General features: G+C 42.2%; 2 protein-coding genes across 4 annotated transcripts; one reads left to right on the forward strand and one right to left on the reverse strand.

Annotated features, from left to right (window-relative positions):
• The first annotated feature begins 13542 nt into the window (after positions 1-13542).
• LOC110495849 (beta-galactoside alpha-2,6-sialyltransferase 2) lies at positions 13543-37341 on the forward strand. Of its 3 annotated transcripts, none has more exons than XM_036952288.1 (7): positions 13543-13819; positions 14776-14838; positions 21946-22804; positions 25124-25221; positions 25605-25706; positions 29481-29655; positions 35297-37341. In XM_036952288.1, the coding sequence occupies exons 3-7, from the start codon at positions 22039-22041 to the stop codon at positions 35542-35544; spliced, it is 1389 nt and encodes a 462-aa protein (XP_036808183.1). In that variant the 5' UTR covers positions 13543-13819; positions 14776-14838; positions 21946-22038; the 3' UTR covers positions 35545-37341. The 3 variants fall into 3 exon arrangements, 2 of the variants coding, with proteins under 2 accessions (XP_036808183.1, XP_021426995.2); XR_002469480.2 differs by lacking the exon at positions 14776-14838 and having other exon boundaries at positions 13545-13819; positions 35297-36140; positions 36201-37341; XM_021571320.2 differs by lacking the exon at positions 14776-14838 and having other exon boundaries at positions 13545-13819.
• LOC110495850 (pinopsin) lies at positions 33557-57593 on the reverse strand. The gene is made up of 4 exons (XM_021571321.2): positions 56548-57593; positions 39601-39926; positions 37596-37829; positions 33557-35134 (listed from the first exon to the last, which is right to left on the reverse strand). The coding sequence occupies exons 1-4, from the start codon at positions 56915-56917 to the stop codon at positions 34790-34792; spliced, it is 1275 nt and encodes a 424-aa protein (XP_021426996.2). The 5' UTR covers positions 56918-57593; the 3' UTR covers positions 33557-34789.
• Between the last annotated feature and the right edge of the window lie 14496 nt (positions 57594-72089).

A 72089-nucleotide genomic window follows, 5' to 3' on the forward strand; every position in this document is an offset into this window, starting at 1 on the left:
TTTCTTTCTGTGGTTCCTGTTTTCCCGGTTTTGACCATCCTGCCTGCCATTCTGTACCTTTCGGACTCTGCTCTGGATTACTGACCTCTGTCTGCCCTTGACCTGTCATTTGCCTGGCCCCCTGTCTTTGTAATAAACTTTTGTTACTTCGAAACTTCGAAGCTGGGTCTTCACCTGAGTCTTGACAGTGGGAACTCCTTCAAGACTGTTGGAAAAGCATTCCAGGTGAAGCTGGTTAAGAGAATGCCAAGACTGTGCAAAGCTTTCATCAAGGCAAAGGGTAGCTAAAATCAAAAATATATTTTGATTTGTTTAACACTTTTTTGGTTACTACATGATTCCATATGTGTTACTTCATAGTGTTGATGTCTTCACTATTATTCTACAAAGTAGAAAATGGTACAAATCAAGAAACCCTTGCATGAGTAGGTGTGTTCAAACTTTTGACTGGTACAGTACATGTAAACAGGGCTGAAAAGTGGCTGGTAGCAGGAATATACACTTATATCAAACATTAGGAACACACACGCAATCCATGTCTCAATTGTCTCAAGGCTTAAAAATCGCTCTTCAACCTGTCTCTTTCCCTTCATCTACAGTGATTTGAAGTGGGATTTAACAAATCAAATTGTATGCACCGAATAAACAAAAGGTGTAGACCTTATCGCGAAATGCTTACATACAAGCCCTTAACCAACAATGCAGTTAAGAAAAATAATAATTTTTAAAAAGTATTTACTAAAAATATAAAATAAACAATAAAAAAGTTAAACAATAACGAGGCTATAAGGAGGGGGTACCAACTCAATGTGCAGGTTAGTCAAAATAATTGAGGTAATATGTACATGTACTGTATACCCAGATCCTCTCCACATAAAAACAATCCATCTAGATCCTGACGGTAATGTCAAGGTGTAGGCGAAAACAGAAACAGCATGGCTGAGATAGACATGGGAAGCCAAACAACAGCTGTGGATGTTTCCTCTGTGCCTCTGAGATGACTGAGATGATTCATAAAACCACATCTGAGAGAGGGGGAGATAGAAAGATGAAAAATACAGAGATAGGGCCTGGTTCCTGCCTTATATCCAATCCTTCTCTCTACTATTATTCTGACATTTCACATTCTTAAAATAAAGTGGTGATCCTAACTGACCCTAAAACAGGGAATTTCTACTGGGATTAAATGTCAGGAATTGTGAAAAACTGAGTTTAAATGTATTTGGCTAAGGTGTATGTAAACTTCCGACTTCAACTGTACTGTATGTAGGGGTAAAGTGACTATACATAGATAAACAGCAAGTAGCAACAGCATACAAATAAATAAAAGTGACATCAATAAGGGATCATAGCTTTCACCTGGTCAGTCTATGTCAGGGAAAGAGCAGGGGTTCTTAATGTTTTGTACACTCGGTATACAATGCTAATTTATTTAACTAGGCAAGTCAGTTAAGAACAAATTCTTATTTTCAATGACGGCCTAGGAACAGTGGGTTATCTGCCTTGTTCAGGGGCAAAACAACAGATTTTTATCTTGTCAGCTTGGGGATTCGATCTTGCGCTCTAACCCCTAGGCTACCAGTCCAATGCTCTAACCACTAGGTAGCCTAGTGAATAGAATAGAGTAAAGAGAAATAATAGTGACCAATAGCAGGATCAATAGATAAATACTAATGGTAAATGCAATCAATAATCAATTGACAGCAGTGCAATGGAGTAATAAATAGAATAAATTGGAGCAATGATTTTAGCAGCAGCGTAGGTTGTGTCTGACTGAGTAGAGACCTGTGGATAGGCATAGAGTCAGTGTGGATAGTCCGTGGGAGAGAGAGCAGTAGTTGTTTGCCATTTAACAGTCTTGTGACCAGAGGATAGAAGCGGTTTAGTTTGTCTGAGCCTTGACGCATGGCAATAATAAAGTAGCTAAGTTGGGTCGGAGCTCTCAAGACGGCAGCCATACAGTACAGCGCCATCTTGTATCTTGAACGCAGCGTGTCAAAGTGATCCTGACATGAACTGTCTGACTCTGAGCCAGTCATCTCATCTCATTTCCAAGTTCTATATTTTGTGAACTGGGCGGCTGCTCTCTCCTCGCCTGCAAGCTGCTTGGCAAACACAAGTGTGCAGACTGCTTAGTTCCAAAGTGAATAGCATCGTTTTCCTCTCTTACCTCAACAAAGCTCCCTCATCCTTTCAAATCGCACATTGAAATGCCGTGCTCTGAAATTTGGATAAGACATATTCTAATGAGGCATTTCTCATTCAACTGATCCACATGAGGAATTATATCACCCCATAGTGTCTTTCTCCTTGCATCTGTATTTCCTAGGTAACGCAATCTCCATACCTGGCCTAGAGTGTGTTCTTGCCTGGAGCTGTGAAACTGGTCATGTGACCAGCAACCTCCATACCTGATCTAGATGGTGTTCTTGCCTGGACCTGTACAACTGGTCATGTGACCACTAAACTAAACCATTTTGAGAGTTTAAAAACACATCCTAACGCTTATAATCCTATAATACTAGCCTACTATACTAGCCCACTATATCCTACTATAAAACTCTAGTCTACTTTACTAGCCCACTATATCCTACTATAATACTCTAGCCTACTATACTAGCACAATATATCCTACTGTAATACTCTAGTCTACTACACTAGCGCACTATATTGTACTATTGTCACGCCCTGACCTTAGCGAGCCGTTTTATTTCTCTATTTGGTTAGGTCAGGGTGTGATTAGGGTGGGCATTCTATGTTTTCTATTTCTTTGTTTTTGGTCGAGTGTGGTTCCCAATCTGAGGCAGCTGTCTATCGTTGTCTCTGATTGGGAATCATACTTAGGTAGCCTTTTTTCCACCTGTGTTTTGTGGGTAGTTATTTTTCTGTTTAGTCTCTGTTACCTGACAGAACTGGTCGCTTTCGTTTTGTTACTTTGTTCGAGTGTTCTTTGATCAATGAAATCATGAACACTTTTCACGCTGTGCTTTGGTCCACTCCTTCCGACCACAGGCGTTACAACTATAATAATCTAGCCTACTATACTAGCCCACTATATCCTACTATAATAATCTAGTCTACTATACTAGCCCACTATATCCTACTATAATAATCTAGTCTACTATACTAGCCCACAATATCCTACTATAATATATATCCTACTATAATACTCTAGCCTACTATACTAGCCCACTATATCCTACTATAATATATATCCTACTATAATACTCTAGTCTACTATACTAGCGCACTATATCCTACTATAATACTCTAGCCTACTATACTAGCCCACTATATCATACTATAATAATCTAGCCTACTATACTAGCGCACTATATCCTATTATAACACTCTAGCCTACTATACTAGCGCACTATATCCTACTATAATACTCTAGCCTACTATACTAGCGCACTATTTCCTACTATAATAACCTTGTCTAATATACTAGCCCACTATATCCTACTATAATATATATCCTACTATAATACTCTAGCCTACTATACTAGCCCACTATATCCTACTATAATACTCTAGCCTACTATACTAGCCCACTATATCCTATTATAATATATATATCATACTATACTAGCCGACTATATCCTACCATAATACTCTAGCCTACTATACTAGGACACTATATCCTACTATAATAATCTAGCCTACTATACTAGACCACTATATCCTACCATAATACTCTAGCCTACTATATTAGCCCACTATATCCTACCATAATACTCTAGCCTACTATACTAGCCCACTATATCCTACCATAATAATATAGCCTACTATACTAGGACACTATATCCTACTATAATAATCTAGCCTACTATACTAGCCCACTATATCCTACCATAATACTCTAGCCTACTATACTAGCACACTATATCCTACTATTATAATATCTTACTACATTAGCCCATTATGTCCTACTACAATAATCTAGCCTACTACACTAGCCCACTATATCCTACCATAATACTCTAGCCTACAATACTAGCACATTATATCCTACTATAATAACTCCACACTTACAAACCCCCAAATAACTAACTTTAACTAACCCATTGCCTTTGACAACCCTATTACTACCATTACTACTACTACAGTTTAGTAACTGTCACTACCACTACTATTTAACAACCATACAGTGGTGGAAAAAGTACCCGATTTTCATACTTGAGTAAAAGTAAAGATTCCTTAAAAGAAAATGACTCAAGTAAAGCTGAAAGTCACCCAGTAAAATAATACTTGAGTAAAAGTCTAAAAGTATTTGGTTTTAAATGTACTTAAGTATCAAAAGTAAAAGTATAAATAATTTAAAATGTCTTATTTTAAGCGAACCAGACAAAACTATTTTCTTGTTTTTTAAATTTACGGATAGCCAGGGGCACAGTTCAACACTCAGACAAAATTCACAACCTAAAGGTTTGTGTTTAGTGAGTCTGCCAGATCAGATGCAGTAGGGACGACTAGGGATTTTCTCTTGATAAGTGTGTGAATTCGACAATTTTCCTGTCCTGCTAAACATTCAAAATCTAACTAATACTTTGGGTGTCAGGGAAAATGCATTCATTAAAATGTACATTATTTTCTTTAGAAATGTAGTTAAGTAAAAGTTGTCAAGAATATAAAAATTCAAGTATAAATACCCCCAAAAACTACTTAAGTAGTACTTTAAAGTATTTTTTACTTACAGTTGAAGTCGGAGGTTTACATACACCTTAGCCAAATACATTTAAAAATACATCATTATCCATTTGGAAGACCCATTTGCGACCAAGCTTCAACTTCCTGACTGATGTCTCTGAGATGTTGCTTCAATATATCCACATAACTTTCCTTCCCTCATGATGCCATATATTTTGTTAAGTGCACCAGTCCCTCCTGCAGCAAACACCCCCCACAACATGATGCTGCCACCCCTGTGCTTCACGGTTGGGATGGTCTTCTTCGGCTTGCAAGCCTTCCTGTTTTTCCTCCAAACATAACGATGGTCATTATGGCCAAACAGTTCTATTTTTGTTTCATCAGACCAGAGGACATTTCTCCAAAAAGTACAATCTTTGTCCCCGTGTGCAGTTGCAAACCATAGTCTTGCTTTTTTTAATGGCAGTTTTGGAGCAGTGGCTTCTTCCTTGCTACGTGGCCTTTCAGGTTATGTCAATATAGGACTCGTTTTACTGTGGATTTAGATACTTTTGTACCTGTTTCCTCTAGCATCTTCACAAAGGCCTTTGTTGTTGTTCTGGAACTGATTTGCACTTTTCGCACCAAAGTACGTTCATCTCTAGGAGACAGAACGCGTCTCCTTCCTGAGTGGTATGACGGCTGCGTGGACCCATGGTGTTTATACTTGCGTACTATTGTTTGTACAGATAAACGTGGTACCTTCAGGCCTTTGGAAATTGCTCCCAAGGATGAACCAAACTTGTGCAGGTCTACAATTTTTTTCTTTGCTGATTTCTTTTGATTTCTCCATAGTTTGAAGGTAGGCCTTGAGTTTGAAGGTAGGCCTTGAGTTTGAAGGTAGGCCTTGAGATACATCCACAGGTACACCTCCAATTGACTCAAATTATGTCAATTAGCCCATCAGAAGCTTCGGAAGCCATGACATAATTTTCTGGAATTTTCCAAGCTGTTTAAAGGCACAGTCAACTTAGGGTATGTAAACTTCTAACCCATTGGAATTGTGATACAGTGAATTATAGGTGAAATAATCTGTCTGTAAACAATTGTGGGAAAAATTACTTGTGTCATGCACAAAGTAGATGTCCTAACCGACTTGCCAAAACTATAGTTTGTTAACAAGAAATTTGTGGAGTGGTTGAAAAACGAGTTTTAATGACTCCAACCTAGGTGTATGTAAAATTCCGACTTCAACTGTAAGTACTTTACACCACTTTACAAGACTTGCAAGCACACATATTTTATTTCGGAAATGTTTTAGTTTTGTAAATGTTATTCTAAGAACGTCAGTGTGTATTTATTCCCCACTTTACAAAAAAAAGGAAATCACCTTGGCAGAAAACGCAATATCCTTGTCTGCCTGTTGCAACGCCCACCATAATGGCCTACCTCACGGAGATGCTGTGGCCAATCTGTTGATTTGAGCCTACGGATGCATTAGATGGCTGCTAGGTGATGCCTAGGCTAGAAAATTGTAATTCAACCAAGACACATTCATATCACCATGATACCAATATCTGAAGGCTTTCATTTATATCATTGTTGCACAACAGAATGCCACCTCCATACCTATGTAATAATCACCGTGGAAGTGGGAGTCCATATCAGGCCGTATCATCTGGAACTGTAGGCCTACATGTTATTCTCCTCAAGCTTCATTCAATATAAATGCATCCTTCTCCAACTCCTCTCATATTTATGAGACACTTTCTAAGTCTGCCAAAAACAATCCCGCTATTACCGCTTTCATGAGGCTTGTTCGGAAAGGGGAAGGAGGATATACTGTAGCAGGCATCCTATATGGTCATTCCAAACAATGATGGGCTTCATGAACACACATCTCTAAAACAGAATGCATGTTGATGTTCCCGCTGGAGCTAAACAGGTAGACTCAATGTTGTTTTGACGTTATTTCTTTCATGCACAGAAACTTTGAAAAAAACACGATGCCATTTATCTAATATAGGATATGTAATGGCACATCATGCACACACGCACTCAGAAATACAATCATGTGCCACCAACGAATGTTGTATCACTGTTTAACATTAAAAACATGATATCTAATTAAGATTCCATTCATATATACAGTATGACGTCTCTGAAAAGGACACTTTCCTTACAGAAAAACCACAGGATTTCACATTAAACTTAATTTGGTCCTGTGTGGCTCAGTTGGTAGAGCATGGTGCTTGCACTGCCAGTGTTGTGGGTTTGATTCCTGGGGCCGCCCATATGTAAAATGGCATATATTATATTATTAGAAAACTTGTTTTTGGAACACTATCCAATCGATCATGTTTACACATGTAGTGTCGTGTTATCACGTTGCTTTAGACGTCACATGTTAGTTATCACATTCACTTTACATAAGATCACATGGAAAAGTGTGAACTTCATGTGGTTTTTCCATAAGGGTTAGTATCGGCTTCTTAGAGGACGAAACCAAATGTGATATTTCAGAGGAGAGGAGCAGTAGAGCGCCTAGCACCCAGCCTTGAGGGTAAGAGTATTGCTGGTTACTGTACAGCAATCTCATTCAAATTCCAGGCAAGGAAATCAGCACATTGGGCCAGTGGACGCACACACCCACTCATTACCAAAGTTGTCGTGGAAACAACCTAGTTCTGGCTGGCACTGGGCCTGTGTGGAAGGCCCCCAAAAATTGTGAAAGACTCCAGTCACCCAAGTCATAGACTGTTCTCTCTGCTACCGCACAGCAAGCGGTACCAGAGCGCCAAGTCTAGGACCAAAAGAATCCTTAACAGCTTCTACCCCCAGGCCATAAGACTGCTGAACAATTAATCAAATGGCCACCAGGACTATTTACAGTTCGGGTGAAGTCCCTTTGTTTTTACAATGCTGCTACTCACTATTTATTATCTGTGCATAGTCACTTTACCCCTACCTACATGTACAAATTACCTCGACTAACCTGTGCCCCCGCACATTGACTCGGTACCGGTTATTTTATTGTTGCTTTTTATTCTTTTTTATTTTATTTTTTACTTTCGTTTATTTTGTAAATATTTTCTTAACTCTATTTATTGAACTGCATTGTTGGTTAAGGGCTTGTAAGTAAGCATTTCACGGTATCTGTTGTATTCGGCGCAAGTGACAAATACATTTTGATTTGATTTGGCACATAGGGGTTTGAACTAAAGAAAGCATTGGGGTTCTGTCTGGGGACTGTACTAGCACATGAAATGTTCCCTAGCTCCCCCGAGACAGCAACAGCTAGTTATGTCAACCCAAAACATTGTTAGGAAGTCTGGCATGTACAGATATTAGATCATATTCTTCTGAATCCAACCATACAGCATGCAGTGGAAAAAAATAGTACATAACACCTGTTCACATGCTGATCCAGAACCATCAACCAAGGGAAATAGCAGGTTGTCAGTGCTGTTATTTTGACTGATGGGGAAGAAAGCATATTACACCATCCCTATCCCACAGGGTCTTCCCCTCGTCTCATTTTCATACAGGGCTCAGCAGCTTCTTATGAACCCATGACCCACAGGCCTGGGGAGAGAGGAATGGATTTGAGTTAGAGACTGACTGACAGTCTACCGGTTAAAACTGGTTTTCATCTGCCTGCCCCACTGCTAAGCCCCACAGCCTTTGAATTCAGCTGCAGATTACCGGCAGCAGGTAAAGTGTTGGTTGCATGTTTCATGAGCTGAAATAAAAGATCCCAGAAATGTTCCATATGCACAAAAAGCTATTTTCGATGTTGTTTACATCCCTGTTAGTGAGCAATTATTCTTTGCCAATATATTCCATCCACCTGACAGGTGTGGCATATCAAGAAGCTGATTAAAAAGCATGATCATTACACAGGTGCACACAAATGGCGCCGGAGAAGAAGGCAGACGTTTTACGTGCCCCCAACCGATCGTGTTTTTGTTTGTTTATTTGCTTTGTTTGTAACTTATATTTTGTATATAATGTTGCCGCTACCGTCTCTTATGACCGAAAATAACTTCTGGACATCAGGACTGCGATTACTCATCACGGACTGGCAGAATCCTTTTTTTCCTATAGTCTGACGAGCCCGACGTGAACGATATACAGGTTTCTTGGGAACAGGCCCAGATCCCCATGATTTGCGTGAAGAGGAGGCAGAGAAAAAGGGTCCGGAGGGGGGGCTGCCTTCTGAGAATTCGAAGCCGATCGAATAAACCCCCAATTCCTTCTATTCTGCTAGCAAACGTGCAATCTTTGGACAATAAAATCGATGACCTACGCGGAAGATTAAACTACCAACGGGACATTCAAAACTGTAATATCTTATGCTTCACGGAGTCATGGCTGAACGACGACACTATCAACATACTGGTTATACGCTGCACCGGCAGGATAGAATAGCGGTGTCTGGTAAGACAAGGGGCGGCGGACTATGTATTTTTGTAAATAACAGCTGATGCACGATATCTAAGGAAGTCTCGAGCTATTGCTCGCCTGAGGTAGAGTATCTCATGATAAGCTGTAGACCACACTATATACCTAGAGAGTTTTCATCTGTATTTTTCGCAGCTGTTTACATACCACCACAGTCAGAAGCTGGCACTAAGACAGCATTGAATGAGCTGTACTCCGCCATAAGCAAACAAGAAAACGCTCACCCAGAGGCGGTGCTCCTAGTAGCCGGGGACTTTAATGCAGGGAAACTTAAATCTGTTTTACCAAATTTCTATCAGCATGTTAAATGTGCAACCAGAGGACAAAAAACTCTTGACCACCTTTACTCCACACACAGAGATGCATACAAAGCGCTCCCTCGCCCTCCATTTGGCAAATCTGACAATAATTCTATCCTCCTGATTTCTGCTTACAAGCAAAAATTAAAGCAGGAAGCACCAGTGACTAGATCAATAAAAAAGTGGTCAGATGAAGCATATGCTAAGCTACAGGACAGTTTTGCTAGCACAGACCTCCGATGGCATTGAGGAGTACACCACATCAGTCATTGGCTTCATCAATAAGTGCATCGATGACATCGTCCCCACAGTGACCATACGTGCATACCCCAACCAGAAGCCATGGATTACAGGCAACATCCACACTGAGCTAAAGCAAGAGCTACAGCTTTCAAGGAGCGGGACTCTAACCCGGAAGCTTCTAAGAAATCACGCTATGCCCTCCGATGAACCATCAAACGGGCAATACAGGACTAAGATCGAATCGTACTACACCGGCTCTGACGCTCATCGGGTGTAGCAGGGCTTGCAAACCGTTACAGACTACAAAGGGAAGCACAGCTGAGAGCTGCCCAGTGACATGAGCCTACCAGATGAGCTACTTCTATGCTCACTTTGAGGCAAATAACACTGAAACATGCATGAGAGCACCAGCTGTTCAGGAAGACTGTGTGATCACTCTCTCCACACCCGATGTGAGTAAGACCTTTAAACAGGTTAACATTCACAAGGCTGCAGGGATGGATGGATTACCAGGACGTGTACTGTGAGCATGCGCTGACCATCTGGCAAGTGCCTTCACTGACATTTTCAACCTCTCCCTGTTTGAGTCTGTAATACCAACATGTTTTAAGCAAAACCCATGTGCCCAAGAACACTAAGGTAACCTGACAAAATGACTACCAACCTGTAGCACTCACGTCTGTAGCCATGAAGTGCTTTGAATGGCTGGTCATGGCTCACATCAACACCATTATCCCAGAAACCCTAGACCCACTCCAATTTGCATACCGCCCCAACAGATCCTGGACTTCCTGACATCTGCAACTGGATCCTGGACTTCCTGACAGACCGCCGCCAGGTGGTAAGGGTAGGATAACAACACTCCGCCACACTGATCCTCAACACAGGGGCCCCTCAGGGGTACGTGCTCAGTCCCCTCCTGTACTCCCTGTTCACTCATGACTGGACAGCCAGGCACGACTCCAACACCATCATTAAGTTTGCCAATGACTCAACAGTGGGCCTGATCACCGACAACGATGAGACATCTTACAGGGAGGAGGTCAGAGTCCTGGCCATGTGGTGACAGGACAACAACCTCTCCCTCAACAGGATCAAGACAAAGGAGATGATTGTGGACTACAGGAAAAATAGGACCGAGCACACCCCCATTCTCATCGACGGGGCTGCAGTGGAGCAGGTTGAGAGCGTCACGTTCCTTGGTGTCCACATCACCAACAAACTATCATGGTCCAAACACACCAAGACAGTCGTGAAGAGGGCATGACCAAACCTATTCCCCCTCAGGAGACTGAAAAGATTTGGCATAGGTCCTCAGATCATCAAAAGGGTCTACAGCTGCACCATCGAGAGCATCCTGACTGGTTGTATCACTGCCTGGTATGGCAACTGCTCGGCCTCCGACCACAAGGCACTACAGAGGGTAGTGCGAACGGCCCAGTACATCACTGCGGTCAAGCTTCCTGCCATCTAGGACCTCTATACCAGGTGGTGTCGGAGGAAGGCCCTAAAAATTGTCAAAGACTCCAACCACCCTAGTCATAGACTATTCTCTCTGCTACCGCACTGCAAGCGGTACCGGAGCGCCAAGTCTAGGTCCAAGAGGCTACTAAACATCTTCTACCCACAAACCATATGACTCCTGAACATCTAATCAAATGGCTACTCAGACTATTTGCATTGCCCCCCCCCCCCCCCCCCCCCCTTACACCGCTGTTTCTCTCTGTTGTTATCATCTATGCATAGTCACTTGAATAGTCACTACCTACATGTACATATTACCTCAACCAACCAGTGCCCCCGCACATTGACTCTGTACCGGTACCCCACATGTATATAGTCTCACTATTGTTATCTTACTGCTGCTCTTTAATTACTTGATACTTTTTTTCTTATTCTTCGCTGTATTTTTTTAAACTGCATTGTTGGTTAGGGGCTCGTAAGTAAGCATTTCACTGTAAGGTCGTACACCTGTTGTATTTGGCGCATGTGACTAATAACGTTTGATTTGATTTGTGCTGGGGACAATAAAAGGCCACTCTAAAATGAGCAGTTTTGTCACACAACACAATGCCACAGATGTCTCAAGTTTTGAGGGAGTGTGCAATTGGCTTGCTGACTGCAGGAATGTCCATCAGAGCTGTTGCCAGAGAATTTAATATTAATTTCTCTACCATAAGCCACCTCCCACATCGTTTTAGAAACTTGGCAGTCTGTCCAACCTGCGTCACAACCGTAGACCACGTGTAACCCTGCCAGCCTAGGACCTCCACATACGGCTTCTTTGCCTGTGGAATCGTCTGAGACAAGCCACCAGGACAGCTGATGAAATTTAGGTTTATTTATGTCTGTAATAAAGCCCCTCCCAGTCATGTGAAATCCATAGATTGGGGCTAAATTTATGCATTTCAATTGACTCATTTCCTTATATGAACTTTAATTCAGTGAAATCATTGAAATTGTTGCATGTTGCGCTTATATTTTTGAACGTTCTGTACCAGTGATTTCAATTTAGAATGTTTGAGTCTGCATTACACCATTTAAATAAATGGGGATACAGAAAGATGTATGGTTTTAAAAGTAAAAATAGGAGCAAACTACAGTTTTGAAGCAATCTAAGATGAGAAAGTCTGCACATTTCAAATTTGATTTGGTGTTTGTAGCTAAAATGGTTAAGTACAGTGGGAATTGCTAAAATCGACTATTATAGCCCATGGATCTTGTATGCAAATGTGCTTTTAGTTCAAAAGTATAAATATGTTCAGCAATCTTTTGACAAGCAAAAGTCAGTCTGCACATTTTAACATTGGTTCCGTATTTGTAGTTTAAACAATTCAAGAGCAGTGGTGAATCCAGGAATGACCCATTGTAGTTTATGGAGCCTTGATGCACATTTTAAATGGCTACAGTTGAAAAATAATAAACCTTATCAAATCTCTATTGACAAGCAATCTACGCTGAGTCAGTCTGTAAGTTTTAAAGTTGGTTTGGTGTTTATCTTAACAGTTGAATACCTGATTTAAAAAAAAATAATCATTCAAGTCTACGGTCCTTGAAATGCACTGAGATTAATGCCTATATGGTTGTAGTATGAAAGTATAACAGTATCAACATATTTTTTCAAGCAACCTGAAGACAGTCGGCGTGCACGTTTTAAACTCGGTAGCTTTTACGGGTTTGGCACAACAAATTCCAGCATAAGGCAATTAATAAGAAGACATTTTGTTTTAATTTTAGTAGGCTAGTTGTTCTTGATTTCAGCAAGCACCGCTAATAAGAGGCAGTATAAACCCAGGGCGATTAGGAATTTTTTTGTAGGCTACACTTTTGCACTGCAGTATTGTAGAAATCCTGGGGTGTTTCTTTTTAGTATCTCATGTCGTAACATCTGCGCTACTCTGGGTTGCTTTTCCATGGAGAGCTGAGGCTGTGCAAGGCAATTGAACATGATTAGATTAGCTGACAGTTCAAGCAACAGACTCGGTATGTATGCTTTAAATGACTAGTGTCAAAGTAGAGATTTTGCCTGCCACGGGCATGGTCTCGCGACAATTATGGTGTGCAATGCATCAAGAATCGCCCCTATCCCTATACAAATCTCTATACAAATGACATTATGTTATCTGACTCAGATAGCAAATAATAGCAAATATGTTCTACTCTTCTGTGGTGGCAGGCTGTAATTGGGTAGGGCTATATTTGATGTGGAAGCTTTAGACTGTGATTCTGATCTGTCTGCAAGATTAGATAAACTAGGCATGGTGTAAATATAGTCAACACAGAAGTAAAATAGCAACTTTGTTTCAATATTTTGTCTCCTTAATTAGCAGTTCAATTCCACATCATGCCTTAACTAGCAGTTCTATTCCACATCATGACAAGTAAACTGCTCGGCCTGGCACACAGTACATTCACTTATGCCCCGCCCACCCTACTCTCTCTCTCACCCCAAAACAATTATCGAGGAAGGACGGCTCTTTTATACCTCAATTGAAAGAACCACAACGCCACATTACACATCTTATAGTGTGTTGTCGAGCAGCACTGAATATCGTTCGATTGCAACTTGCCTCTTTCTTTGAAGATGGCGCGAAAGCATGCATTCCGTTTAGTCTTTGCATTTCGGATCTAAACCTGAAGAAATGTCGATGTTCGCCGGAAGTAAGAGCGTTTGACTAGCTCAGGTAAGGCATTTTTAACATCTTTGTACCAGACAGAGCAATCAACGATGCCATGGGTATTTCAAACAGAGGGTTGTGATGAGAGGGACGCTTATATAGAGATCACAATGGGTTTCAAACTGTGCCACGGAAAAGGGGGCATGCAGAATGAACGGTTAAAACATTGTCATTGGCTTCTATCCGAAATATAGCGTGAATTACAAAGTTGCCTACATCCTAATAACATGTTCAAAACAACGTGTGCCTATTTCACCTACAACAAAAATATGGGTTCCCATCGAGCTGAAAACGCCAGTGATATTATATTCTTAATGTCTAATTTGAATATTTCTCAATATTTTGTAACAGTCCTCATTCCTGCAGTGAACTTATCCCACAGCACACCTATTGAGTGTTGAGAGGATCAACACAAGCTGCCATGTGAAGGCTTTTATTTGAGTCAATATTGGTTCTCAAAAGTCAACTTGGCTACAACGAATCATACACACATTGGACTATATTGACTCATCTTTTCATAACTTTACTATGTTATTTTACGTTTTGGACATGATAAACTACACTATGCAGATGGACTTGCACATGTTAAATAGAGAGACAGACAGGTGAGAGGCAGGGTGACCGAGTCTTGCAGCCCTGTCTGATAGCCCTTCCCAGGCCCAGTCTGTTCAGCCACCTTTCACAGTCCTGACATCTTAATTACTGGACACCTGTGAACACCTGGTGTTGGGAATGGGGTATCCCTCCCTTTGTGTGTGGTTGTGTGTGTATATGTATGTGTGTGTGTGTGTGTGTGTGTCAATTGCAGCCCTTTGTTAAAACACCCAATCCTAAATCAACCCATAGCCCCTACCGCCTAACCCTGGATCGGTACAGCTGTCAGTAAGGTAATAGCTCCTCTTTGCTCTCTAATAATGGGTGAAGTTGTCACCAAATTGCTTTTTATTTTCCTATTCTCTCAGATCTACACAAGTGCGTATCGCTGTAGCTGCAATTTGGGGATTTGGTGAGAAAATGACATGCAGGTAAAGAACACCTTGTCTCGCCATGTGGTGTGTTACCTAATAAGGCCAGAGGAGGTGTCGTGTGTATATAGCCAATGAATGCCAATATACCACGGCTAAGGGCTGTTCTTATGCAGGATTCAGCCAATCAGCATTCGGGGCTCGAACCATTCAGTTTAGAATGTTAAGTAAACACCTTCACAGAAATGTGTTGGAAGACGAGCTTCCTGCGTTATGCTGCAAGATACAGCATGAATTCATTTCTGGGTGCTTTTTGAAAGCTCCATGGTTTGTTCCAGACAGTATAGGGCATTTCCATGTAAAATGCCCCATGAGCACATCAAATTTGGTGTCACATGAAACTCATAATCTATATTTTTAGAAATGAAGGCGTATCTACTTTTTTAAACCAAAGGCTTTGATTTCTAGCCTAATGGATGGACAAAGGGTTTTCGATAACATCTAGCAGACAGTCTTTTATAAGCAATTAGAAATGCATCAAAACACAATAACGTTGAAGTAAAGGCCCCTGCCAACTAATATCTACATTCATAACGTAGTTTTGCAAAAATTATTAGTCTTCTGTAAGTTTAAGTAATATTGCCTAGTGTCTTGTCATTCTGTTACCAAAAAACCCACAAATCTTTAAGATATTTTATAATTTCTCTCCCTGATGAGGACGGAGGAGAATGGAAGATCACAGAATTAACAAGTAAAGGTAGACCTATCAATTAGCTGTAGGTTTTTACTGATATCAATTTGGTTTATGATTTATTAAGTGATTCAAACACATAATTCTGTTAATAAATCAGTAAAAGACAATTACAAAACAACTCAGAATGACTGAAACTGAATTGGCTGCAATGGGAATTCATAGTAGTCACAAACCACTGTTGGGTCACCTGCTACTGTCTTCTCTTCCACTGGCATACTGTTAAGTTCAGCTCATAACTGTTTTCTTTCTCTTTCTGTCACGTGGTGGTCAGACCAAGAGTGTGAAAACAGTCTGGACAACCCCTCCCTCTTTGTCTCCCTGTCTCTCCAGTTAATGTCACCTCTCCCAGCTCTTACTGACACCTACCCATGAGCCCCCTCTCTTTCCATTTACTGTATCCAGCCCCTTCACCCACTGAACTCTGACCCACACCGGACTTCCATGGACGTTGAAGTTTGGTCAGTCCAAATCTAAACCAATCATGGACAGTAAATAAAAGTAGTGTAGGACAGTATGGTAGCCCGGGTTGGGAAGTAACTGATCACACATCACACTCCAGACTGACAATTTCCCCTGGTGGAACTGGAGCCACTAGGATTTTCTGTTGGTTGCACCAGTCCATGATTTGGACTCACCCCCAAAACAAATTCTGCGTCATACAAAATACATGTATATATTTTTTTTCTTTTTTCTTTTCATCATCTAATGTAATTCGGTGCTTTATTAAAAAGTGTAAAAGAATACTGAGATGGTGTTTCATATTTTAATGTTGGGATTTGAATGTGCAGCCTAATCCAATGATTGTCGTGCATTTTGGGTTAACAATTAGGCTATTGTTATTTTTAAAATAGTGCCCCAGAAATGTCTTATTTCTTTCTTTTTTTGTTCAATACAGATGAATTTTCCGGTATCTTTATGTGCACTAATATCATAGGCACATTTTATGTGGGGCTAATTTACCACCTGAGTAAGTGCAAATTCCAAAAACTTCAGAACGCAATAAATATAATACTCACTGCAAGTAGCCATGTATCAATTATAACAGTTGAGTCAGGTGACCATGTAGAAGGTGCGGCTCTCATCAATGCGACCAATTGAAGGTAGTGCATTGAGTTGTATGGGTTGTTTAACTTGGCAATCAATGGTTCAGCATCATTCTGTTACTGTGGAATAGCCCCTATTTGATTTTGTTGTTGTTGTTTTGAACCCCCTGGCCCATGCTGTGTGAGTCACGTCTGGTGCCAGCCTGCGTAAGATAGGCCAGTAGTTGTTATGAGATTTCATTCAGTCACAGACTCGGTCACGAGGCTTAGGCTACACAAAACAGGGGTTCTCTCCCTAAAGCCATTCGAGTAGAGAGTTCTGATGTCTTGCTCCTCTCTTTTAATGCAAAACTGGAAACAACTGCTTGGTGAGTTTGAAGGCTAGATAAAACTGGTCCACACAAGAAGAGACATTGTGCCTTTATCACACTTACTCTTTTGTGATAGGCTAACCAACTTGCCCCCAAAAAGGTAAGAAGAAAGACCTCTTCGTTCCGTCCTGTATCATTTATGTTACCACAGTGGATCCCAGACTTTTCATTTGAATCCGCAGGGAGACTTACGAGGTCCTCAGGATGTTTGGGAATGTTAATAAGTTGCCATTACCACCGAACACTGGAGCTGAGTCAGTCAGCCTCTCTGTCTCAGGATGAGGTGGTTTTTGCTCTGGAGGCACTGAGAGTCCTGAGACTGACATCCATTTTGGGGAAAAAGATCGCATGAAAACCGGGTCACAGGAGGTAGGACCTGATCACCACACCTCCCCTGGGAACCCATATGTGTGACTCATTTTTCTTTAATCTAGAGCTCCCATCAAACAAACACGGAACTTTGCTCTCCTTCCTGACCACAGATGTTATCGTGTACTTTTTATATCCATGCATTGTGTGATATCTGCACAAATCAGGAAGTGGAGAGGATTTCTGTCAAATGAAAACTGCAATGTAATATTTCTGGGTAGCATACAGTACTGTTACAGTAGTTCCCCCCCATAGTCACATGAAAGTTTCTGGGTACTTTGTAACTAAGTACAATTTATTATCATGATACAGTGAAGAGCATGTGTTTGCTGTCTCGTCAGTTGTAATATTATCGAGGGAGAAACACTGACAGATAAGGGAATCGCAAGCCAACACAAAACACCACTCCATTTGCTTGAAAATAACCTCTTGAAGTTTTTCTCCTGCAGCCATGTGGGCGTTGAGTCTCTGTCTTCTACATGTGACTTGAGCTGAGAGGTAGCAGGGTAGATAAGCCTGGTGGTATAACGTGTACTGTAAATTCCCCTCCTGCCATGGTTATTAGAGAGCCTCCCTCAATGGTGCTTTAGCCAGGAGCCAAAGCTACATTTACCTTCCTCCCACATCAAGAGCATTTGTCATGCACCACATCAAGAGGTAAAGGGCTGTTCTTAGGCACGACGCAACACAGAGTGCTTTGATACAGCCCTTAGCCGTGGTATACTGGCCATATATCACAAACCCCCAAGGTGCCTTAATGCTATTATAAAATGGTTACCAATGAAATTAGAGCAGTAAAAATAAATGTTTTGTCATACCTATGGTATACGGTTTGATATACCACGGCTGTCAGCCAATCACCATTCAGGGCTCGAACCAACCAGTTTATAATTATGCATATACAGTATGCATTATGTGCCATGACAATGGCAATGTAGGAGCGTTTTCTAAACAGGCCAGCAGCACATGAGAGAAGAGGATAACAGAAAAGATGGAGCTTAGCGAGGCGTGTCATTGAAGATGGAGGAAGGCATTTTGTCAGCAGAAACAGGACAGGCGGGATATCATCTCTCCACGGAGAGACCTCCTGCTGCTGGCTCTCTGGAATGACTTCTACAGGCTGTGTATGTGTGTGTTTGAGAGAGAGAGTGTGTGTCACACTGTGTGCCAGTGTGAGTTTGCGTGTGTGTGTGTGGGGGGGGGGGGGGGGGGGGGGTTTGCGTGTGTGTGTGCGCGCTTGCCTGTGTGTTTGCATGACTGTGTGTGCGTGGGCACTGCTGGAGAGACCAGGAGCCATGTGCCAAACCCCGTGGCCCATTGTGAGACCAGCTGGTGTGTGAAGAGGGCCAGCGGTCAGTTGCGTTCCCAACCAGGCTGGAGCTGAAGATGTCTCTTTTCCACTTTAGAACATAATACCTGCTATGTCTATGATTGGCTATAAGGCAGAACCAGACCCTATCTCTGTTTTTCATCTTTCTATCTCCCCCTCTCTCAGATGTGGTTTTATGAATCATCTCAGTCATCTCAGAGGCACAGAGGAAACATCCACAGCTGTTGTTTGGCTTCCCTTGTCTATCTCAGCCATGCTGTTTCTGTTTTCGCCTACACCTTGACATTACCGTCAGGGTCTAGATGGATTGTTTTTATGTGGAGAGGATCTGGGTGTATCTGTGGGGAGAGGATTTTGGTGTGTTCTTATGTGTTGACTTAGCTAATGTGTGTTTGATGGATCGTTGTGTTATTGCTGTTACAGCACTGTGTTCAGGTTGTTGCTACAGCACTGCGTTCAGGCAGGAAAATGACGCTCGTGCTCGCCCAGTTCAATTTGTGAGTGTCTGGTTGGAGAGAAAGCAGAGGGCCAATTGTGTTCCTCCTGGGGCAAGATTGTCTCTATCTGATTGGAGACAGACGTGTGACCTCTGACCCCTGTGTCCTGATTAGGAAGGGTGGGGGGGGGGGGGGGGCAGCCAGCTTTCCAGGCTTTGTAGTGAGGAATATATAGTCAGTGCCTGTGGAGATGTCAGTGCAGAGTTCATTCATGGTGTCTTTTGCTAAAAACAAGGTTTGGGAAGCCCTATTTTTTTTTTCTCCTTTCTTTTCTCCCATGCCATACTAATGCCACTCAAATCCTGCTTTTGAAATGGAGGGCCTGCTTTAGTAGCCTAGTTTAAACACAATTGAATGGAACAAAGAAGAGACTTCTCTCTTCAGAATACTGCCAGTGGGTTACCCAATGGAATTTAAATTCATCACCTTAATTTCCCACCATTCAGTAGCGTTTCCCGATGCAGATAGAGGTTATTATTTCAGTTTAACCTTCCGTGTCATTCACGCTAGCCTTCACTGCACTGGCTCACTGGAGGAGATGGAAAGACCTTTGAAGGAAATGACACTCTAATCGTTTTATATTTTTGACATTTCGTCAGGAAATGCATCTCTGTCTCAGATTGTGCAATGGTTGCACAGCCTTTCCTCTACAGGGAGCCAGGTTTTCCTGTGTCTACCCTTGTCAATGGCAAGGCTGTGCTCACTGAGTCTGTACTTTGTCAAGGTTTTGATCAGTAACCATGGTCAAATAGTTAGCCACGGTGTACTGTCGATTTAGGGCCAGATAGCACTGCATTTAGCTTTGTGTTTCCTAATAAGAAATGTAGTTTTGTTTTGACTGTGTTGTAATTTGGTTTATTCTGATTGATTGGATGTTCTGGTCTTGAGGCTTCAGTGTGTTAGTAGAACAGGTTTGTCAACCCAGGACCAGCTGGATGAGGGGACTCTTTTCTTTGCTCAGCTCTTGGCATTGCAGGGCTTGGTATTGATATGAGAGGGAGTCACTGTCTTTCAGATGTTTCTAAAAGTTAATTGCTCTTTTTTGAGTTTTTATAATTAGTGGATATTGGCCTAATTCTGCCCTGCATGCATTGTTTGTTTGTAGTTTTCCTCTGGACATGTAGGAGAATCTTACAGAATTCTGCATGCAGGGTTTCAATGGGGTGTTTGTCCCATTTGATGAAATCTCGTTTTGCAAGTTGACCCCACACCTCGCTGCCATAAAGTGCAATTGGTTCAATGACACATTCAATTAGTTTTAGCCAAATTTTAATTGGTATTTCAATTTGAATTTGTTTTTTAATGGCATAGAAGGCATTCTCTCTCTGTTCATTCACTGCCTCATTAAGGTATCCAGTTGAGCTTATTTTTAAACCTAAGTAATTCTTAGCTTAATACTCAGCTGTGATGGCTCCGTCTCTACCACTGCTGTGTGAAAACATCAAGGCTCTCCATTTAGTCTAGAAAAGACTCCAGAGGCCAATTCCACTACAAATTGGAGAAACGTCATTAATTAGCGAGTGCTGTTGTGAGAGCTACACTGAGCATTCTGCTCCTGCGTGCCACAGCCCGTGATTACATTTACCTGCTATTATAATGACTGCTGACCCCCCCAGCCCCCCCATTGGGCTAACTAATGGACAGGGTGGTAAGAATTGGCTGCACCTGCAAAAGAACGTGGCACAGTGGTGAACGGAGAAGGACACATTCCAATATTTTCTCTGGACAACACATTTTCCCTGAGTGAGCACACCAATTTACGTTTTGCTCAGAAATATCCTGAAACGATGCACATCACGTTACCTCAGGTTTCACTTCACAAACAAGGTCCCACTGTGGATGATTAAGCTTTTTCTACTGTGTGGAAAAACATAGTCTGTCTGCTCTGTTTTCACTGTGGTACATGGGAGAGGTACAGCACAGCTCCCCAACCCATCCTCTGCTCCTGCCCATAGAGAATGTAAACAGACATGACCTAACCTAACCAACTCAGGGCCACAATGCTGTCAAAGCTACAGTCAACCTCAACAGGATCAAAGAGTGAATACGAGGATAGATGGAAGGAAGGATTGGATTATTATTCTACATTTCCCCATTGCTTGGTAAACTAGTAATCAGCACCTTCTATTTTAAGTAGAAAGTTCTGACACGGGCAGGATACGTCCGAGAGAGAGGAAGGCTTTCATGTCTCAAAAGTAAAAGACAGTCCACTTCCGTTAGAACTTCAAAGAGGAGAAAGAAGGGCAGGGAGGAAGCATTTTCAACAAGGGAGATGTGTCCATCCTGGTCTTTGTAGTGTTTCTTATGTCTCTCTGTCCGCGACCCTGCGGAAAATCTAATTACCATAATACAAAAATCCCTATCAAAATTTCTGTTTAAGCTAGAGATATCTGTTTTTTTGTTGTGTTTTTGCATGGGATGCATCTCAATCCACTGTATCCACTAATGTTGGCCTTCCGCATCTGTATTGCCATGTATGAATGTGTTATTCAGTGCTTGTCTATGGGCTAATAGTCACATTTCAAAGTTTCATCAAATATATATATATATATGGGCTACTTACATTTAGCTATCGGATTTAGAATCCCTGTATCTTAGTATTGCCTTCTTAAAACAATTCCATATGTTAGCTTAGTAGAAACCCAGCCCCGGGCCCTTAGACCTTAAGCTATTATAGTGCTTACACTTACAGATGCATTGTGTTGTATGACATGGGCCTGTACTACTGAAGTTGCTCATCCACTTTATTGTATGAAAATGTGCTATACTAATAAAGTTAATAAACAAATAAATCTCTTTTTAGGCCTCATTCTGAGCACTTCCAGGTCGGCCTCTAGGGATCACTGACGGGACAGGACCCCAGCTGCACCCCACCCTGTCTCCCAGGTCCTCCACCATGACCCCAACCATGAAGCAGTGGAGGCAGCTGGTTCTGGTGGCGATGCTGGCCTGGCTCCTCATCTTCCTGGCCCTGCTCTCCCACTTCCTGGACCCCCGGGACGTGGAGCTCCGCTTGCCCTCCTCGCTCACCCACACCGAGACCCGCCGTCTGGCCTCCATCCAGGGCAGTCCATCGGGCATCAGGGCTTCTCCTCTCGAGGTGTCGTCCTCCTCTTCCCCCGCCAACCAGGACCCCAGCCACAGCCGACAGGGAAAACAGGAGGCCCTGGAGCTGAACCAGAATGGTGAGGTGGTCTGGAATGAGGTGGGAGATCAGGAAAGGGAAGAGAAGATTAGGAGGGAGAGCCTGAGGAGGAGGAGGAGGAGGAGGAAGAAGAGAGGGGGCAGAGACGAATACTACTTATCCCAGTCCAAGGCAGTGGTCCAGTGGCTCCGGAGGGGCATTGCCTCAGCGGGGATGCTTGCTCCACACCTGCAGAAGTCCATGAGGGACTACCTGCATCTCAACAGGCACCACGTGGCCTACAGGGGGCTGCGCAGGGGTAGGCAGAGCAGGAGGGATGTACTCTGTGAACTGAAGGAGCAGGCCAGGTTGAGGACACTGGACGGGACAGAGCAACCCTTCTCTGGCCTGGGCTGGGACAGGCTAGTGCCCCCACGACCTCTGGAGCAGCTTTGGGGCCAGGGGTCAAGGTTCAAGTCGTGTGCGGTGGTCACCTCGGCCGGGGCTATCCTCAACTCTTCCTTAGGGAGAGAAATTGGTGAGTGCTGTAGGACAGGTGATACACTTTTTTCCGAACATCGGCAGGATTTATAACGTAACTGTTAGCTCCAATGTAAATAAAGACACAGCTGCCAAGTTCTGGTATAAATCTAGATGGAAGTAAAGCTCAAACTAGATTTATTACACCCAGCAGGATGTTGCAGCTGCATAACACAACATACAAGTCACATAATCACAAAAGTATACCTTCTAACTGGGCAGAGTCATCTCCTTGTATGTCTAAGATAAACAGTTTCTCTGTTGCTGGGCAGGTCTTGGCCCGGCCTGAACCCAGAACTTTCGTAGGCGGGGAGGTGGGTGAAGGCTTCAGTTGGAGTGTTATTGGGTTGGGCCCCTCTGGCCCCCGTCCCAGTGGTCTCTTCAACTGTTGTCCTCACCTCAACCTCTGTTGACGACCACATTTCTCCTGACCCTAGTTCCACAGAGACTAGGCTAGCTTATCAGGAACTGAGGCTCGACTGTTGACCTTTATTCACATGAAATGAAGAGCATGTCTGGACAGACAGACAATGCAATATTACACTCAAGCTCCTAACTAATAACAAGTTAGTACTACTAATCAGACTGACTGTACAAGTTATTACAGCTGATTGTCAGACTCGTCTTCATCACTGCATAAGTGTATGGCTTTGGTAGGTTTGATTCACCCTTGGAATTGAACTGGCCTCTACCCTTAAGAGCTCTGAAGCTGGGAAGTTCCTCACGCCTATAGAAATTGCTCCGCGTTCAGTGCGTGTGAATGGGAACCCTGGCTTACTCTACGGGGATCTTTAGACCACTCTGCTTTGTTTTCATTCAGTAGCCTTTCGTGTTGATCGCATCAGACTGGCTTGTCACTCCTCATGTATCTGTTCATGTGAGTAGCCAGCCCGCGTGTCCTTGAAATGAGGAGGAAGAGCCGTGACAGTAATGCAGGCAGCTTTTTACAAGTGACACTTCAGCCCGTAAGATCAGACCTCCAAAGGAAAGGGTTTGCCGCTCTCTAGTGTTGGAGTTTGGTTAGTGACTCATAAGCGTCATGATGAGTATAATATTGTAGTTTACCAGAGCCAAGACTACATGTACACTGAACAATTATTATTATTATTTTTTAAACGCTACATGCAACAATTTCAAAGATTTTACTGGGTTACAGTTCACATAAGGAAATCAATTGAAATAAATTCATTCGGCCCTACTCTATGGATTGCACATGACTAGGCATACAGATATGCATCTGTGGATGCATGGATCAGAAAACCAGTTCGTAGATCAGAAAACCAGTTCGTATCTGGTGTGACCACCATGTGCCTCTTGCAGCGAGACACATCTCCTTCTCATAGAGTTGATCGGGGCTGTTGATTTTGGCCTGTGGAATATTGTCCCACACATCTTCAATGGATGTGCGAAGATGCTGGATATTGGCTGGAACACGCTGTTGTACACGTTGGTCCAGAGCATCCCAAACATGCTCAATGAGTGACATGCCTGAGTATGCAGGCCATGGAAGAACTGGGATGTTTTCAGCTTCCAGGAATTGTGTACAGATCCTTGCAACATGGGACCATGCATTATCATGCTGAAACATGAGGTGATGGCGGCGGATAAATGGCACGACAATATCTGTGCATTTAAATTTCCATTTGTCCAGACCATATCCCCACCTCCACCATGGGGCACTCTGTTCACAACGTTGACATCAGCAAACTGCTCGCCCACACGACGCCAAACACGCTGTCTGCCGGTACAGTTGCCAAGAGTGTGCATAGCTGTCATCAAGGCAAAGGGTGGCAATTTTGGATTTGTTTAACACTATTTTGGTTACTACATGATTCCATATGTTATTTCATAGTTTTGATGTCTCCACTATTATTCTACAATGTAGAAAATAGTAAAAAAAATAAAGAAAAACCCTTGAACGAGTAGGTGTTCAAACTTATGACTGGTACTGTGTTTATATATAATTTATAAAAAATGAAGAGTTCAGACTATTGAATGAGACGATATACAAATGTTTTTGAGAAGATAATTATAAAAATACAGGTATTTATTTTCATTTTGATAAGACATGAAAATGCAATGAAATTTAAGGTTATTTGTTTATGTAAAAATCAAATTGTACAAATTTTAATGTTGTGTCATTAAATTTGGTTGTGAAATTCTGGCTGAAAAATGTTGGTCCCCACTGAAGAAGTTTAAATACCACTGCACTCGAGGGAGACGTTCACCAGCCACATTACTTATGTAGATAAACCATGCCATTTTAATGGTACTGTTGGGTTGATGCATGCAGATAATGTCCATACCCTGTACTCAGATTCCCATGAGGCTGTGCTTCGCTTCAACGCTGCTCCTACAGAGGGCTATGAGAATGACGTGGGCAACAAGACCACCATCCGCATCATTAACTCTCAGGTAGGTCGCCCACTTCTCCTCCTGTGACCTTTTCTTTGGTACTCAGGACCCCCTATTGGTTGACAGTGGAATCACTGACACTCTGCCTTTTTTTGAATATGATTTGAGTTGATCTAGAGCTGAGTGAAACCGCTAGGCCGATCACTAAGACAGTCTATCCCAGCACTACCACACTTATCTAGTCAGTCTTTCATGATACACCTATCACTGGGAGAGGAAAAGTTGGCGTATGGGATCTGTACATGGTGGACTGTAGGTGAGATGTACTCTTATTGCTTGCCGCATATTTGTGTGTCCAATACTCCAGTTCCAGCTAAGATTACATTTAGCCTGGGGGGCTGGAGAACTGTCAGTACAGCGATCAGTAATTTGTCTCCCTGCAGATCCTGGCCCGGCCCAGACATCGCTTCAACACCAGCTCTTTGTATAAGGGTATGACACTGGTGGCCTGGGATCCTGCACCGTACTCTGTGGACCTGCTCAGGGTAGGTCTCTCTGCTCTCTCTCTCTCTCTCTCTCTCTCACTCGCTCACTCACTCACTCACTCACTCACACTGTCAGTCACGCGCTGTAGTGTATGTGTCATTAATGACTTCCTAATCATCTCCTGGTTCATCTTAGGGAAAGTCTGGTGCAGAGTGAGCCAGCAAGCATCGCCGTTGTGGCCTTAAGCAAAGCACTTAAAGCCCTACAATTGCTCCAGGAGCGCTGCTTCCAGCAATGGTGTGTCTTGTGAGCGAGCGTAAACACTTCATTTCCATTCTAAATGGACAATAAAGTGCCTCATATTTTATACAAAAACATCTTAGGGTTTCCACTGAATAATTCAGAAAGTGTCAGTGTGTTTAGATTCAGGTATCTGGTGTTTGGCTTACACAGGCCCCTTCCTGAGATCCTGTTAGCGGTAGCGGTCATGCTAACATTCTAGCAGAGGCTTTTCTCCAGTGCAACTAACAGTCAGTTAACCAACTGTGTGAACACGCTCAATGGTGACAGTGCTGTCTTCAGCCTTGTGATTTAATGTGGTTCACGTGTGACTCTCCAGATGCCAGGAAACATGATGATCAACTGGGTGGTAATGAGGAAAAGCTGAACGATACGGACTTAGACTTAGACTTACTCAGTCCTGGTGAGGTGGGGAAATGGTTGTCTAGTTTATTAGTGTTCATCAACAGGGTATAACCTCTGGAGATGCTCCGTTTTGTTTTAAAGTAGTTTGACAAATTGCTGTTACATTGTTGGAAATGTAAGTGTGAAAGGGAATTCTTCCGAGTTCTTTGTTGAGACACTGGTAGGATTCCAATCTTCCATTCTCAGAGTATGCAAGATGTAATTTGTTTGTCTTGTCAGTTGAAAGAGATGGTAACTAGCCTAAGGGTCCTAAAATCAATCACATTAAAACAAACACTAATTAAATGTTTCTTATGAAAACACAAATTTAGGCCTTGTCAGTTTGTTAGAATTTCCTCCTCTGTCACACAGTTCAGTTGGCAAACTTTATTGAACGTTGCAAGTAGAAATGTAATTAATAGAGCAGACACAATTCCTTATTTTGCATGTCAGAGAGGCATGTTTGTTCTACATAGAAATATTTCTATCTGAATGTTCCATTGCTGAATGTACCCTTGTATACATTGCCTTCGGAAAGTATTCAGACCCCTTGACTTTTTCCACATTTTATTACATTACAGCCTTATTCTAAAATTGATTAAATCGTTTTTCCCCCTCAATCTACACACAATACCCCATCATGAAAAAGCAAAAAGAGGTTTTAGACATTTTTGCAAATGTATTACTAATAAAAAAACATATCACATTTACATAAGTATTCAGACCCTTTGGCAGCGATTACAGCATTGAGTCTTCTTGGGGTATGACGCTACAAGCTTGGCACACCTGTATTTGGGGAGTGTCTCCCATTCTTCTCTGCAGATCCTCTCAAGCTCTGTCAGGTTGGATGGGGAGCGTTGCTGCACAGCTATTTTCAGGTCTCTTCAAAGATAATCGATCGGGTTCAAGTCCGGGCTCTGGCTGGGCCACTCAAGAACATTCAGAGACCTGTCCCAAAGCCACTCCTGCGTTGTCTTGGCTGTATGCTGAGGGTCGTTGTCCTGTTGGAAGGTGAACCTTTGTCCCAGTTTGAGGTCCTGAGCACTCTGGAGCAGGTTTTCATCAAGGATCTCTCTCTGTACTTTGCTCTGTTCATCTTTCCCTCGATCCTGACTAATGTCCTAGTCCCTAACCCTGAAAAACATCCCCACAGCATTTTATTTTATTTATTTTTATTTATTTTTCCTTTATTTAACCAGGTAGGCAAGTTGAGAACAAGTTCTCATTTACAATTGCGACCTGGCCAAGATAAAGCAATGATGCTGCCATCACCATGCTTCACTGTAGGGATGGTGCCAGGTTTTCTCCAGACATGAGGCTTGGCATTCAGGCCAAATCAATCTTGGTTTCATCAGACCAAACTTGTTTCTCATGGTCTGAGAGTCTGTAGGGACCTTTTGGCCAGCTCTAGGAAGCTTTGGTGGTTCCACACTTCTTCCATTTAAGAGTGATAGAGGACACTGTTCTTGGGGACCTTCAATGCTGCAGAAATGTTTTGGTACCCTTCCCCAGATCTGTGCCTCAACACAATCCTGTCTTGGAGCTCTAAGGACAATTACTTCAACCTCATGGCTTGGTTTTTGCTTTGATATGCACTGTCAAGTGGCGAATAGTTGACACACCACACACACACACACACACACGTGTGCCTTTCCAAATCATGTCCAATCAATGGAATTTACCGTAGGTGGACTCAAATCAAGTTGTAGAAACATCTCAAGGATGATCAATGGAAACAGGATGCACCTGAGCTCAATGTCTAGTCTCATAGCAAGGGTCTGAATACTTATGTAAATAAGGTATTTCTGTTTTTAAGCTTTAATACATTTGCTAAAATAAAATAAAAACAGTTCACCTTGTCATTATGGGGTATTGTGTGTAGATTGCTGAGGAAAAATGTTTTATTTAATCAATTTTAGAATAAGGCTGTAATGTATCAAAATGTGGAAAAGCCTAGGTCTTTCCGAAGGCACTGTATATGGAGAACAATGTAATAAAGTGTTTTACATTACCTCTGCTGTCTGCCACACACAATTTCATGGCATTAGTTAAAATACAGATAGGACACACGCGCATAAGGCCAATGATCAAGGACTGTCATTCTAATGGCATCCACTTTGAAAGTGAAAGCCATTGTTTGTATGTTATTGTTTGTGCGCCTGCAGCAGTGCATGTGTGTGTTTGTATCGCCTACTGTTCTACATGCACCCAATTTGTATGGATGGTTGAACACGTTCATTGAGACTTTACCAAGAAATGTGCTCCAGACCCAGAATCCAATTTAAAACGAATCACTGTTCTGTATCTAATGCTTAAAAGGCATAATTGACTCAATTTTGGCCCATGTTATCCTGACTGTTTGAAAGAACCAAAGAGTTACCAACACGGTATCTGTCACCTAACAGCTTAACGTCACTGGGTGTCAGATCAAAGGCTGATTTTATGTTCACTCTGCGGTCAAAGCAGTGCCCTTGTACTGTAGGGAATAGGGTGCCATGTGGGATACAAAATAAGATTAACTTCCAGAATAGAGAGCTAATTAAAGCACATCTGCTGTAGTCATTCATCAATACCTGCTATGGGAATGAGGGAATGAGTATTGGTGTAACAAATCTTGACTTTAAAATGTTGCTCTGTGACGGTCTCTTGTCATCAATTTCAAGGGGATATTCATGCCTGACTTTGTTCACTGAATCATGGATTTAGTGGGCTCTTGTGTAAGCCGTGGTGTATGAAGAACATGGATTTATACAACATTTTAGCTTGGGGCGTGGGGATTCCTGTGGTGGTGTTGTGAGTCAGTCAGTATGGTGGTGATGGATTTAAGAAAATCTGCATCACAATATTGGCGCAATATCTGTAGCATTTTAACTTACGTTCTTTCCTGTAGTCAAATAAAGTCCTAATACTAATTTTAGGTGCTCTAGAAATACAGTAGCAGGTAGACTGCGCTGTAGCAGGCTGACCCTGCTGAGCTTCAGGAGTAGTTTAATTTAACAAAGGCACTGTGTCAACACTGCAGTGGCAGCAGTGAGTCTGACCCTCGGGAGATGCTGTCATGATTGTGCTGACCCGGAGTAGCAGCGTTCTATTTCAGATAGCGTAAAGAGAGATGCTTGGTGCTGACTGCAGTCTCCTCTCCTCTTCAGTGGTACGGGAACCCAGACTATGACCTGTTCACCCCGTACGAGGAACGGCGGCGGCTCCACCCCACACAACCGTTCTACGTCCTCCACCCTAAGTTCATCTGGCAGCTGTGGGACGTGATCCAGGGGAACACCCAGGAGAACATCCAGCCTAACCCCCCATCCTCTGGGTTCATAGGTGGGCATGCGCCTCTGATCATACACCCGGGCAAACCACCCATCAATTTATTTGTTTGACATGGTACCCTTCAGCCAACGTGCATCGAATTCACACAACTTTATTAACCGTTGAGATGCAGCACATAATGCAGGCCTAGTTCAGAACACATGGTGGTATCCTTGGTTCAAGGAGACAAGCAGGCTTTAAGGAAATGGCAGCCAGAAGGATGTATGTTTTTTTTTTCTTCTTTAGTGAGTGAGATCTGCGATTGCTCAAAGGTAAAAATATAAGAGCTTAATTGTTATTCCCTGTGTGCTCAACATCTATTTACAAGGTTACACAGTCAAGAGGGCACAGGTGCCCATTAACGATTGGCTTTCCATCAAGTTGATTTTCGATTTTCTAACGTCATTAAGCAAATACTAATTTTCAAGTTAGCCCGGTGGGTAGGAGCGTTGGGCCATTAACCGAAAGGTTGCTGGATCAAATTCCCGAGCTGACAAAGGTAAGAATCTGTCATTCTGCCCTTGAGCAAGGCCGTTACCCCACTGTTCTCCGGGCGCCGACGACCTCTCTGATTCAGAGGTTGGGTTAAGTGCAGAAGACACGTTTCAGTTGAATGCATTCAGTTGTACAACTGACTAGGTTGTCCCACTTTCCCATATTGTGTCCCGTGTTGCTGTTTTTGGGACTCTGGAAAGAGACATGAGAAATGATGTGAACATTAGGGGTAAGATTATAGCAAGGCAACAAAAAAAATGGGCTATTGTCAAAGCGAAGCAACCTGTTTCACTTTGAATCATTTTTTCAAAGTGATTTCACAGTTACATCATATGTTTATACTTGGGTATCTATATCATTCGAAACCTGCATCAAATATTCCCACCCCGACCGAAAGTACAGAGTACAGAAAGAAGAGCAGAATGGTGATTCATTCCTGTGTGGTTTTTTTTCCCCTCTTGTTTTGTTCTCAATTTACATGAGGCTGGGGATGGGGGGGTTACAACATAGCAATTCCTGGAATCCCAGCAAGAGAGGCTTGAGCACGTTACTGTGCTACCGCCACACACACACACACACACAAAGAGAACACACACTCACTGCCAGCAGCAGTGCTCAGTGAGGCAGACCATAACTCACAGAAGGAGGATTGCAGTCCATTTATTTAACTGTTTTGGGGTTACAGTTTATTAGGCAGTGAGAGGCGGTGCTGTTCAGTTTGTCATGTGGATAAAGACAAGCAAGTGCCGTATGATGGCTACAGCCAGCCACTATGTGGCAGCCCAGTGGGGTGCAAGGCTGTTGACTGCCTGCTGGGATCTGGTCGGTACCTATGTACATCATTTAGACTTGTAGACTGAGGCACATGTCAACATGCAAAGTCAGATACTGCATGACTCAACACTACAGGCACAGAAAGATGGAAACTTTAACAGGTTGTGGCTTTCATACAACGCCTGGCTGTCATCCCGACATGCAAATATTGGTTGGGTCAGCATTGTTTCCACATTGTCATAATTGTAAACAACATTTCAAACTGACAATTGAACATTGATGTGATGTATTTTGCCCAATGGGATGATGGCTTCAAGTGTTGCAAACATGCACACTTTCTGTTACACTTCTCCAACTGTTTCTGGTTTATTGCCCTACACACCCTGCAGTGAAATGGAAAATCCCTTCACATTGCCAAACATTTAATTCCGGTATAGAGTGTAATACTAGCCAGTTTTACACAGTTCACCCAGGTGCATCATCTATAAAATGTTCTTATGCACAGATATGATCTTAAATAGTTAATCCACAGCTATATAGTGATTTAATAACCACGAAGTAGGCGTGTGAACATTTTGATTTAGCAACTTAGTGCGATCGAGAAATGAACATGGTTATGTGTGATTTACACCCTTAGTTATCTGTATAAACATTGTGATTATCCGTCATTATTTCAAGAACTGATATGAAGTGTAATATAAAAACTGAGCAAATAAGAGGCCCAATTTGATCTCACAGATGCGGTACAAAGCATTCAGCTTCACCAACATAATTCACATAGGCTTCATAGAAACTTTAGAACCAATTAAGATGAACTGTCTATTTCACTTAATTGGAAATTGACACAGTTATGACCTTATACTGTAACATGCTGACCAGACCGGACACGTCGCGTGCGCCGCAAAATAAATGTAGAAATCCATGTTATTCAATTATTGCGCACGCCAACGAGCGTCTGCGACGCCAAGGGCTAAAATAGAACTCATTCCTATTTCTGACGCAGGTCGCACTGCAAGTCCGGCCTCTCCCATAACCTCATTGGTTATACCCACGTGGGTGACTGAAAGACGGACTGTTTTGCCGGTAGTCGTGGTAATACAATGAACGTTTAGATGCGATCACCATATAAATTAACCTTTCTGATCTCCCCATCCCGGATCCGGGTTCGTGAATACAGACTCAAGCTCATTACCATAACGCAACGTTAACTATTCATGAAAATCGCAAATGAAATGAAATAAATATGCTAGCTCTCAAGCTTAGCCTTTTGTTAACAACACTGTCATCTCAGATTTTCAAAATATGCTTCTCAACCATTGCAAAACAAGCATTTGTGTAACAGTATTGATGGCTAACGTAGCATTTAGCATTAGCATTCAGCTGGCAACATTTACACAAAAAAACAGAAAAGCATTCAAAAAAATCATTTACCTTTGAAGAACTTCAGATGTTTTCAATGAGGAGACTCTCAGATAGCAAATGTTCAGTTTTTCCTGAAAGATTATTTGTTTAGTACAAATCGCTCCGTTTTCTGCGTCACGTTTAGCTATGAAAAAACCCCTGTATCCAGGATTGTGTAAATCTATCAGCAAGCTCATTAGCATAACACAACGTTAACTATTTATGAAAATCGCAAATGAAATGAAATAAATATGCCATCTCTCAAGCTTAGCCTTTTGTAAACAACACTGTCATCTCAGATTTTCTAAATATGCTTCTCAACCATAGGAAAACAATCATTTGTGTAAAAGTAGCTAGCTAGAGTTAGCATTTCGCGTTAGCATTTCGCGTTAGCATTAGCGTTAGCATCCAGCACGCAACATTAACAAAAACATAAAAGCCTTCAAATAAAATCATTTACCTTTGAAGAACTTCTGATGTTTTCAATGAGGATACTCTCAGTTAGATAGCAGATGCTCAGTTTTTCCAAAAAGATTCCTTGTGTATTAGAAATAGCTCCGTTTTATACATCACATTTGGCTACCAAAAAAAATCCATAAATTCAGTCCTCAAAACGCAAACTTTTTTCCAAATTAACTCCATAATATCGACTGAAAACATGGCAAACGTTGTTTAGAATCAATCCTCAAGGTGTTTTTCACATATCTCTTCATTGATACATCGTTCTTGGAAACATGCTTTCTCTCCTGAATCCCAGGAGAAAATGCCTGCACCTGAAGATTACGCACAAATTTAGACAAAGGACACCGGGCGGACCTCTGGAAAATGTAGTCTCTTATGGCCAATCTTCCAATGATATGCCTACAAATACGTCACAATGCTGCTAAGACCTTGGGCGAACGACAGAAAGTGTAGGCTCATTCCTTGCGCAATCACAGCCATATAAGGAGAGAATGGAAAACAGAGCTTCAGAAATTCTGCTAATTCCTGGGTGATGCATCATCTTGGTTTCGCCTGTAGAATGAGTTCTGGGGCACTTACAGACAAAATCTTTGCAGATTCTGAAACTTCAGAGTGTTTTCTTTCCAAAACTGTCAAGAATATGCATAGTCGAGCATCTTTTCGTGACAAAATATCGCGCTTAAAACGGGAACGTTTTTTATCCAAAAATGAAATAGCGCCCCTAGAGCTCTAAGAGGTTAAACGACGAAAAAGCCTGGAAGGAGGAGAGATGACTAGAAACGATTCGGTTGGCCGTTTTATGTATGGATTAATTGTCGGAGTAGAGGTCCTTGTGCATTTCAGGTAAAATAACAACTCAATGTTTGTCCCAGGACAAATTAACTAGCAACAGCAAGCTAGCTAAATCGGACAAATGAACGTTAGCTCGCAAGTGCAAGCTAACTAGCTAAATTGCCATTCATGTTTAATGATTTTCGACCTGTCCCCAAATGAATGTCATTGGTTCAGAGTTTGTTTTGATATTTTAACCTGCGTGTCGTGATCGCATTTGGTGTGGGGGGCAAAATACATAGCGCACGATGGCGCAGCCGGGTTGGGTTCTGTGTATAACAGTTATGACAAAAGCCTTTTAGGTACTGTAACAGTAATGACAACACTAAAGCCGCTGCAGTCTTAGACCCCAGAGTTGTATTATCGACGTAACGTGTAACAATATGAAAACCAAAGTTGAGGAAAAATACAAGTTTTTATTTTTAAGTAAACACCACCACACTGTTGCGTTCTCATGGCAAGACTTGACAGGAAGATATCTACACATTTTACTGAGTGACAAAGTAACAGTTGACCATCTAGCTGGGTCGGGGCGGTTGACACACCTTCTATTACATGGATCATCAACTAGATTCAGCCGCGGGCCGACGTATTTATTTTTTTCTTGAGCGGATGGGCGGGGGGACAGAACATAATTGCTGTAGAAGCCAAAACCGATAACATTTACTAAAGCATAATCATTTCAAAACTTTAAATCAATTGGAGCTGATTTCATGGTGTTTTTAGTCTTACGTCGAACAATGTAAATTCCAATATATATTATGTATTTTGCTATGAACTTGCGGGGCCAAATAAATCCACCTGTAGGCCGCCAGTTGGGATATCCTGTTTAAATAAGATAATAGATCACAGGTTAGTTTCTGGGGTGATGACTACTTGGAATAGATCACTTTGTTAGTAGAAGATATTGATAGTTCTGTCTGAGTAACATTGTGGATTAGGTCACTGTCTGTATAGAAGAGTTCTCTGGTGACCCAATGACTCATGATGGATCACTTTATGGGTAGTCTGAGGCGTTTTCATGATGACAAATCACTATGGAGAGTTGTTGGGTGACGCCACATGAGAGATCACTGTGTAGACCGTTTTTTGGGGGCGGGGGCGACACCAAATGACAAATGTCAGGGTTAACACCACATCCTCTGTAGAGTTCTCGGTGGTGACACTATCATAACACAGTGGATCACTGGATAGCGTTTGTCACGTGGGGGAAAGGGGGGGTGGGTTGAGAAGGGCTTCGGGGGGTAGTGAGGGGGGTAGGCGGCTGTCCACAGGAGGTGATCTCTTGGTTGGGGTCTGGGCTGGTCTGTTCGGAGACTGGGGTGGTGACTTCACGGTTGTTAGTGCTGCACTCCACTGTGTGGGGATGGTGGTTGGCGCAGGTGGAGAGCTGGGGCGTGACTGCTACGTTGTTACTGTGACCCCGGCGGTTGAGCTGGATGACGGTGGTCTTGGAAGGCATGGAGGAGACGCCGTTCTCAGAACTGGGCCGTTTGCAGTGGAACAGGATCAGGAAACACCTGTAGAACTGCAAGAGAGGGACAAAGAGAGCGTATGTGAGGAGTGTTTGTGAAAGGGGGGAGTGTGTATGTGAGAAGGTGTGTCAGAGAGCGAGTCACTCCCCGTTTGTCAACACAGTGTAAACCCATAAACTGTAATGAATTAATATTTGCCCTGTTTTTAATTCCAGGCATCGTCCTGATGATGTCGCTGTGCGAGGAGGTCCATGTCTATGAGTACATCCCCTCTCTGCGTCAGACAGACCTGTGCCACTACCACGAGCACCACTACGACGCCGCCTGCACCCTTGGGGCGTACCATCCCCTGCTCTTTGAGAAGCTACTGGTCCAGAGGATGAACAGCGCCTCGCAACACGACCTCAAAACCAAGGGCAAGGTCACGCTCTCTGGGTTCAACGCAGTCAACTGTGGGCCCTGACCTTTGACCTCCTATGGCCATCAAGAGACGGCGCGTGCCGATACTAATCAAGCAACTGAAGAGACTAAGTTGAGTCAGCACTGTCGTCTGTGGGCCATGCTCTGGCGTTTGACCTTTGACCTGGACAAAAGTGAAGAGGAGGAGAGTGGTGCCAATACTAATCAATCTTAGGCTGTAGAGGTTAAGCTAGCGTGCTCCAGAACTGCTTTTGCCGCAATGGATAGTGTCAAACTGAAGCTGCTCTGGCCATCCGGTTCGGAGACCAGAGACTGTCAGGGTGTTGAAATGATAGTTGTTTCACAAGCCGTTTAAACATTAAAAGAAGTGAAATAGTTTAAAGGCCGAACTCTGAAGTGACGCCTACAGAGGAACTTCTTCGTTTTCGCTGAGCCTGGAAAAAGACAAAAACAGCCTGTTGCTGCTGGTTAGGATAGCAATAGTCATCAATGTTGTAAGGAGGGGGGGGGGGTTTAGGGCATGTGGATGTCATGTCGTATTGTGTAATGAAGTAGTCCTTCAGGAATGTATTCCTACTGGAGAGATGGGTCATCTTTTTAAGGTATTGTTCTTGTGACACAATGTTGTACATGGGTGAGGTCTGGGTATGAACGTGGAAAAGTGATCTATGGATTAAAATATTGAACATCGGTCAAAAGGCATTTTTTGCCGATTCAACTAATCAGGTGCATTTCCATGTACAGGTCATGCATGGGAATAGAGAATTGAAAACATGCAGTGTAAAGGGTTTACTTGAGAGGGTAGGTTTGAATTTAAGCAGTTCAAAAAGCACGTTGTGTTCCTTTTTGGTTTAAAAATATTGCAGACCTTATTTGAGAAATTCAGGGATAGTAGTGTATGTAGGTCTATGAGGAAAAACAACTTTTCTTTTCACTTTTTTTGTGTATGGACCAGTCTTAACCTAACCACTGGTGTGTGTGTGTGTGTGTGTGTAAGGAACTTTCTTATCAGTGTCCTCGATGTACGTACGCTATTTAAAGTTACTGTACCGCAAGACCAGATGGTCAAACTGACAACAGTTACTTTTCCTGGCCTTGACATGATTCTACAGCCACACTGTGTAAATAGAATGTAAATGTGGTTTGTTTGCCTATTGAAGTCTTGTCAAGTGTAATGCAATGAATGCAGCTATGAATAGTTTGAGGCGCATTTATAAAAAAAAATGTTAAAAAAAGTTTAACCTTTAACTAGGCAGGTCGGTTAAGAACACATTCTTATTTACAATGACGGCCAAACCTGGTGTGTGCCGCCCTATGGGACTCCCAATCACAGCCGGATGTGATACAGCCTTGATTTGAGCCAGGGACTGTAGCCTCTTGCACTGAGATGCAGGGCCTTAGACCAGGAGCGCAGTGGTCTAAGGCTTTTGGTAATGGTGATAGACTTGATACTGTGCCAAATGTTCCCTGTGTGAAGTTAACTGTTAGTTAACACTACATCTTCTAGAAATTAACCACTACAAAAGCAAAGCAGAGGCCTCAGCTTAGAAATATAAATGGACAAAATGTCCTTACGATGATTCACTTGTTTGTGTACATTGTGAATGGAATGCACAAAAACACAACAATAGAAATGTGAAGTGTTGGCTGAACTACTGTTGGAGGGTAAACACTAATATTGACACCTTTTGGGATCTTTAAACAAAAATCCTGTTTTTACAGAATTTTCTATAGCCAGAATCAGTTTGTACTGAACATCATTTGTTAGTTTGTCTAAAATTTGTATTTCTTTTCCATTCTTTTATACTTAAACTGTTGTGAATAAAGATATCTTACTTGCCTTGTGAGTTGACCCTTGTCTAACTAGCTGTTTAACTACATATCCCACAATTCAAGAGGCAAGGGCTGTATCTCAATTGCTTGAAAATGTATTACCTGCTCGTCTCCTCCCTTTTGATTGAAACATACTTGACCAGTGAAAGAAATAATGGTGGAAGCGCCTCATTGGGCTGGCTTTCATCTGGTCACGTCTTTCACATCAATGTAACGGAGGAGATGAGTAGAGGACACATTTTTGGTTTAGGTTCTGCTCACCTGTTTGTTCATGAGTATATAGATGAGGGGGTTGATGACGGTGCTACTCTTAGCCATGATGGAGGGCACCACGGTCAAGATGGGGGTGATGAGGCCCGGGTGTCCAAAGGTGGCCATCATGGCGATCACGCCGTAGGGCATCCAGCACAGCAGGTAACACACCACCGTGGTGATCACCATGAACAGGATGTGGAACTCTCTCCGCCGCGCCGCCGACTTACGGATCCGCCCCACCTGAGAGGAAATGATCATACATAAAGTTGTGCATAAATGTATGTCCTGAGAGGCCAATCACATAGGAGGATGTAGAAGGACATACAAGGTCTTGTTACTATACTTAAGAGAAATGTAATTTCCTTCCTTCACTGCTTAGGCTAATCAATGTTTACATTTGTATTTTATATAAAAGCCTCCTTTCCCTTGACATAGGTTAATCAGTGTCATACTTCACCTACACTTTAAAAAAATCATCCTTCCTTGTAATAGGATAATCACTGTTTCAATTATTTTAATAAAGACTTCCTTCCCTAATTGACTTTAAAAAAGGCTAAGTGACCTGACAGGACTGGATGAGTGACGCAGGGTTTCCAGTTCACTACCTTTTACTTATCCTGTCATGTCACATCAGTTATTGCTTGAACTTCCAGGAAGGAAGAGCGCTTTTTAAAAACTATTCTAACAGGGCTACGTTTTAGTCACGCAAGTCGAAACACTTAATCTCATTACCAGGCCAGACCTGTCTGATCTGAGTATTCTGAAACACCTGTAGCCATAAGATCCAGTCCCAGCTGAGAAAAAAAGTCACACTAGGCAACTGCCTAATTATCTAGTCACAAGTTGCTTTCTTAATAGGATATCAGTCTTAATTGCAGTGGAAGAAAGGGAACCAAGTGTTTATTTTTTTTTTAAGGATACTCCATCTGTCCAATGAACACTGTCTTAATCATGTAAAAGTAGTGTTCAGTTTCTCTCTTTGCGCACACTCTTCTCTCAATCTGTAACCACCAACTTCCATTCCATGCATCTCAGTCTACAGACCACTGAAGACAGGGCATATTTCTACAGGAAGTCCATATGAAGGAGTAGTACTGAGTGCATATTACATGTCTATATATACATATATAGTTGCAGCATTATGTTATTCATATTGTGGGCTGAAAGCCCATTAGCTGTTCTATAAATACATGACTGTGAACATGCAAGTGTGATTTGGCAGTTAAACTGCAGGATAACCACGGTGGTAATATGTGCAATTAGACACTTGAATGGTAGCCTAACAATGGATGGTAGCTGCTACCAACTCAGTGTTCTTGTGGTTAGCGTGTCTGCCCTGAGATTGGGAGGTTGAGAGTTTGATCCCCGGCTGTACATCAAGCTGCCTCGTGCTACAGAAGAAGGAGAGCTGTTTTGGCTCGCTTGTGCAAAGCTACTTACTCGCGGTGCTTAGCCCTCTATAATTCAGTGGTGACCGTGCTAGTAATCAGCAATACATTGACTTTGCGGGGCTAGCTGGGTTCACTATCTGAATGTATGTCAAACAAATTATTACTTAAACACGGAAGGGTGGAGACACCAGATAACGCTGACTGGGAGAGTGAGATATCACTAGGCAGTGCTTCAGCATTCTACCCAATAACTGACAGTTTAAACACTGCAAGTCTTTCTGATTATCAGTGGTTTATCAGCAGGTTCAGACCCTGACAACATGCTGATCTGGGGCTTTGCATGAGTAAACTTGACTCTCCTCTGCTCAAGCCTCACTTCTATTGATGTTTTATTGACGAAAACACACACACGTGCAAATGCACCCATCCATGTTGGTTTTAGGTACCGTAAACACCTACCACTTCTTCACAGGTAGATGATTACAGTTATTCAGAATAAGAAGTTTGCTTGAAGAATAGCGAATAAACAGAATATGTGTAGGCAAACATTACATGGTGTGTTTTGATTGATTTCAAGCCATTTTTCATTTGAACCCATGTGGATAGGTGGGACAGCCCACCTGTTTGACAGCGTAGAGCAGCCTCCCGTAGCAGTAGACCATGACCAGCACAGGCAGCCCCAGACAGAAGATGAACAGGCAGATGATGTAGGAGTGAGATTGGGGAGTCTGGGATGTCCAGGTGACCGAGCAGCTGGTCCCGGCCCCCTCCAGGCCGTAACTACTCCAGCCCAGCAGGGGGGGCACTGTCCAGAACAGGGAGTAGAGCCAAGAGCCCGCCACAGCCAGCAGAGGCTTGCGGTAGTCGGGGGCCCGCTTGTTGTACACAGTTAAGGTGCTGTAGCGGTCATAGGAGAGGAAGGCCAGCGAGATTAGCGACACAATTCCTGAGAGATGGATAGAGAAAGAGAGGGAGGTAGGGAGAGAATGAGAGAGAGAGCGAGAGAACAAGAGGGATGGTGGTATACCGTGATTACCCATTACATGGATTATTGCGAGACAGTCACTGAGACAGATTGTGGTGCACTGGCAGGCTACCCTTGAAAACAGACTAACTTCATGTGTTCTGTTTGGCTTTTCTAAACTGAGCCTTAATACCCAAGTAAACAATCACTTTTGAAGGGGGAACATGTCAAATTCCCTATTTTATGCGGCTATTTTAAGCAGCCCCATGAACACATCAGAGTGTGCATTACAGCAATGAAGAGGAATATTGCAGCCCCTGCAATTATGAAAACAATACTGTAGGTTTCAGTTACATTTTGAAAGCAAACTGCCTTTAGTAGTCTAAGTTCAGTGGGATCTGTGAGAAGTTGTGCACTGTGTTAGGTTAACAGATAGGAGTGACAAGTCCAGTAATCATGTGCATATGGTTCTCTATACTGGATTTATACACTCTTAGAAAAAAAGGATTCCAACAAAAACCCTTTTTGGTTCCAGGTTTAACTATTTTGGGTTCTGTGTAGAACTCTCTGTGGAAAGGGTTTTACATGGAACCCAAAAGGGTTCTACCTGGAATCAAAAAGGGTTATCCTATGGGGACAGCCGAAGAACCATTTTGGTTTCTAGATAGCAGGTTTTAGCGGATAATACTTTAATTTAGCCACTTAAAACCCCCAAATATATCTTATCACTTCAAGGGCAATATCATATGACGCTTGTACTGTATGTGCAAACCATCTCAGCCTCCAGTATTTATGGTGCAATAGTTTGTGTCGGGGGGCTAGGGTCATGCTGTTATATCTGGAGTATTTCTCCTGTCTTATCCGGTGTCCTGTGTGAATTTAAGTATGCTCCCTCTAATTCACTCTCTTTTTCTCCCTCTCTATCCCTTTCTCTCGTTGGACCTGAGCCCTAGGACCATGCCTCAGGACTACATGGCCTGATAACTCCTTGCTGTCCCCAGTCCACCTGATCATGCTGCTGCGCCAGTTTCAACTGTTTCAACCGCAGGCAGGGCTATGGAACCCTGACCTGTTCACTGGACGTGCTACCTTGTCCCATACCTGCTGTTTTGGACTCTCTACCGCACCTGCTGTCTCTAACTCTGAATGATCGGCTATGAAAAGCAAACTGACATTTACTCCTGAGGTGCTGATCTGTTGCACCCTCTACAACCACTGTGATTATTATTATCTGACCCTGCTGGTCATCTATGAACAGAGTTCCTCTGTGGAGATGGGAGAATCTTCCAGAAGGACAACCATCTCTGCAGCACTCCAACAATCAGGGCTTTATGGTAGAGTGGCCAGACGGAAGCCACTCCTCAGTAAAAGGCACATGACAGCCCGCTTAGAGTTTGCCAAAAGGCACCAAAAGGACTCTCAATCCATGAGAAACAAGATTCTCTGGTCTGTTGAAACCAAGATTGAACTATTTGGCCTGAATGCTAAGCGTCACGTCTGGAGAAAACCTGGCACCATCCCTACGTTGAAGCATGGTGGTGGCAGCATCATGCTGTGGGGATGTTTTTCAGCGGCAGGGACGGGGAGACTAGTCAGGATCGAGGGAAAGATGAACAGAGCAAAGTACAGAGAGATCCTTGATGAAAACCTGCTCCAGAGAGCTCAGGAACTCAGATTGGGGCAACGGTTCACTTTCCAACAGGACAACGACCCTACGCACACAGCCAAGACAACGCAGGAGTGGCTTCGGGACAAGTATTTGAATGTCCTTGTGTGGCCCAGCCAGAGCCCGGACTTGAACCCAATGAAACATCTCTGGAGAGACCTGAAAATAGCTATGTAGCGACACTCCCCATCCAACCTGACAGAGCTTGAGAGGATCTGCAGAGGAGAATGGGAGAAACTCCCTAAATACAAGTGTGCCAAGCTTGTAGTTTCATAAACAAGTAGACTCAAGGCTGTGATCACTGCCAAAGGTGCTTCAACAAAGTACTGAGTAAAGGGTCTGAATACTTATGTAAATGTGATTTCAGTTTTTTTATTGTTTATTGATTAGCAACAAAAACTTTGTTTTTGCTTTGTCGTTATGGGGTATTGTGTGTAGATTGATGAGAGAAAAATAAATTCAATCAATTTTAAAATAAGGCTGTAATGTAACAAAATGTGGAAAAAGTCAAGGGGTTTGAATCATTTCAGAATGCACTGTATGTAGCCTATCTGCACTGTACTTTTGAATTATACCACAGAAACAAGCTTAGTGAAGTGCGAGGGATTTTTCTTTGAAGCTAAAGTACAAGAACATGCTTCACAGATCACATGACTGTGCAAATAGCAATTCCCAACAACTGAAATGGTATAATCTACAGTAAAGGCCCCTGACAGGGCTTGTTTTTTGTTTTTTGTTTTTTTCACCTTTAATTAACCAGGTAGGCAAGTTGAGAACAAGTTCTCATTTACAATTGCGACCTGGCCAAGATAAAGCAAAGCAGTTTGACACAAGCAACAACACAGAGTTACACATGGAGTAAAACAAACATACAGTCAATAATACAGTAGAAAAATGAGTCTATACACAATGTGAGCAAATGAGGTGAGATAAGGGAGGTAAAGGCAAAAAAGGCCATGGTGGCGAAGTAAATACAATATAGCAAGTAAAAAATATAAAAAATATTTTTAAAAAGAATAATAAAATAAACACTGGAATGGTAGATTTGCAGTGGAAGAATGTGCAAAGTAGAGAGAAATAATGGGGGAGCAAAATAAATAAATAAATACAGTAGGGGGAGAGGTAGTTGTTTGGGCTAAATTATAGATGGGCTATGTACAGGTGCAGTAATCTGTGAGCTGCTCTGACAGCTGGTGCTTAAAGCTAGTGAGGGGGATAAGTGTTTCCAGTTTCAGAGATTTTTGCAGTTCGTTCCAGTCATTGGCAGCAGTAAACTGGAAGGCGAGGCGGCCAAAGTATGAATTGGTTTTTGGGGTGACCAGAGAGATATACCTGCTGGAGCACGTGCTACAGGTGGGTGCTGCTATGGTGACCAGCGAGGTGAGACAAGGGGGGACTTTACCTAGCAGGTCTTGTAGATGACCTGGAGCCAGTGGGTTTGGCGACGAGTATGAAGCGAGGGCCAGCCAACGAGAGTGTACAGGTCGCAGTGGCGGGTAGTATATGGGGCATTGGGGACAAAATGGATGGCACTGTGATAGACTGCATCCAATTTATTAAGTAGGGTATTGGAGGCTATTTTATAAATGACGTCACCGAAGTCAAGGATCGGTAGGATGGTCAGTTTTACAAGTGTATGTTTGGCAGCATGAGTGAAGGAGGCTTTGTTGCCAAATAGGAAGCCAATTCTAGATTTAACTTTGGATTGGAGATGTTCGATGTGAGTCTGGAAGGAGAGTTTACAGTCTAACCAGACACCTAGGTATTTGTAGTTGTCCACATATTCTAAGAAAGAACCGTCCAGAGTAGTGATGTTGGAAGGGCGGGCAGGTGCAGGCAGCGATCGGTTGAAGAGCATGCATTTAGTTTTACTTGTATTTAAGAGCAATTGGAGGCCACGGAAGGAGAGTTGTATGGCATTGAAGCTCGTCTGGAGGGTTGTTAACACAGAGTCCAAAGAAGGGCCAGAAGTATACAGAATGGTGTCGTCTGCGTAGAGGTGGATCAGAGACTCACCAGCAGCAAGAGCGACATCATTGATGTATACAGAGAAGAGAGTCTGTCCAAGAATTGAACCCTGTGGCACCCCCATAGAGACGGCCAGAGGCCCGGACAACAGGCATTCCGATTTGACACACGGAACTCTATCAGAGAAATAGTTGGTGAACCAGGCGAGGCAATCATTTGAGAAACCAAGGCTATCGAGTCTGCCGATGAGGATGTGGTGATTGACAGAGTCGAAAGCCTTGGCCAGTTCAATGAATACGGCTGCACAGTATTGTTTCTTATCGATGGCGGTTAAAATATTGTTTAGGATCTTGAGCGTGGCTGATGTGCACCCATGACCAGCTCTGAAACCAGATTGCATAGCGGAGAAGGTATGGTGGGATTCGAAATGGTCGGTAATCTGTTTGTTGACTTGGCTTTCGAAGACCTTAGAAAGTCAGGGTATGATAGATATAGGTCTGTAGCAGTTTGGGTCAAGAGTGTCCCCCCCCTTTGAAGAGGGGGATGACCGCAGCTGCTGTTCAATCTTTGGGAATCTCAGACGACACGAAAGAGAGGTTGAACAGGCTAGTAATAGGGGTTGCAACAATTTCGGCAGATAATTTTAGAAAGAAAGGGTCCAGATTGTCTAGCCCGGCTGATTTGTAGGGGTCCAGATTTTGCAGCTCTTTCAGAACATCAGCTGCCTGGATTTGGGAGAAGGAGAAATGGGGAAGGCTTGGGCGAGTTGCTGTGGGGGGTGCAGTGCTGTTGACCGGGGTAGGGGTAGCCAGGTGGAAAGCATGGCCAGCTGTAGAAAAATGCTTATTGAAATTCTCAATTATAGTGGATTTATCGGTAGTGACAGTGTTTCCTATCCTCAGTGCAGTGGGCAGCTGGGAGGAGGTGTTCTTATTCTCCAAGGACTTTACAGTGTCCCAGAACTTTTTTGAGTAAGTGTTGCAGGAAGCACATTTCTGCTTGAAAAAGCTAGCCTTGGCTTTTCTAACTGCCTGTGTGTATTGGTTTCTAGCTTCCCTGAAAAGTTGCATATCACGGGTGCTGTTTGATGCTAATGCAGAACGCCATAGGATGTTTTTGTGTTGGTTCTACATTTCTTGAATGGGGCATGCTTATTTAAGATGGTGAGGAAGGCATCCTCTACTGACGGGATGAGGTCAATGTTCTTCCAGGAAACCCCGGCCAGGTCAATTAGAAAGGCCTGCTCGCTGAAGTGTTTCAGGGAGCCTTTGAAAGTGATGAGTGGAGGTCGTTTGACTGCTGACCCATTACGGATGCAGGCAATGAGGCAGTGATCGCTGAGATCTTGGTTGAAAACAGGTGTATTTAGAGGGCAAGTTGGTTAGGATGATATCTATGAGGGTGCCCGTGTTTACGGATTAGGGGTGGTACCTGGTAGGTTCATTGATAATTTGTGTGAGATTGAGGGCATCAAGCTTAGATTGTAGGATGGCTGGAGTGTTAAGCATGTTCCAGTTTAGGTCGCCTAGCAGCACGAGCTCTGAAGATAGATGTAGGGCAATCAGTTCACATATGGTGTCCAGAGCACAGCTGGGGGCAGAGGGTGGTCTATAGCAAGTGGCAACAGTGAGAGACTTCTTTTTAGAGTGGTGGACTTTTAAAAGTACAAGTTCAAATTGTTTGGGTACAGACCTGGATAGTAGATCAGAACTCTGCAGGCTATCTCTGCAGTAGATTGTAACACCGCCCCTTTGGCCGTTCTATCTTGTCTGAAAATGTTGTAGTTCGGAATGGAGATTTCAGAATTTTTGGTGGTCTCCCTAAGCCAGGATTCAGACACGGCTAGAACATCCGGTTTGGCAGAGTGTGCTAAAGCAGTGAATAAAACAAGCTTAGGGAGGAGGCTTCTAATGTTAACATGCATGAAACCAAGGCTATTACGGTTACAGAAGTCATCAAAAGAGAGCGCCTCGGGAATAGGAGTGGAGCTAGACACTGCAGGGCCTGGATTCACCTCTATATCACCAGAGGAACAGAGGAGTAGGATAAGGGTATGGCTAAAAGCTATGAGAATTGGTCATTTAGAACGTCCAGAACAGAGAGTAAAAGGAGCTTTCTGGGGGCGATAAAATAGCTTCAAGGTATAATGTACAGACATAGGTATGGTAGGATGTGAATACAGTGGAGGTAAACCTAGGTATTGAGTGATGATGAGAGAGATATGGTCTCTAGAAACATCATTGAAACTCTACATTGAGGCTCTACAGTGAACTAAGCCAATAAACACTAACCAGAACATCAATGGACAAGGCATATTGACATTAAGGAGAGGCATGCTTAGTCGAGTGATCACAAGGGTCCAGTTAGTAGTGAGGTTGGTTGGGGTAATGACGATTCAGACAGCTAGCCGGGCCATCGGTAGCAAGCTAGCGTAGGACGGTGTTCTGTTTTTAGCCACTTTGTGCGTTTCCGTTAGTAGATTAGTGGGGTTCCGTGTGGTAGAGGGGATCAATCCAATTGGCAAAATGGATATAGTAATAGTGACCCAAGAAAAATTGTCTGAGAGACCTATTCAGATAGCAGCCGATAAGACAGCTAACGATTAGCGGGCCGCAGATGGCCGTTCAGGTAACGTCGCGACGGAGGAGCCAGTTGGATAACTCCCTCGTGCAGATAACGTCGGTAGTACAGTCGTGAAGGCCCGGTGGGGCTCCGCATCGGCAGTAAAACGGTTCCGGATAGGTGATTGTAGCCCAGGAGTGGTTGATGGAACTCTTCAGCTGGCTAGCTCCGGAATAATTGAAGTTTGCTCCGGGACCGACGTAAGCCAATAGTCACATGGATAGCAGCTAGTTAGCAGCGAGATCCAGGTGTAAATGTTCAGAGCTTTCGGTTGAAATCCGTGGATATGGAGAGAAAAATAGGTCCGGTATATTCTGGTCTGAGTCGCGTTGTACAAAACTGGCGATAGCTTTTCGAGCTAAAGGATAGAGGATGACCATCAACCGTGGTTAGCTAAATACTAACGTTATCCAGTAAACTGGCTAGCTTCTGGCTAGCTTCTGGCTAGCTCCTGGTTAGCTCCTGGTTAGCTTCTGGTTAGCTTCAGGCTAGCTTCTATTGTGGATTTCAGATTTGAGGTAAATAATACTTTTTTTTTTAATTGGTGAGGCGGGTTGCAGGAGTGTGTTTTGAAGATGAGTTTTTGGAAAAGAAAATATATAAAAAGGTATGCGAAGAAAGATGTAAATATATGTATACACGGGACACGACAAGACGAGGACAAAGGACGTTTGACTGCTATGCCATCTTGGACACACTATGTTTACAGATCACATATCAACCAAATGAGAAATTAAAGGAGAAAATACCTTTTCCGCTCATATATTTCTCACCATCACGGCAAGTCATGTGCGTGTGTGTGAGTGTGACTACGGTATGTGTGTATAGGGGTGGGCTGAAATGACGCATTTGCTGCAAATGAGTCATTCCATCACTCCACATATTCCACTGTAATTACTGCGCTATCAGATATGATTTCAGTGACAGCTGATCAAGTGGTTCATATCATGCATTTGGAATAAGACACTGGCTTAATCAAATCCCAAAGTTGAGCAACTGAAGTGTCAAAATCCCTCTAATTCACTACTGATACTCCTATCACTGCCACCAATAACGTAGGTCCATTTTCTCACAACCTACCCAGAACCGATTCCAGTGAATCACACAATGGATAAACCGAAGTGGTACTGGTTATAGCAGTGTGTGGATCCTTCTTTTCTTCTGAGATATAATCACATTATTTCCACACACCTGTAAAAAGGCAACTCAGATGTGCCAGTGCTTTTCCTACAGTGAATCACACAATGGAAAATGTCACACGATGCTCTCCCGGCTGTGAACGTTTGCTTTCTCCATCAGTTACATAACCTGTCTATGCTAATGACAACTATTTACATAGCCCAAACAAGAACCCCCTATGATCCTCCAGCCCCATGTATAATGAAGACACACACACACACACACACACACGTAACAAACCCCCTGTCACGGTTACCCTGTCCAGCCAAGAGGACAGTAATCAGCCCAAACTGACTCATCTCTACATGCAGTGGCATGCACACCCATCTTAATCAACTCTCTCTGTCTTCAGGCTCTTCACACACACACAACCTCCAGGCATCAACAATTCATATTCATGTAATATATTGTATGTTAATAGAAAAACATGTCAATCATAATTCTAGGTAACAGAAAAAAATATTTAATTATAATTCTAGGTAATAGAAAAAATATTTAATTATAATTCTAGGTAATAGAAAAAATATTTAATTATAATTCTAGGTAATAGAAAAAATATTTAATTATAATTCTATGGTGTGGAATATGGCCAATCATTTTGAGAAATGTATAATTGTGTTGGACAATTGGACATTATAATGGTAATGTTATGTCAATGTATAGGTCTTAAAGTTGAAGTCATTGAATAGAAATATACATTTTGCTTGTATATTGTAGAAGATTAACCATACAGTTCATCTAGGTTCTATAATTTGTTTTTGGAGCGGTAACTGGGAAGCCAGGTGTCGATATCGACAGTATTCATTATCTACATATACCCCTTGGCCAAATCATCCCCCAACATGCTCTCCAATTCCACTGCTAAACTGATGACACACAAATCTATGTTCAATCCAAACCTAACTCTGACCCCCCCCCCCCCCCCCCCCCACACCATCACGCATCAGCTGTTTAAAATAAATAAAATCGTGGATAAGCTCAAACATTCTGAAACTCAAAATCTGCACCTTACAAATCCTCGCATGGCTTGGCCCCCTCCTGTCTCTCAGACATGCTACACACCTACACCCCCATCCGCAGCCTTCCATCCTCTGACACAGGTTTACGGGTCACCCCCGTCATCCCCCACTACGCTTCATGGGGGATCGCGCTTTCACTCTCTGGAACTCTCTCACAGCTGAACTTCCTCAGTTCGGACTCCATCCGAATCTCCAAAAACAACCTTTTCAGAATAGCATTCAGCCTTTAGCGTTTTAAACCGTCTAGCTCTTTTTATTTTTTTTCTACCTATCGGGTTACAGAGGTCGTTCAAGTAGCCTCTCGATTTGAACTGCCTTCGTGAGCTTGACATTGTAATTGCTGTTGTTGCTGTTTTCCCCCATGTATTAATTATCTTGCTATTTTTGGGGTGCCGCGCGCCTTTGTGGTAATGCACTTTGCTTTTAGTATTGTCGTGTTTATTTAGGCTATTTTATGTTTTGCTCTGTATGTGTCCCTAGGTATCTTCAAAGGCACAAATACAATGTATTATTCTTATTATATAAAATGCTGTTGCAAATGAAAACGTTGCTGTAGGAAGCTGCCGAAGCTGTTGCTTTAATAAGGACCTCTGAGCGGGTCATCTTTCAACATAAGTTTACTAATTTATCGAGGGGTGAGAAAGCGATGTGAAATTCAGAAACAGCCTTGGCTTAGCTCTGTAGCTCAAAACAGTGGGCACATGCTGCATGCCTGTCATTTCAGATTGGATATTCAATCTACTCCACTCCCCAGTTACATTTCTTTGACTCAATCAGTGTAAGGCACACAATCACACTCCCTCCTTCGAGGACCAGAGGGCGGAAAAGACGCTACAGCAGCAAGGCCAGTGATTGGCTCTTCCCTCTGGTTGACCCCTAGGGGAGCCGACCTGTCAGTGCAGATGAGGAAGCGGCCAAGTTCATCCATGTCTTTTAACCCCCTTCCCTCCACCAAGAGACTAGAGAGACAGTCAGACTCAGACCATGGTCCGTTTATCATGCCCAGGTTTCTCATATGCCAATATTTCATATTGAATTCCATGTAGAAATCTCATAGGAGTCCCTGATTGTATATATTTTCCCTCTTGAGAAACCCCCCTGCCCAATTATACATGATGAATTTCCCAAGGTTTTCATCGATTTATTTGCCCTTTCATTTTTTTAAATTTGGTATCTCATCAACCTCTGGGTCGCCCTTAAAGAGTAATTACATTTTCTCACATGTGTCAGAAGGTAACTATCTCAACATCATCATTTTCTATAAATAGATCAACAAGAAACAGTGAACCAATACCAATAACTTACCAAACTATAGTATGCATGAGAGCATAAAGTAACTCACACAGACTGAATATATGTGATACATATATCAGTGGGCATTACATACATTCTTAATATATAATTCAATTAGATGTATGGAGTCACAAAGGACTTACAGTGCCTTCGGAAAGTGTTCAGACCCCTTGACTTTTTCTACATTTTGTTACGTTACAGCCTTTTTCTAAATTGATTAAATGTTTCATCAATCTACACACAATACTCCATAATGACAAAGCAAAAACAGGTACTTTTTTTTGTTGCTAATTTATACTGAAATATCACATATACATAGGTATTCAGACCCTTTACTTAGTACTTTGTTGAAGCACCTTTGGCAGTGATTACAGCCTCAATTCTACTTCAGTATGACGCTACAAGCTCGGCACACCTGTATTTGGGGAGTTTCTTCCATTCTTCTCTGCAGATCCTCTCAATCAATGTTGCTTCCTAAGTGGACAGTTTGATTTCACAGAAGTGTGATTGACTTGGAGTTACATTGTGTTGTTTAAGTGTTCCGTTTATTTTTTTGAGCAGTGTATAACGGTTGGCATTGAATCATATTTTTGGTTTCAACAAATGTACTTTTTTTCAATTGAGAAAACCTAACTCATTTACTTGTAAAAAATGTTAGGGTTGATCCAAAGGGTCATTTTTTACAGTGTACATACTTCCTGCTACACACGTATATCGTTCTACATTTGTATGTCATTCTACGTACATACAGTCACTTTGGTTTGAAATGTAAAGCAGTCACTACACCATGCTTTGAACCATGATGACTTGTGTAATCTCATCTCACAATCTCCCACCATCTCCACCCCATGTTAGTTCATTTCTGTGAGAGTTCTTCCTACACTCCAAAATATCCTCCTCTCCTCACAGCATGTTCTAATCTTCAAAGATCTTTTTAATCATGTCTATCAGCGCCCCTCCAGATTACTCTCGAAACAGAGATTTGGGCCCTGCCACGCTTGAGCACAGAGAAAAAAGAAGCCACATTCCACATAAAGAGAAATGTCTATGGTTGTGCAGATGTTTGTGGATCCCTTCTTCTGTTTGGAGGCTGTTTTTTTTTTGGAGAATAGACATAAAAGTTTGCGGTTGTAGTCTATTTTAGGAGAAGAGTAGATGTTCGGGAGCTGTTTTTGCTTCAGACCTCCATTTTAGCTACTGCTGGGTAGCGGATGGTCGGGAGGCCAGGTTTGGAATGAGGACCCCAAGCAACAGCTGTAACCCATTACGTAGCTATCTGCCAAGGGCACAATGACTCTGCATGGAAACCTCTCTTAATTTAACTACCCAATATGCTTCAGAGGCACAGGACATCTGTTAATTATTCAACAGTAGTAGCCACAAAAAGTCTAAATTATTGAACATTATATTATGTGAAAATGCAAGGTGCGTCCACTTTTCTCAAAGTAAAGTTCCTATATCTATATTGATCTTATAACTAAGAGCAATAATGCTCCTAGTTATAAGTGTTTCTAAGTATTTTATAAACTGTATATTACTGACCACTGCAGTGCAGTTTGTGTGCACGTATTCTGCAGAGGGTTTCAACTGCGCACAGTTTGGCACATAGAAATAGGTGAGTAGGTGAGAAAAATGTCTGTCCCTTTCACTGTGTCATTGTGGATTGGGCCGCTGTTCTGTAGAACTCACACCTATAGTGGGAAATTTTGTCCACTAAAATGACAGGGTGTGAAATGAAAGTGGTTTGGAGTTCCTGGATTCTGGAACACCATGTACTGCACCCTAATAAATTAACATAACACTTTGACATCAACACTACTATGCTCCAATAGAGGGAAGCATTGGTATACTCCAAATTGCAGTAGTGTAACCATTCTCAAATACTCATATTGGCTTTAAAGCTGCCCTATGGCAGGTCACTATGAGGGGGAGCTGGTCGTAGGAATGCACAGGTAGCGCTTTGCCAGGTGAAGGACTTTGGGAAAGTGTTTTGGGATGGATCTTCCACCAGTCCAGTGGATTGGTTTCACTGTCAGCAACAGGAGACTGAAGGTAGCAGCTGAGTTCATTTTCTACCAGCTGGATTTCAGTGAGACCTGTGGTAGTGGAGAGGCTTTTTGAAAAAACTGCCCAGTGACTTTCTCTTTTTAGCTGGCAGTTGTGGTGAAGCAGCAGCAGCATCGTCTCCCTGTGCTGGGCTTGGGTTTTCATGTCCCTCATTGACCATCTCTGAGACAGCTCTTGCTTTATTGTGGCCCACCTTCTCCTCTTTGATGTAATGTGTTTTAAACCCGAGGGTCGACCAACGAGGATAAGTCCAGGAGGTCATCATATTTCTCCTTCAGATAGTCCATGACTATCGTTTTGATGGTTTGGGTGAGCTTTGTTTCTATACCAGGCTGTGTCAAAGACTCCAGCCACACATGTCATAGACTGGTTTCTCTGCTACCGCAAGGCAAGCGGTGCCGGAGCGCCAAGTCTGGGACCAAAAGGCTCCTGAACAGCTTCTGCTCCCAAGCCGTAAGACTGCTGAACAGTTAATCAAATGGCTACACAGACTATCTGCATTGATCCCCTTTTTCTTGCACTGGCTCTATGCACACATGCTACACTAACATTCCAACGCAGCCATGGGTGAACAGGGAGCACAGGAGGGGACTAAGCATGCACCCCCGAGGGACCCCCAGGTTGAGGGTCATGGTGGCGGATGTGTTGTTGCCTACCCTCCCCAGGGGTTATTTATAAGGGTTTATAAGTATTTTATAAACTGTTCATTTCTAGTTTGTAGATCTGTAATAAACGGTTGTCATAAACACATTGTTTGAAATGGTGTGCTCGTTAGCTGCTTGTTAAATAATCAGCTCAGAAAATAAGAGCTTGCCTGTGACACAATTACTCCAACAGTTGATATTACTGAATAAAAATCCATGACCTGATATGTAAACACACAAAGGCCCAGAAGACTCTTCTTCTATCTAACAACTGCAGAGGGTAGCCTAGAAAGCCAACAGCCAGGCAGAGCTATGGCATAATAGGTGCTGGGCTCAGTGCTCTGCTATCCCATGAACAGACTGACCTTCTTATCAACCATAAACACCCCTCAGCCCGTTTTCAAAACCCTTGACTCATGTGATGTCACAAACACTGAGAATTGCCCTAGTTTTGCCACCTCAAACCAGAGACAAATGGGCTGGGCCGAGAGGAATTCTAGAAAGCAGAGATACTCCGGAGTAGATATTGAAGGAATTCCCCTTGACCACACCCACAAATTGTGGAAAACAAACAGTATTTTCTATGGTTGCTGTAAAGTTGCTGTATTGTTCAATGTACAAGTAAGCAGGTCAAAAATCACAACCTACAGTTCGCTATGCTCCGACATACAGCCTGCAAGAAGAGCCGATGATTTTGGGTTTGTATATCGATTAGCTCTCTTTAAATGATGATTTATTCGTTTTAGTCTCTGAATCGTTTAATTAAACTTTTCGCCACCCGTTCCTGATATAGGAGGGGAGTAAAAACTACAAACTGTCTCCTGAATTAGCCTAGTGTGCATGGGCACACGTCGTCTCAGTGTCGTACTCTTGACTACAGCTGCAAAGAGGCGTTGGCAGACTTATTGCTGAGACAATTTGTTCAACGATTTTTTGTGGTAAAGGGCAATATAGCAGGTTGTGGAACATTGGTGGAATAATATAATCTTACGGTCGTTAGAAGATGTAACAGATTGGCATTTTAAGGAACAGGACATGATTGTGCATTCTCCTTTTTTAATATTCAATGATAATTCAATGATAATGATATTAAAATCCTGGCTTGCGCTCACTTCTCAATTCCCCTCATGAGTGCACCTTTTGTGGAAAGCTTTGGTGGAGAAAACCTCTTGGGGCAAATTAGGAGAAGTAACAGAATGGCACTTGAAGGAACAGGGCAACCTTATGCATTTGTCCTTTTTTATATTCAATTATATTGAATGATAATAATGATATTCAAAGCCCGCCCTCCCTCCTCAAGTCCCCTCCTGAGTGCACCATTTGAAAGTGTGTGAATCCCCACTCCTCCTGCTGATCTTTCATCTCCATTTGATTTACAGTGAGTGAGCCCCACTTCATATGTATATACTCTATTCTAGTCAAGGCTCATCACACCTTTTCTACTCATATACCGTCCATACACACCATTATATACATTATTATTTATGTTCCGGACATGGACATTGCTCATTCTGATATTTCTTTATTTTGATTTTTGGGGGATTATGTACAATTGAAGTTGGAAGTTTACATACACTTAGGTTGAAGTCATTGAAACACATTTTTCAACCACTCCACAAATTTTTTATTAACAAACTATAGTTTTGGCAAGTCGATCAGGACATCTACTTTGTGCATGGCAAGTAATTTTCCTCACAATTGTTTACAGACAGATTATTTCAATTATAATTCACTAAATCACAATTCCAGTGGGTCAGAAGTTTACATACACTAAGTTGACTGTGCCTTTAACAGCTTGGAAAATTCCAGAAAATTATGTCATGGCTTTCGAAGCTTCTGATAGGTGAATTGACATCATTTGAGTCAATTGGAGGTGTACCTGTGGATGTATTTCCAGACCTACCTTCAAACTCAGTGCCTCTTTGCTTGACATCATGGGAAAATCCAAAGAAATCAGCCAAGATCTGCACAAGTCTGGTTCATCCTTTGGAGCAATTTCCAAATGCCTGAAGGTACCACGTTCATCTGTACAAACAATAGTACACAAGTATAAACACCATGGGACCACGCTGCCGTCATACCGCTCAGGAAGGAGACACATTCTGTCTTCTAGAGATGAACGTACTTTGGTGCGAAAAGTGCAAATCAATCCCACAACAACAGCAAAGGACCTTGTGAAGATACTGGAGGAAACATGTACAAAAGTATCTATATCCACAGTAAAACAAGTCCTATATCAACATAACCTGAAAGGCTGCTCAGCAAGGAAGAAGCCACTGCTCCAAAACCGACATAAATAAGCCAGACTACGGTTTGTAACTGCACATGGGGACAAAGATCGTAATTTTTGGAGAAATGTCCTCTGGTCTGATGAAACAAAAATAGAACTGTTTGGCCATAATGACTATTGTTATGTTTGGAGGGAAAAGGGGGAGGCTTGCAAGCGGAAGAACACCATCCCAACCGTGAAGCACGGGGGTGGCAGCATCATGTTGTGGGGGTGCTTTGCTGCAGAAGGGACTGGTGCACTTCACAAAATAGATGGCTTCATGAGGAAGGAATATTATGTGGATATATTGAAGCAACATCTCAAGACATCGGTCAGGAAGTTAAAGCTTGGTCGCAAATGGGTCTTCCAAATGCACGATGACCCCAAGCATACTTCCAAGTTGTGGCAAAATGGCTTAAGGACAACAAAGTCAAGGTATTGGAGTGGCCATCACAAAGCCCTGACCTCAATCCTATAGAAAATTTGTGGGCAGAACTGAAAAAGCGTGCGCGAGCAAGGAGGCCTACAAACCTGACTCAGTTACACCATTTCTGTCAGGAGGAATGGGCCAAAATTCACCCAACTTATTGTGGGAAGCCTGTGGAAGGCTACCCGAAACGTTTGACCCAAGTTAAACAATTTAAAGGCAATGCTACCAAATACTAATTGAGTGTATGTAAACTTCTGACCCACTGGGAATGTGATGAAAGAAATAAAAGCTGAAATAAATCATTCTCTCTACTATTATCCTGACATTTCACATTCTTAAAATAAATTGGTGATCCTAACTGACATAAGACAGGGATTTTTTACTAGAATTAAATGTCAGGAATTATGAAAAACTGAGTTTAAATGTATTCGGCTAAGGTGTATGTAAACTTCCAACCTCAACTGTATGTATTGTTAGGTATTACTGCACTGTCAGAGCTAGAAACAAATATTTCGCTGCACCTTAACGTCTGCAAAATATGTGTTCACAACCTATACAATGCATTTGATTTGATTTGGATTATAAATAATATACTTTTTGTAGGGGCAAATCAAGTCTCAAAATGTAAAGTGCCGATGACAAACTTTAGAAGCATTTTTAAAACGTGAACACACTACAAGTTTGCATTATCTGCTGTGCAGATAATGCTACAAAAGGGTGATCAAATTAAGATCCTACATCTGTAGCCCTGAATCCACTTCCATTCCACTAAACAATTTCACACACACTGCATAGCGTCACAGACAAAAAGCTTCCTATATCTGGGTCTAGACAGATTCATTGAAGGTATCTCTAAAGTACAGTGAGATAACTAACATCATCACGCTGATAGAATGGGTCTCTATTTTTCTCTCCCTCTCTTTCTGTTCCACTTGGCCGTGAGAGTACATAAGCAATGATTTCACACGTCAGAGGAGTCACAATTAAACTGTCTGTGGGGCACAGATGCAACTGCTGACAACACACTATCCATAAGACAATTCTGCTGTATGTGTGACATCAGGAACAATAGTGGGCAAACCCAGTCATGTGGCACGTGGGAAATCTGAAAGTGGAAGTCCATCACTTCGCTCCAATAATGCAATCACTGTACCCCACACTACACCTTTCATCGGCAACATTATCTGATAAAAATTACCTATAGACAGACAGTCCCTAGTTCAGGACTCTCCAACCCGGTTCCTGGAGAGTTAAACGTCCTAGCGCAGCTGATTCGGATTATTGGCAGGTTGATAAGGTGAATCAATTATTTGGCACAATTATTTGGCACAATGATTTCTTTAAACGCATCGATGAGGCATCGAGGCTTTGATTGTGTTATTGTGAGAAAAATATATATAGTTACTTTGGTGACTATTTTGTTACGTAACAGTTGACTAAACTCACCGAAACAAGAGTTGGCGAAGCCGTACCACATGCACCCGTGCTTCCCGTACAGCCAGCGTGCTTGTAGACTGGAGGCGAAGCTGAGCGTGGTGCCACAGAGGCACACCAGCATGTCACTCACGCTGATGTTCAGCAAAAGCATGTTCACAGGAGTCCGCAGAGTTTTGAACTTAATAAACAGGATCAATACCACCAGGTTATTGATGAAACCAAAAACCATAATAGATCCAAGGAAGACGGACATAACATGGTGTCCCGTCCGAGACAGTCTTTTCGCCGGGGGCTCGTTCCATTCTTGATCCAGAGAGCTCAGTGGATCGTCGATGCTTCCATTCGAGCTGAAATTTAAATTAGCCGCCTCGGTATACATCGTTTTCTGTGATCCACATTCGAGAATGTCTCACATGGAGAAACAATTATAACATTTCTACCGTCAATGAACTACAATAGGCTACAGCATCACGTTTTCAATTGGCAATATCAACTGCCGACGGAGTTGTAGGCTAGAGGTGGTCGTATAGAGCCCACCGGAAAAAAACTTTAACTTCATTTTTCCGAACATGAATCCAGACTCAAGCCTTGTATCCTCAGGAGGTACAAAACAGGCTCATTCCGCTTGGAAACTGTAGTAGACAATTATGGCGTTGCAATTTGGAGTTGAAAATAATGTATAATGCAAATAGAAATAATAATAAAAGGATAATAATCAACAATAATAGTCACTAATATCCGATCAATCCAGATTAATCCAAATTTGCGTAAAATACAAATAGTCGAAGCCTTATAATAAGATTATTATAAGGTGAATTTAGTTGGCTTGTCTCTCTACAAAAGCTATGGCACAGACGAATGCAATCCAATGGCACTGCTCTTCTCATAGCTCCACCACATTCAGATTAGAATGCATAGACTGAGCGCGTTTACTTGGCTGGCCTCCCTTTAGTAGCGCCGATGGGTTGCGTTAATCTGTCGTGAAGGCAACTAGAGTGTAACATAATGACGCAATAAAATTGCCATCGCCTACCAATCAATGAGAAAAAGCACTGTAGTCTCCCCCTTGTGTGTTGGTATAACTCACCCATTCCCTGATGGGTGAGTCATTTCTGAGATCTATCACGCAAACAAGTCGAAGGGGGACAAGCCCCTGGTAGCTTATTTTATGGTGGGTAAACAGGGACTTCAGCTACCAGTGGTCATTATGAATAGTAACACTAAACTTACTACTTTCATATTGAATTTATTAAATAAGTTATTTAAACAAATGACACAAACTCAAAAGTGGGAGTTTGTTTGCAAAATTACATAGAATGGTGTTTCATGTGATTGTTTTCATTTTGGAGCTGAAAAATGGGAAATTCCCAAGGAAAGTGTAAAACGAAAGACTGCCCTTTCATAGGTGATCGCCGGGGGATTGAGTTCAACCACAACTCTCTCTCTGAGATTCGGCTTTACTTGAACATGAAGGACATGGATTTTCACACTGATGTTCCCTCTCTATTTCACATAATATTAAGTTGACTGTTTACTGTTCCCTGCTTCCCTATAATCTGTGTAGAATGATGAGCAATGCAGCATAGAATACATTGCAGCCTATGACACTTCCAAGACAGTTCAAGTCTTTCAGCAGATATAGCGCAATCACAGAACATTATAAATATTTTAGGGAAATCATTTAAGGAAAGATTTTAAAAGTTCACAATAAGTATTGTTGACTCAAAAACCCTTTTGGAAAAACCACATGATTTCACAAGTGGTAAATCACATGATGTTTTGCAAATGTTACATTTATTCCACATGTGAAATTCATTTTCACATAACCTTTTCCACATGTGAAATCGGAAACACTTCATATGTGATAATAGTTCACGCGGTGCCCTGTCGTTAAGACGTCCTCAGAACGTCACGCAGTGTTTTCAACTTACATATTTGACCCACATGATTACATTGTGTATGTTTTTTTTTATACAGTAATTGTTGTTCAACATGTCCTCACCTGGGATTTGAACTCACAACCTCTTGGTTCAGGACATTCCGATTTAATTGCACATGCATTCCTACACTTTGAACTTCAAAGTAAATCTCAGCTTTGTTAAAAATACACTCAAGAAAAACGATTATATTTATCAAAGTGATTCAGGAATAACATTAAAACAGAATAATATTCCCCACCAACATTAGACAACTATACAGAAAACCATCGAAATTGCTGAAATAAGTCAATTAAATCAATGAGGGGAGAATAGTCCAATTAATAACTGATAACTAAGATAGCAAAAGAGTGCCATCAGCACTGCTAAGTGCAAAGATGTATTATAGGTCAAGAATCTTTAGAGGACTTTTATGAATGCTACAGACTTTGTGGCAAAGCAGAAATATCAGCATATCCCAAATCCAGAGGTTGTGAGTTCAAATCCCAGTTGGGGTCATATTGAAAAAGTCAGTACTAAGTGATCATGTCAAATGTAATCATCTTGATTAAAGATGTTTACGCTATTTTAGCTGAACAGCACACCACATACCATTTCACTACTTCCCTTACAAAAAACACATGTGCAATGTGCAGTTTTCATGTTGAGCTGAAATTCTCACATGAAAACAAGAGACACACGAGGTCAGTTGTTCAAACCACATGTTCACCTGTATTACATTCAGAGTTCACATATGAACACCACTTTTCACATGAAGGATAATAACACGTTTTCACCTCACACATTAATTTTTGATTCACATTTGAAATTTGCAGTTTTACATGTGAAAAACGTTCACGTGTGAACATTGAATTTGCACTTTCCCATGTAAAAATGTTTTCACATGTGAAAATCTAACTCTCACACGTGGAATTGCATTTTCACATGTGAAAAACATTCACGTGACAATCGAATTTGCGGTTTTACATGTTAAAAAACGTTCAACAGTTGTCAGGTGTAGTTTCATGATATCACATTCAAATGTTGCATCCTCATGTTGTCACATTTATTTCACATGTGTAGATTCATGCTATCACATGTTGCTTTTACATGTTGTCACATGTTATCACACTGACTGGTTATATGACCGAGTTCAAACGTATAGCGAACACCTTTTCACGGGCTGCAAAATGTACGATAGTTTTCATTAGACACACATCCATGCTGGTCCGTGGTACTCAATACTTTTTGTACAGCACAGCGCTGCCAAGTTTCAGACGCTCCCCCTCTCATGTCTTATCGCTTTAATAGTATTTTCTTGTTCTTCATCACCACCATCACATCAATATCCTTCACCAAACAATCTTCCCTGGCGACGTAAAAAATGATAAAATCAACGTTTATTGGTCACGTACACAGATTTGAAGGTGTTACAGCAGGTGGAATGAAATGCTTATGTTACTAGCTCCCAACAGCGCTATATAATGTCTAACAAATAGAATGCAAATGCACAAATAATAAAAAGATGAACTCAAGAAATGACAGAATGGGTCTAGTCAACAACCCTGGGTAGATATATTAGAGTGAGCATGTGTCAGAATCCAGAATATAAATACGTGGTGTGTATAAACAGCATATAAGTAAGGCAGCTCCTAGCATCTTCCCATTTACCAAAATGGCAGTCAAGGAGAGGTTGTGCGGTGCTTCATCATCGTCATTACCACCATCACTACCACCATCATATTCATCACCACATCATCATCCTTCTACACTAAGTCGACAGTCTCTTTCCTGACAATGTGAAACAGCTTTGAGCGTTTTCCAATTTACCAACTTGGCAGTGAAGGAGAAGTGGTACGGCAGGGTGCGTCTTCCTGTGTCCTTGCCACCACCAGACCCTGTTAGTGAAGGATTTATGCTCACGCTGGCCGTGTCGTTTATGTCTGGTCACGCTCCTGTAATCACGCTGATATTTATGGATAAATTCCTCTGTTGAAGGCCTGTAACTCATAATGCATTGATTAACCTTGTACAAATCAACTCAAAGTGTATTTGCCACGTACAGAGATTAGCAGATGTTAAAGCAGGTGCAGCGAAAGGCTTTTGTTTCTAGCTCCAGCAGTGCAGTATAAAGTCTAAAAGTACTAATACACAAATAATCCCAAGAAAAAAAGATTTAAAGAAAGAAGAAGAAACAAGAGATTAAGAAATATCAGAAGGAGCCATATCAGAGTCTGGGATATACATATGTGATGTGTATAGACAATATATATATATATATATATATATATATATATATATATATGTAGGAATAAGGTACACCACAAAAGTATGTGGACACCCCTTCAAATCAGTGTAACTGTACTGTAGTCCATATTTTGGAATGAGATGTTCGACGAGCCATGTAGTGTACAACAGTTGTTATATAGGATGAGTTATGTCGAGACTACAATATGCATGCGCACATCAAGTGAGTAATCAATTAGCTTCCATTTTCAGAGATCAACTTACATTTCAACAGAATAATGTTGCAGGAATGCTAATCTTAACTGTTTCTTATTTACATTTGAGTCATTTAGCAGACGCTCTCATCTGTTGTTCTGTTGCTTAGTGCATGATTCTGATAATAATCTGTCAGAAAGACAAAGCATGTGGAGCACTGGAAGAGCTTCCAGACATGGGGCTCAGCATCTGGCTGTCGCATGCTGGTCAGGCCACAGGCACAGGTCCTTCTTGACCTTGAAACAAATACAGTAGAGTTAAAAATAATATGGGTGTTGAGGGACTGAATATAGTAGATTAAAAGACGAACAGATGGAGAGACAGAAAATAGATACATAAGGCACAGTAGATTGCTCCTGAGTGGCGCAGCAGTCTCAGGCACTGCATCGCAGTGCTGGAGGGGTCACTACAGACCCTAGTTTGACCCCGGGTTGTATCACAACCGGCTGCAATCTGGAGTCCCATAGGGCGGCGCAAAATTGGCCCAGCGTCGTCTGGGTTAGGGGAGGGTTCGGCTGGGGTAGGCCGTCATTGTAAATAAGAATTTGTTCTAACTGACTTGCCTGGTTAAATAAAATTGTAAAAATTGTATTCAGATGCCCTGGCGATCTCCTCAGCCAGATCCTCAGACGTCCATGCAGACACACTTCCTTGGCCAAAATCGTCCCCTACCTTCATTTTCGGATTCCCTCAAAGCCTTTTCAACCCCCGTTCTCCACAAAACATTAGCTATCCACCGTAGTCAGCTAGCTAGCTGGCTAACTTTTATCCACGTTTTTACTTCTGACACCATTGTAATGACCTGGCTAGATCATAAATGAACAATTGTCCAGACAGAGGAATGAGTTTACGAATTCCCGGTTTATTAACCCAACTCAACATGTAATTATGAAAATATCCTAACTCAGTGCTGTTACCGTCATGAAGCTATTAAGGCCCAACATTAGGCAAACTTTAGAAAATTTATTGAATAGGGTCCAATAATTATATCCGTAATATTTTGTGAAAACAGTCTTTGAATGAAAAGAGAGCTCTGTTTGAGCACAGGATGTGTGGGATGAAAAAAATGTCACTCACCATTTGCCAATATTATGTGCTTATTACAGGTATTGTCCCTTAGGGAGTATGATTGTTGTACCCTCTGGAAAGAACATTGATGTTGCGTTCGGTTGAGAGAATATATCTTCCCCTTTTTCACTCTAATTTTGACAGGGAGTCATGCTGAGACCAAGGTCTATTTCACAGATGAGCCCTGTATACACACCATCACGCACAAGCACACATCAATATTCACATCAACATACGAAAAGCAAAACACAATCATAGAAAACAAACACATTCAACAGTAAAAAGATCCTAAATCATCCTTTTCAGTCAGTCCAGATACCCAGATACTTTTAAGCGGGGACATGATCAATGAGAGCACCATCCAATGCACACACACTATACAGTTGAAGTCAGAAGTTTACATACACCTAGGTTGGAGTCATTAAAACTTGTTTTTCAATCACACAACACATTTCTTGTTAAAAAACTATGGTTTTGGCAAGCCGGTTAGGACATCTACTTTGTGCATGACACAAGTAATTTTTCTAACAATTGTTTACAGACAGATTATTTCACTTATAATTTACTGTATAACAATTCCAGTGGGTCAGAAGTTTACATACACTACATTGAGTGTGCCTTTAAACAGCTTGGAAAATTCCAGAAAATGATGTCATGGCTTTAGAAGCTTCTGATAAGCTAATTGACATAATTTGAGTCAATTGGAGGTGTACCTGTGGATGTATTTCAAGGCCTACCTTCAAACTCAGTGCCTCTTTGCTTGACATCATGGGAAAGTCAAAAGAAATCCACAGTAAAACGAGTCCTATATCAACATAACTTGAAAGGCTGCTCAGCAAGGAAGGAGCCACTGCTCCAAAACCACCATAATAAAGCCAGACTACGGTTTGCAACTGCACATGGGGAGAAAGATCGTACTTTTTGGAGAAATGTCCTCTGGTCTGATGAAACAAAAATAGAACTGTTTGGCCATAATGCCCATCGTTATGTTTGGAGGAAAAAAGGGGAGGCTTGCAAGCCGAAGAACACCATCCCAACAGTGAAGCACGGGGTGGCAGCATCATGTTGTGGGAGTGCTTTGCTGCAGGAGGGACTGGTACACTTCACAAAATAGATGGCATCATGAGGCAGGAAAATGATGTGGAACATCTCAAGACAACAGACAGGAAGTTAAAGCTTGGTCGCAAATGGGTCTTCCAAATGGACAATGATCCAAAGCATACTTCCAAAGTTGTGGCAAAATGGCTTAAGGACAACAAAGTCAAGGTATTAGAGGAGTGGCAATCACAAAGCCCTGACCTCAATTCCATAGAAAATTTGTGGGCAGAACTGAAAACCGTGTGCGAGCAAGGAGGCCTACAAACCTGACTCAGTTACACCATTTCTGTCAGGAGGAATGGGCCAAAATTCACCCAACTTATTGTGGGAAGCTTGTGAAGGCTACCCGAAACGTTTGACCCAAGTTAAACAATCTAAAAGCAATGCTACCAAATACCAATTGAGTGTATGTAAACTTCTGACCACTGGGAATGTGATGGAAGAAATAAAAGCTGAAATAAATCAGTCGCTCTACTATTATTCTGACATTTCACATTCTTAAAATAAAGTGGTGATCCTAACTGACCTAAGACAGGGAATATTTACTAGGATTAAATTGTGAAAAACGGAGTTAAATGTATTTGGCTAAGGTGTATGTAAACTTCTGACTTCAACTGTATATACAAAAGTATGTGGCCACATTTCTGCCCTGCTAGAGCTAGCCCCGTCAACTGTAGGTGCTGTTATTGTGAAATGGAAACGACTAGGAACAATGGGTCAACCACAAGCTCACAGAACAGGACCACCAAGTGCTGAAATGTTCAGCGTCTGTCCTCAGTTGCAATACTCACTACCGAGTTCCAAACTGCCTCTGGAAGCAAAGTCAGCATATAAACTTAGCCGCACACAAGCCTAACATCACCATTCGCAATGCCAAGCGTTGGTTGGAGTGGTGTAAAGCTCGCCGCCATTGGACTCTGGAGCAGTGGAAATGCGTTCTCTGGAGTGATGAATCACGCTTCACCATCTGACAGTCCGACAGACGAATCTGGGTTTGACAGCTACCAGGAGAACACTACCTGCCCGAATGCATAGTGCCAACTGTAAAGTTTGGAGGAGGAGGAATTAATGGCCTGGGGCTGTTTTTCATGATTCGGGCTAGGCCCCTTAGTTCCATTGAAGGGAAGTCAACGCTACTGCAGACAATGATATTCTAGACAATTCTGTGCTTCCAACTTTGTGGCAACAGTTTGGGGAAGTCCCTTTCCCTTTTCAGCGTGACAATTCCCCCGTGAACAAAGAGAGGTCCGTAAAGAAATGGTTTGTCGAAATCAGTGTGGAAGAACTTGACCGGCAGGCAGAGAGCCCTGACCTCCACCCCATCAAACACCTTTTGGGATGAACTGGAACACCGACTGCTAGCCAGGCCTAATCGCCCAACATCCGTGCCCGACCTCACAAATGCTCTTGGGGCTGAATGGAAGCAAGTCCCCACAGCAATGTTCCCACATCTAGTGGAAATCCTTCCCAGAATAGTGGAGGCTGTTATATCAGCAAAGGGGGGACCAAATCCATATTAATGCCCATGATTTTGGAATGACATGTTCGACGAGCAGGTGTCCACATTTTTTGGTCATGTAGTGTATGCATAAATCAGATATGTTATTCTCCAAATCGTGTAATAATGTATGGTTTTACTAGCATTAAGTAACAATTTCAGTTCAACAAAGGCTTTCTGCAGAACAATGAAGGCAGATTGAAGTTTTGAAATAGCCTGGTCAACCATTGGGTCAATAGTGTACACCATAGAGGCTGTTGAGGGGAGGACAGCTCATAATAATGGCTGGAAGGGAGGAAATGAAATGGCATCAAACACATGGAAACCATGGGTTTGATGTATTTGGTACCATTCCACCCATTCCTCTCCAGCCATTACCACGAACCCATCCTCCCCAATTAAGGGGCCACCAAACTCCTATGGTGTACACAAGTGTCATCTGCATACAGGTGTATGATACCATTTTTTACAGATAGACCAACATTGTTTATGTAGACAGTAAAAAGTACAGGACCTAAAATTTATCCATGTGGGACACCTTTCTTAATATCAAGGTAACCTGACTTAACACCATCAGAAAAAAAACACATTGTGTCCTGTCTGTCAAGTAATATTAGAAATAATTACATGACAACTGATCCATACAATCTTTGAATGAATTAAGACTGATCAACAGCATCGAAAGCCTTTGATATGTCAATAAAGAGGGCAGCACAGTGCTTCCTCCTATCCATGCCCTTTGCCGCATCAGTTAACACCAAGTTTGCAGCATATATGGTGCTATGACCCTGCCTGAAACCAGACTGGTGAACACATCTTGTAGCGAGGAAGGATCTAAGCTGACAGTTGATTACTGATTCTAAAATGTTTGATAGAGAATACAATTTTGAGATAGGGCGATAGTTCTTTAGGTCAGAGAGGTCACCACCTTTGTGGAGAGGAAGCACATGGGCCGCTTTCAAAACCTTGGGGGCAGCACCTGAGATAATCATCAGATTAAAAAGTGGATGAAGTTGGCTGCTAGAGGAGTAAGCATGCGGAGCACTCACACAGTGATGTCAGGAGGACCTGTGCCAACTGTTTTGCAGCAATAGTTGACTGCAAGTGTGCCTCAAGGTTGAGAAAGCACGGCACCACCTCAGACAGCGACTGGCTGTCAGTTGAAAGTTTCTGGTGTGATTTGCGAATGGCTCCAGCAACTTCACAAGCTGCTTTAGCTTGGCCCATTCACTAGTCAACAAGTTGGTCGGTGTGGATCACACCAGAAACTTTCAAAAGCTGCTCTAGTTTGGCCCAGTCATGCTCCACGCTCTCCCTCAGTTTTCTTCCCTGTTGGCTAGTGATAGCTAGTGATAATGATGCACAAGCTAGGCCTATTTGAAACATCTGCATCTACTGGCAGAATCTACCTGCCAGAATTAGAAGCTTGAAAACCCAATATTTGGCCAAAGTTTAGAATATTATTTTTTTTAAACATAATTAATTATATATATATATATATATCTTTATTTTTTAGTTTGTTTTGCAGTCAAAGATAATAGCAGTCTCACTGAGGTCATTCCGTTCCTACTGTCTAGTAATTGTCAGGTGACTATTCCTGTCAAAGGGGTGCTAGTGAGCTGATTACCTAGCTGAAGTGTTAAACATTTTTTCTCAGAGGCGTGCTAGTGAGTTGTCAATTATTTGACGAGTACTGACAGGTTGGCACTCTTGCGGATTATCACTGATGTGTAGTCATTAATATGAACACAGTTTGGCACTCATGAGTGCTCAATTGCTTCAGAGCACCTACTTATACCATAGAAGAGAAGAAGCTATAGAAAATGGCGCATTGTTTTTGTTCTAGAAAAGACCGTTGTTTTGTAGCTCAATGGAAGAGACAGGGCAGGACTCATAGGTATGTTTAATTGAAAGCTAAGGTTGTTATTTAATTTGATGTCAATACATAGCTTGATTTATCTGCAGAAAATGCTATGTTAATGAAACCTGAAAAGAAGTGTATGAAAATCAGTGTGCATGAACAGTGGCTAGTTAGCTAGCTAGTTAGCTAGTTAACATTAGCTATGTTATTAGACTGTAGCTAATGGTCATTATACATACATGCTTTGTCTCTTAGTAGCTATGTCTTGATATTTTTGACAAATGTAATTAATATTCAACAACATTTCCAATTGCATGAATGCATCTGAAGACTGGGGTGTATTCCTTAGTGAAGACCATAGCCAACAGTAGCGAATCGTTTTGCAACATTAAAAGTTTTGCAAGGAAAGCCTGCATTTCTTATTGCACAAATTCAGATTATTCCCTCCCTGCTTCAATCCATTTGTTTCCGTTTGGTTCCTAGTGAATACAACCCTGAAAAATATGGCTGCACTCGTGAGGCTAGCCATTGTAAACAATCTGATAGCTACATATATGGTTTATTGATTAGGTATTCAGGCTGTATGATCTGATTGCTGAACTCTTTAGAATGCAACAATAGTTTCAGGACAGGTGGGTGAGATATTTATGATGATACGAAAACTATGGCGATTTGAGTTGTTTGAGACAAGCCCTGAGTGTCTGGAGTGATATAGCTACAGTAGCCAGCTAGCTGGCTACCACTTTCTGTTGGCTGAGGAGGGGATTGTGTCGAGTGGACAGGTTATTGGGCGGCCGGACCTCACTAGTTGCAGGATTTAATCTGGAGCGAGAGGGTAGAAAGAGGTAAAATGTAGAGTAGTTCTGTGTGAGAAGGTCCAGTGGACTCAATAGGCTGAACGAATGAGTAGCGGATGTCGTCAACCTTCTTTTCAAAGTGGTTGACAAAGTTGTCCACAAGAGGGAGGAGTATTAAGGACGGAGGAGGTGGAAAATAGTTTCCTAGGGTTAGAAACAGAAGCTTGAAATCTTGATAGTTATAAAAAGTGGCTTTAGCAACGGATACACAGGAAGGTAGAGGAGGGTGTGAAAGGATGATAGGTTTAGTTTTCCGGCATTTTCGCTCAGCTGCATGCAGCCCTGTTCTGTAAGCTCAGTGAGTCACTCAGCCACAGAGCAGGAGGGGAGGGCTGACCCGGCCGGGAGGAAAGGGGACAGTGCAAAACATAAATTGTTGAAAGAGGAGAGTAGAGTCGAAGAGGCAGAATCAGGAGAAAGGCTGGAGAAGTGTTTAGCTAGGGTTAGAGGAGTAGCTAGGGTTGGAGGAGAGGAAGACAGAAAAACAAACAAAGTAGTGATCAGAGAACTGGAGGGGGGGCTTACAGTTTGATTAGTAGGCAAACAGCCTCTAGTAAAGATGAGGTCAAGCGTATTGTCTTCCCTGTGAGTGGAAGAGGATTGGGAAAGGTTGAGGTCAAAAGAGTTGGAAAGAAATGAATCAAAGACAGAAATTTAAGTTGAAGAATGAAGAGTGGTGAGCCATCGTCAGGAAATGATCTTATCAAGGTGTTTAGCTCATTGAGGAACTCTCTAAGGGAACCTGTTGGGTGATAGATGACAATGTTAAAGCTTGAGTGGAAAAATGACAATGACAGCATGGAATTCAAATGAGGAGATGGAGATGGACTGGCAAATGAGGGAGAAAATACAAAATCTCCACTTAGAGGAAATAAGCAGCGACGACCAGACTGAAGGGACTGAAGGGCAGCATAGGTGTCGTGGCAATTTCCTCTATTACCAAATGAGGAGAGTTACAAACCACACACCAGTCAGACTTATACTTAAACTTCATCTTTAATAATATGAGCTTTACAATAGCCCTTTGACTCTCAGATCAATTCAGTGTCTATGATGAATTCTGATAGTCCCTACAGTAGAATACAAAGATCTTTTATAGCCAAGATACACCCCTCTCAACTTACATGACAAACCACAGATCTTAGGAACTCTTCACAAAGGGCCTTTTACTTGAGAAAAGAGTATCCCTTAGCCAGATTCCATTCGCTATAAATTATCGCTCAGTTTGGTCTCTAAAACGAGGTTCTAATCTCATTCCTGGTACTTCATAGTAAAAACATTACCTCACTATCTGGAATGCTCTTTAGGCTTTATTGGCCAAAGACATCGTAAATCTCCTCTGTCAGTGCTATCTCATAAAGGCCCATCCTCAGTGAAACACACAAACACAATAGTCGACAGATTCTATTCTGTCGAATAAAACAACCATTCTAATGCAATCCAAAGATTATAATATAATTTTACAAGCACTATAACATAATCTCGCAATTTTCCACGACATAGGCTGAGATGAAATCGGCAGACCAGCAATTCCATATGGGTTGTGCGTGCAGGGTACACTAAATTAGAAGGGTTGCTGCATCCAAGGGGTGGGAGCTTCTCTAACACCTACAGGGAGGGAGAAAACAGGTATAGAAAACACACACACACACAGTTGCCAAAGCTACAAAAGAGCTCAATTATATCATCTGAAAATAACTAAGTAAGATACTGAAGTGAGAGAGTGTGGGGAGACAGAAGTACTAATACTAATTGCCTTGCAGAGGTGAAGAGCATACCTCCCGGAAGTAATTGCAGATAGCCTAGGAGAGGAGAAACCACTCCCCCTCCAGTACAGCCACTGATTACAAAACATTGCACTGCCCCTTAATCCTGGTTGATGTGTCAACAAGTTATGAGCAGTCAGCAGTTCACACACCAAGTAAGCTTCTGGGAACACAGGCAGCACTTAAAGTAGATGGCCCTAGCTAGCAAAAAGACAGTACTAGACAACAGATTCATTTTTTTGTATACTTATCACTCCTGGAGATATCATGAGTCCTCTAGCTATAGAACACAGGAGGTTGATGGCACCTTAATTGGGGAGGAGGTGCTCATGGTAATGGCATTCTATAGCCTCCACTGCTATAGAATGAAGCAAGTGGTGCTGTTGTGTCTGCATTGCCCTTGTTGGTTAGCCTGGCAGAAGTTTGTGTACTTGCAGAACATTTTTGATTTTTAATTCCACCTTTATTTAACCAGGTAGGCCAGTTGAGAACAAGTTCTCATTTACAGTGCGACAAAAACAACACAGAGTTACACAAACAAACGTACAGTCAATAAAACAAAAGAAAACAAAAATAGAAAAATCTATGTACAGTGTGTGCAAATGTAGAAGAATAGGGAGGTAGGCAGTAAATAGACCCTTGAGGCGAAAATTATTACAATTTAGCATTAATACTGGAGTGATATATGTGCAGATGATATAAGACCAGTCATAAGACCAGCTTCAGAGATTTTAGCAATTAGTTCCAGTCATTGGCAGCAGAGTACTGGAATGAAAGGCGGCCAAAGGAAGTGTTGGCTTTGGAGATGACCAGTGCAATATACCTGCTGGAGCGAGTGCTACAGGTGGGTGTTGCTATGGTGACCAGTGAGCTAAGATAAGGTGGGGCTTTACCTAGCAAAGACTTATAGATGACCTGGTTGCTAGTGGTTTTGGCAACAGATATGTAGTGAGGGCCAGCCAACGAGAGCATACAGGCCAACGAGACATTTGGTGATAAAACGGATGACACTGATAGACTACATCCAGTATGCTGAGTAGAGTGTTGGGGACTATTTTGTAAATGACGTCGCCGAAGTTGAGGATCAGTAGGATAGTCAGTTTTACGAGGGTATGTTTGGTGGCATGAGTGAAGGATGCTTTGTTGCGAAATAGGAAGCCAATACTAGATTTAATTTTGGATTGGAGATGCTTACTGTGAGTCTGGAAGGAGAGTTTACAGTCTAACCAGACACCTGGCGGGAGGATGAGGGCAGCAATCGGATGAAGAGCATGCACTTTTAAAAGCAGTTGGAGGCCACGGAAGGAGTGTTGTATGGCGTTGAAGCTCATTTGGATGTTTGTTAGCACAGTATCCAAATAAGGGCCAGATGTATACAGAATGGTGTCGATTGCGTAGAGGTGGATCAGAGAAATACCAGCAGCAAGAGCGACATCATTGATATATATAGAGAAAAGAGTCAGCCCGAGAACTGAACCCTGTGGCACCCCCATAGAGACTGCCAGAGATCCAGACAATAGGCCCTCCGATTTGACACACTGAAATCTGAGAAGTAGTTGGTGAACCAGGCGAATCAGTCATTTTAGAAGCCAAGGCTATTGAGTCTGCCGATAAGAATGCTGTGATTGACAGAGTCGAAAGCCTTGGCCAGGCCGATGAAGATGGCTGCACAGTACTGTCTTTTATCGATGACGGTTATGATATCGTTTTGGACCTTTAGCGTAGCTGAGGTACACCCATGACCAGCACAGTGGAGAAGGTATGGTGGGATTCGAAATGGTTGGTGATCTGTTTATTAACTTGGCTTATGAACATTTGAGAAAGGCAGGGCAGGATGGAGTTAGGTCTCTAACAGTTTGGGCCTAGAGTGTCTCCCCTTTGAACATAACAGAGTCCTATTTTTAGATGGTCAATTCCAGTACAGATGTGGCAGACAACAGACAATAAGCTATATGAGATGTAGACATGTGCAAGTTTGTTTGAAATGTATATTTCTATTTAACATTTATTTATCCAGGTTAGTTTTCTTGAGCAAAAATCTATTTTTCAAGAGAGACCTGGTCCAACCAAGACAGCAGATAACAGACATACCATAATGGACATAGACACACTATAAACACAATGTAGAAGTAGACACACATTCATTAACAAAAAAACACCAGAAAAACAAACAAACAGAAGCACATGAAACACAAGTGTTGTTGAGTTGCCGTCTTGGGAGGATGAGATCTGAGCCTTTGCATCTTACTACATTTTGTCTCCGTGTTGCCCAGCGTTGTGCCAGTGTCTCATACCCTCTAGCCTGCAAAATTGCATGGCAATATTGGCTCAAAAACTTGGCAGTGTATAATGGGCTATGTTGAAAAGAGTCTATGCTAAACAGATTTGTGCATGGAGGATGTAAAGAAAAGGAGGGTCTGTTGCCGGTCTCTTACCTACAATTAAAGATGCCACACCATTTTGAGACCCCTGATTTTCACTTCTTTTAATTCCTTCTACCTGACACTTTATGTCTTCCCATGAGGATGTTGTATGTGTGAGATTGCAGCAACTCTGTGTGTGGCAGCAGAAGAACAGAGGACAGCAACACTGTTTTCAGTCTAAGGGAATTGTAGCTTCACTGATACCGAGCTACTAATATTGATACTTTCTGTAATTATACATGTTTTACTTGTTCTCTGAACACAGTCAACACTGTAGTTACATGCATCTACTACTCAGTCAGTAGCCTACAACATGTTAGACTTTTTTTATGCTGCAATCAGATGGAGAAAGACAAAGTGTTGAATAGTTGATATTTTAAGCTCGATTTCTCTCCTGTCCTGGCACACTAAATGAAGCATCCAATGTTAATCCTAAAGCCATTGTTGTGAAATGTCTCTCAGTGCGACAACAGGCGTCTTTCAGGAGATGAAGGGAATGAAGCAGAGAGGTTCTGGAAGAGGACACGCATGGAAACATCCAGAAGGCTCCATCACTACAGTA

Source organism: Oncorhynchus mykiss, chromosome 18 (assembly GCF_013265735.2).
Source record: "Oncorhynchus mykiss isolate Arlee chromosome 18, USDA_OmykA_1.1, whole genome shotgun sequence".
NCBI classification, from domain to species: Eukaryota; Metazoa; Chordata; class Actinopteri; order Salmoniformes; family Salmonidae; genus Oncorhynchus; species Oncorhynchus mykiss.

Coding starts and splice junctions, on each gene's coding strand:
- LOC110495849 (XM_036952288.1), top strand. CDS start 22,039: ATGACCCCAACCATGAAGCAGTGGAGGCAGCTGGTTCTGGTGGCGATG. Junction 22,805..25,123: donor TTCCTTAGGGAGAGAAATTG/GTGAGTGCTGTA, acceptor CCCTGTACTCAG/ATTCCCATGAGGCTGTGCTT. Junction 29,656..35,296: donor CCCATCCTCTGGGTTCATAG/GTGGGCATGCGC, acceptor TTTTAATTCCAG/GCATCGTCCTGATGATGTCG.
- LOC110495850 (XM_021571321.2), bottom strand. CDS start 56,917: ATGTATACCGAGGCGGCTAATTTAAATTTCAGCTCGAATGGAAGCATC. Junction 39,927..56,547: donor CTTCGCCAACTCTTGTTTCG/GTGAGTTTAGTC, acceptor TCCATCTCTCAG/GAATTGTGTCGCTAATCTCG. Junction 37,830..39,600: donor TGCTCTACGCTGTCAAACAG/GTGGGCTGTCCC, acceptor ATTTCCTCTCAG/GTGGGGCGGATCCGTAAGTC.